The sequence below is a fragment of the Schistocerca americana genome, chromosome 5, assembly GCF_021461395.2.
Source record: "Schistocerca americana isolate TAMUIC-IGC-003095 chromosome 5, iqSchAmer2.1, whole genome shotgun sequence".
Classification (NCBI taxonomy): Eukaryota; Metazoa; Arthropoda; class Insecta; order Orthoptera; family Acrididae; genus Schistocerca; species Schistocerca americana.
In genome coordinates this window covers 310,656,052-310,728,140 of record NC_060123.1, presented here as the reverse complement: position 1 = coordinate 310,728,140, position 72,089 = coordinate 310,656,052, and positions in this window count along the sequence as shown.

Here is a 72,089-nt window from a genome sequence, read left to right as displayed (position 1 = left end):
AATCGGAAATTGACGGTACGTCTTTTACCGTCACAGCGTGTACCACTGGCACACTTGGGCCGATCGGAGTTCGATCAGCAGCGGCTTGTGGCACGCTCTCCCCATTCGCGGTCGCAGAAGAAGGGTGGGGATACATCACAGACTTGGTGATTTCTGGTAAGTCCGTAGGTAATAGTACGGAGCTCCGGAACAGATCTTTCCTCATGCGATTCCGAAGAGGCGGTCACGGTCTCCGGGAGTGCTGGACGCTTTCGAAACTTGTATAGCAAACCGACATGCTATCATCCGGTCTAAACTCAAGAGGGAACACGCCTCCTCCAGCTGAATCTTTTCAGTAGAGCGGAGAGGAGAAGAGGAATCATCTGACTCCTCACCATTTTACATCCGTCCACACTTGTTTTGAAGTGAAGGTGGTTGCAGCCAGAAGCTACAATGGAGAAGTCCCGGCGCGAGGCTAACGGCGGAAATGCGCAAAGACCATCACACAATGGCTCGCCTTGCCCTTCAGAAACGTGATTACGCACAATGGCTGTCACTTGGGGAACCAGATCCGCTAAGGTTAGCGTTTTACGTTGTTCGTAATTGGATTTTGAGGTTGTGACACGACGAGGGCGATTTGTACGGAACTGTCCGCTCTCACTACACATAAAACAAGTTCTTTCTTGTAAATTATATGTGCCCGGTATCCACACAACTGTAAATGAGAGGGAATATTCCGCTTGACCACCATGTCCACGGAACGAACTCCGCTATAAATTTGTAAACGATGTCGAACGGATCAGCGTTCCCGACGCATGTTCCGTATATCCCCAAACGGAAGCAGGGTGATCTTGAGGAAACTGTCATCAGCTTCAGGTGGAAGGTTAAACACCCTAACATTCGCATATTCTACTTCCGCGTTCGTCAGAATAACCATTCTATTAGAGCCATCGCAATGAATGAAAGGGACGTGTTGTCAGTGCCGCAAGAGGGGCCTGTCAACCTGAAGCGGGTCTGTGGACTTGACATAAAACACGATCCACAATCGGAGAAAGCCGTGTGAACCAGTCTCGCAAAGCGGCCCGCCTCACGGGGAGACGCCACCTGCTTCGCACTGGGCTTCAGCACTCTCGGAAGATACGAGCCTGTGACGTCACCGCAAGGGCCACTTGTTTGTGACCGGAGTGCGGCGGGCCGGCGTTGCCCTCTCAGCCTTTCAAATCGGCCCGGTCCACGGACTGACACCGCACTGCTCCACACTGGGCAATAGGCTGTAGGACCAAGTGAGACCGTGGCGTCACTGCACAGGCCAGGCTTCTCCGCACAGTATTTTACTTTTTATTCCCACAATTGGGAACCCATACCTAATTTTATCGTTAATTTATTTAATTCTGTTTCAAAAATGAAATTTTAGTCTAACAATTTAATCAAAACTACTTGTCGTGAATGATGCCTCATGTAGTATAATTAGTGCTATGCCGGGAAGAACGTTTCAGTCAACACATGAATTCGGCGTCGCAGCTGTCACGTCGTAAGGCTCAATTTAGTTTTTGTTATAGTTATCCACTAGTTTTTTCATTCATTTTAGCATACCACGGATTCTGAAATTATATTACAGTTTTTGTAATGTCTGAAGCTATAATATGACGAAGTCGACTGAGAGAAATCCTAATGTGGCGTCTAACGTACATCTAGATTGAAAAAAGAGAGAAAGAAAACAGTAGTCTACTTTCCCATTGCTGGTGTAAATCGCTGTGCATTTGCAAATATTCGCTTCTGTTGGCGAAAGTTGTAGTTTTGGCCCCATTCGTACATAGCACTTTAAGTAACGATTATTTTACAATGCTGTACGCATTACGTAAAAAGAAAAAAATGGTAGAACGCAATATATGACAAGTTTTAATACGTAATCAAATATGTAACATACGACGTACGGCATGGAGCGTGAAACAAAGGTGATTTGGTCGCAATTCGAGAGTGAACGTTGGCCATTGTTATTGTTAAAGGAAGTCGAAACAGTATAAACTGAAAAATTCTTTTTTAAAAAACTAGAGGCAAATACGTTCGGTCAGAAAAATACGTCGCGGAATTCGTCACTGGAGACAAAGAGTCAAATAAATTATTTCGGCTTCACTTCTGAACTGAGGGTGCCTGCATGAGATCTGTGTCGGCATTTATCATAGGAAATTATTTTTAATGACTCTACATCAAAACATCGACAAATATATCCGGATGTGTGTTTCGAATCTTCCTACTGTAGCGTAGAACTATTATTAACTTCATTAGATGCATCTGAATCCGTCATTCAATTATAGATTAACTGCTTTTATTGTTCAAATGGCTCTGAGCACTATGGGACTCAACTGCTGTGGTCATAAGTCCCCTAGAACTTAGAACTACTTAAACCTAACTAACCTAAGGACAGCACACAACACCCAGCCATCACGAGGCAGAGAAAATCCCTGACCCCGCCGGGAATCGAACCCGGGAACCCGGGCGTGGGAAGCGAGAACGCTACCGCACGACCACGAGATGCGGGCAACTGCTTTTATTGCTTCGATGTATGGCACATAGTCGTTCGATACATTATGTATAATACGTTCGCTGCCTTTTGTCGATTTTCTTTATCTTTTTCTGAGGCTGTTTTCCTCCGACATATAGGCCTATTCATATTATTTCAGAGATGCTGTCTTCCTCACTCAACGTATTGCGATTTTTGCGTTCTTACCCACACGCACACGTATTATGTCTGAAATCTTGGACTCTCACTTTAGAGTTAATCCAAAGGATCACACGACGTTGCATAAGCACGCATAGAAACACTGGCATTCTGTATTTTGCAACATACTGCTTCTTAGTTCGTTGTCGTCTTTCCTCGGATCGACCACTTTATTGTCTTACCTAATGACACTAATCATCTCAACCATTTTCACGCATGTGGTTGAAGCCGTTTTAATTTTCATGATTAGGATGGTGGAGGTTGTGCGACGCTGTGAAGTCTTCATATTTCTAAAACAGATGCTTTGAATCACAGCTGTTCCAACACAGTTAGTAGCAGTCCTATTGCGATGGACACAAATAAATGAGGCGCGAATCGTTAATAAATTCTAGTAAATTGTTTACAAAAGTCCTTATTTAATCTTCTGAGAAGATATTTTGTGTTATAATGTGTCAAACAGAAGTGATAGTAAAAGAGATTTTTATGGTTTTCTTACTATATAGAAGATGAGTACGGAATTTGCAAGAGCATCGAAAAGAAAGGAAAGCATGTCTATATAACCGGACAAAAAACAGAAACTAATGACCGGTGAGTACAGATCCACAGAGTCTGATAAAAATGACAGAAGTTCAATTTGGTCAGTTGGTTGGTTGGTTGATTTGGGGAAGGGGTCCAAACAACGAGATCATCAGTCCCATCGGATTAGGGAATGATGGGGAAGGAAGTCGGCCGTACCCTTTCAAAGGAACCATTCCGGCATTTTCCTGAAGCGATATAGGGAAATGGCAGAAAACCTAAATCAGGATGGTCGACACGAGGTTGAAAGGTCGTCCTCCGGTATTTGGTCACTGTTTAAGGCCGTAGCAGATGGTGATGGCAACTCTGTGAACTATACTTGCTGTGTGGAGTCCAATAAACTTCACTTGCATGCTTAATGGTCATCTGGCACCTCGCATATTTCAAGCTGTTCGCGTGTGTCTAACAAGCCGGCCGCTGTGACCGAGCGGTTCTAGGAGTTTCAAGTCCAGAACCACGCTGCAGCTACGGTCGCAGGCTCGAATCCTGCCTCGGGCACGGATGTGTGCGATGTCCTTAGGTTAGTTGGGTTTAAGTAGTTTAAGTCTAGGGGACTGCTGACCTTAGATAGTGCTCCCATAGTGCTTACAGCCATCTGAAGAATTTTTTTGTGTCTAAGAAACAAGTGGCATGTGTTGACCAGAAACGCCTTCCCCAATCTACTCTGGGCAATATTACTGACAAATGTGTCGCTATGTGTGCACGAGATTTGAGATCTTATGAAGCTATCAGAGGTGAAGGATTTTTGGATCTGGCTCAGAGATTAATCGACACTGCAGCGACCTAAGGAAAACTATCCGCAAAACCTATTATGCCTCTCCCCACAACTGTCTCACAACACATCACAGAAAGAGTGAAAAATGTTAGAAAAGGAAAATATGACTGAAGTAATTTATTACGTGAACGGAGGTGAATACTGAGCGACACACATGTGAATATGCGGGGCAAAGAGGATTCATTACCCGAAACGTACAGTACCTTATTTCGTTAATGGGGACCTTATGTCACGCTTTTTGTTTACGACTCGGATTTCAGACAAGTCCAAAACAGATGAAAATGTGAGAAAGGAATTTTTGAAACGATTTATCTCAAAGATGTGCCTTTTACGACTGACCAAGGTGCCAACACTATCGCTGTTCTTCCTGTCATGCTGAACACAGTGCTAATAAATGCATTTAGTGTGCGGTATATGTCATCCAATTTCCCGCAACTTCATTTTGTTACCAATCCAGTGAAGAAACTTGTGACACTTTCAAAGCTAAGAGGCCTTAATCATAGTCTAGAAATAACACTGGAGCAGTCGAACGATACTCGCTGAAACATGTGATTGACCATGCTTGGATCGGTCAAAAGGCAGTATTCGGTACTGTGTAAGAAGCTCTCTAAGAAATGAAAAACAGAGAAAATAGGATTGACATCACGTTGATGGGAGACATGATTTCTGTTCTTAGGGTATGTACGCTGTTGTGTTTCTATATTAAACTTGTGTTCATTAGCACGTGAATTATTTGCGAAATTGTAAAGGAGAGATTTTTCTCATTTTCCTTTAAGGAGACGTCAACTGGAAACGGAAAAATCACCTTCACTGCACCTCCTTTTTCCATGGACGATGAAGCTCCTGAAACACTTAAGAAGCCTCTGAAAAATATATTGCGAATTCACCTGAAAAGTTATGCAGAGGGAAAGGCCCCTCGAGCTACTACTTTCCTGTGGGCAGCATTTCGCTATTTGAAAATTATGTCTGAATCTCAGAGGCCTGAAATTATGGGAGAGGTAAAGCATGAAATTCTGTAACTCCTACACCAATAATTTTGAGTGACCACTCACAAAATTAAGCTCCCCCGTGAAACGCTGTCTGCCAAATAAAACTAAATTCGGCCACGGAACAGACGGTCATCTCAGGTATATTCTCATCCAAATATAAGTCAAACGGTTTCTCAGACTGTCCAAGTAAAATCTGAGAGCAACTTTGACGAAGTCCCCAAATGCTGAAAAATAATTCAAATATTTTTAAGAACGGAACTTTTTTTCTGTAGTATTTTTACATTCTGATGTTTTGCCTAGCGATGTATTAAAAGCTTTGTTTTACCATCATGAACAAAAGTACATAAATTTGCTTTGTGAGTCGCTATTGACGACAACCCGACTCCCACAGATAAGTTAGATAGGTGCTTAAACCAGAATCGTAAATTAGTCGAAAATGTGCCTCGTGATTGGAATGAAAACACACAAATGTTTCCGACTGTCCAGAAGATAGCCAGAATTTTTTTTTTGTGTTCTGTCATCCAGCTTTGCATCACAGAGAAATTTTAGTTCTGTTAGTTTCATTCTAAGTACACGACGGCAACTTCTGAATCAGAACAATGTTGATGTCTTCTCTTTCTTCATAGCAACTCCAATACCAGAGAACTCGAATCAATGAATATGTTGTAAATGTCTTTCACTTCACGTTTTGTTTTATGTACTCTCTAAATCGGTTATCAGTTATTCTATCTGTTTGACTTCTAGCTTTCATTCATGCAAACTGTTTTCAAATTAGTGTTGGTTTATTGCAACCAAATAAAGAAATCTGTTTCTTTATTAATGACTATTGAACTGTACACATTATAGTGGCAGTTTTATCGCATTCCAAGTCATCATGTTTTGCTGCATGTTAAACAACAGTTTAACATGAAAACGCTTAATTTAAATAATCCGTTGACATGAAGTAGTACTGTGGCCCGGCGCAATGATATGCTCAACTTTTCTTTAGCACGAAACAAAATGGTTTGACATGACAATAATTCGCTTCTCAGTAAAATTAATTATACGGTACATACTTTAGGCAGTCACACCATCACTCAGAAGTTTTGTTCTTCTTTTTGTTTATTTCTTATACCGAACAGAATAAATAATGCTGCCTTTGGGCAGGATCGTGTACTGCCAGTGTCAGCACATTTCATTATACTAGTCAGTCAGTTTTCGAATTCGGTTCCGTTAGTGTCGAAACCTAATTTACGTGTCTAATGACCGAGAAATCTATGCGAATACAATTCATCTTTTACCTTACAATGAGGATATTCAAAGATTAAAGAAATGCATCTAATCAGATGTATTAGCTACTGCATTTGTACATTTTAACAACAAATAGCATTTCAAAAAATTACGTCTTATATATTGTCAAGAATTTATTTCACATGCACAGATAAAATGAATTTCTTTTAACAAAGAAAAATAGTTTGGCCGCATCAGTCTCGTGTTAAACGCTTTTCAAGGTATATATGGAAATTCCTCACTGCGAGGTGGTAAAGGCACGCCTTGAGTGGTAGAATCTAGTATGCAGTGCGGGATGTATATCTGGTAGGGAGCCAAGCCCCCCAGTGCGGTGGACTGAGGCGAGCTGAGCAGCCCAGTGCGGCCGCGCCACGGGAGGAGGTGAACCCGCGGGCTATGCAGGGCAAGCCCGCGGGTCGGGGCTATGAGGCGGGCCGCCGTATGACTTTGATTGTATCTACTAGCTAATCATGAATTTCTAACGAACTCGGCTACACATGACGGGTGGACTTGTCAAAACTAAAACTGACTGTACCTGTGCGTGGAATGTTCCTAAGAGCCACGGACGACATCACGGCACAAGAAAAGGCCACATCAAAATGGAATCACAAACACGAGACGCCGACAGCCCGATGTGACGCTCACAACGACTCTCACGATAGTGAGAACAAACAAGAAAGCTCTCGCAGCGCAGCGATAGAGGCAGAAGGTGGAATGTGTCAAGGTTGTCAACTAAAACAAGACGAAGATCTGGCTCGCTGGAACATTCGTGTTTTCCGTCTTCTTTTACTCAGTCAACTCTGAAGGCCAGAATCAAGCAGCGTACTGGCGCATTTAAAATACGGCGCTGGTACAGGATGCTGCGCATAAAACGGATCGAAAGAAAAACTAACGTGTCGAAGAGCGCAAATACCCGGGGGCAAACGAGGCCACGCCCTTCCCCCCTCCCACGCCCTATTCCCCAAACTCTACATCTACATCTACATTGATACTCCGCAAGCCACCCAACGGTGTGTGGCGGAGGGCACTTTACGTGCCACTGTCATTACCTCCCTTTCCTGTTCCAGTCGCGTATGGTTCGCGGGAAGAACGACTGTCTGAAAGCCTCCGTGCGCGCTCTAATCTCTCTAATTTTACATTCGTGATCTCCTCGGGAGGTATAAGTAGGGAGAAGCAATATATTCGATACCTCATCCAGAAACGCACCCTCTCGAAACCTGGCGAGCAAGCTACACCGCGATGCAGAGCGCCTCTCTTGCAGAGTCTGCCACTTGAGTTTATTAAACATCTCCGTAACGCTATCACGGTTACCAAATAACCCTGTGACGAAACGCGCCGCTCTTCTTTGGATCTTCTCTATCTCCTCCGTCAGACCGATCTGGTACGGATCCCACACTGATGAGCAATACTCAAGTATAGGTCGAACGAGTGTTTTGTAAGCCACCTCCTTTGTTGATGGACTACATTTTCTAAGCACTCTCCCAATGAATCTCAACCTGGTACCCGCCTTACCAACAAATTAATTTTATATGATCATTCCACTTCAAATAGTTCCGCACGCATACTCCCAGATATTTTACAGAAGTAACTGCTACCAGTGTTTGTTCCACTATCATATAATCATACAATAAAGGATCCTTCTTTCTATGTATTCGCAATACATTACATTTGTTTATGTTAAGGGTCAGTTGCCACTCCCTGCACCAAGTGACTATCCGCTGCAGATCTTCCTGCATTTCGCTACAATTTTCTAATGCTGCAACTTCTCTGTATACTACAGCATCATCCGCGAAAAGCCGCATGGAACTTCCGACACTATCTACTAGGTCATTTATATATATATTGAGAAAAGCAATGGTCCCATAACACTCCCCTGTGGCACGCCAGAGGTTACTTTAACGTCTGTAGACGTCTCTCCATTGATAACAACATGCTGTGTTCTGTTTGCTAAAAACTCTTCAATCCAGCTACACAGCTGGTCTGATATTCCGTAGGCTCTTACTTTGTTTATCAGGCGACAGTGCGGAACTATATCGAACGCCTTTCGGAAGTCAAGAAAAATAGTATCTACCTGGGAGCCTGTATCTAATATTTTCTGGGTCTCATGAACAAATAAGGCGAGTTGGGTCTCACACGATCGCTGTTTCCGGAATCCATGTTGATTCCTACATAGTAGATTCTGGGTTTCCAGAAATGACATGATACGCGAGCAAAAAACATGTTCTAAAATTCTACAAGAGATCGACGTAAGAGATATAGGTCTATAGTTTTGCGCATCTGCTCGACGACCCTTCTTGAAGACTGGGACTATCTGTGCTCTTTTCCAATCATTTGGAACCCTCCGTTCCTCTAGAGATTTGTGGTACACGGCTGTTAGAAGGGGGGCAAGTTCTTTCGCGTACTCTGTGTAGAATCGAATTGGTATCCCGTCAGGTCCAGTGGACTTTCCTCTATTGAGTGATTCCAGTTGCATTTCTATTCCTTGGACACTTATTTCGATGTCAGCCATTTTTTCGTTTGTGCGAGTATTTAGAGAAGGAACTGCAGTGCGGTCTTCCTCTGTGAAACAGCTTTGGAAAAAGGTGTTTAGTATTTCAGCTTTACGCGTGTCATCCTCTGTTTCAATGCCATCATCATCCCGTAGTGTCTGGATATGCTGTTTCGAGCCACTTACTGATTTAACGTAAGACCAGAACTTCCTAGGATTTTCTGTCAAGTCGGTACATAGAATTTCACTTTCGAATTCAATGAACGCTTCACGCATAGCCCTCCTTACGCTAACTTTGACATCGTTTAGCTTCTGTTTGTCTGAGAGGTTTTGGCTGCGTTTAAACTTGGAGTGGAGCTCTCTTTGCTTTCGCAGTAGTTTCCTAACTTTGTTGTTGTACCACGGTGGGGTTTTCCCGTCCCTCACAGTTTTACTCGGCACGTACCTCTCAAGGAAAGGAAAAGATATAGTGTAATCAAGAGTATTTTTTCAAGAAAATTATTTAAAAGTCTGAATTATGAAGTTTTTAACAGTGTTGGAACGGGAACTCCTTCATGGCTACTTACAAGTCGCTAGTCGTCTTCCAAGATATTAAAAATACTCCATACTCTAGGTCACGTTTCCCTCTCCACCCCTCCAAACACCGATACAGAGCAGCATACGAGACACCAAGGCAGTACGACAGTGACATGATAGGGACAAGAGGAGACAAACACGAGTGGGAGGTAATAAATGGTTCAAAAGGCTCTGAGCACTATGGGACTTAACATCTGTGGTCATCAGTCCCCTAAAACTTAGAACTACTTAAACCTAACTAACCTACCTAAGGACATCACACACATCCATGCCCGAGGCAGGATTCGAACCTGCGACCGTAGCAGTCGCGCGGTTCCGGACTGAACGCCTAGAACCGCTAGACCACCGTGGCCGGCCGGAGATAATAAATAAAACCGCTGATGATGTCTCAAGGACATAACATGACGAATACAGACAGACACGACCGCATAACAGAGTACTGCAACACACACGAAGTACGTAAGAGAGCAGTTCCAATTCATACACTAACAAAGACAGCAGTACCGAAACGCACTGGGCCGGCCAGAGTGGCCGAGCGGTTCTAGGATCTTCAGTCTGGAACCGCGCGACCGCTAGGGTCGCAGGTTCGAATCCTGCCTTGGGCATGGATGTGTGTGATGTCCTTAGGTTAGTTAGGTTTAAGTAGTTCTAAGTTCTAGGGGACTGATGACCACAGATGTTAAGTCCCTTCGTGCTCAGAGCCATTTGAACCATTTGAGCCGAAACACACACTCAAAGAGCGAACTCGTTTACCAACAGGACCGCAGACAACCTTACAGAACATCTAGAATAATTAAACTATAAGAATAGACAGTGTAATGCAATCAACCCTTTAAACTTGTTCTAGTTTAAGTACAAACAGAAGGCATATCCATCCTGCGATTATTATACGGCTGTTGGGATTTAACATTTCTAACTGTGTAATTAATAGATAAGTAACATAATAGGTAAAATTCAAGGTACATAATATAGGAACTGAAGGTTAATTAATAACCCCAAGAAACAACATACCTTACGCTCACGCACCACTGAGCTTTTCCCAGTGTATATAATAGATAAAGTGTTTTTATAAATAGTGTTTAGAAACATTAATCCGTAAATTAAGCTGTAGTGAACCGGGCCTGCAAGACTCGAAGTAGTTCCGAGGCTTTCAAATGAGCCTGGCTCAGATAGAGTCTTTCCTATTATTTACCATCATATCTTCTTAAAATTCGAATATTCTTGTGTTTTTTCCTTTCAAATTCTAATGTATTTTTAATTTATTATTACGTCCATTTAACTGCTGAAAACAATAACTGCTATTTGCAATAAGGAATATGTTCCATAATCTACATGAGAAGCTCTAAAATGAACGACCTGTTATCAAATGTAAGGCAACAGGTCTCTAAATGAGCAATAAATCAAATCCCCCCTACAAACGATAAGCACCCTTGGATGTATCCATTATTAAGCAACTTTGTCATACTGGCAACCAAAAAGTTTTCTGTTTTTTTGGGCACATTGTAAGAAGAGACGAAGAAGAACTAGAGAATATGATCACTAAAGGAAAGATCGAGGACACGACCCCAAGGGAGAGAGCAGCAAGCAGGTAGACAGACCAAATCAAGATGATCTGCAATCTTCCTCTTCAGCAAGCGCTTAGAGAAGCTCTTAACCCTACTGGATAGCGACAGTTAGTTCATAGAGTCATGTCTCTCAGTAGTGAGTACAACGACTTGTGATGATGGTTGTGGTATAGGAAACTATATACGTACCCCACGGCTGACGGCTCCTCCTCTACAGTCTATTGCTGTACCATTTTTATGTGGCCCTGCGCGTGTGGCTCAGGATCCAAAGATCTAGAACCTTTGCTCTCATTACAGAGCCGTTGTTATTGGTACATTATATATTTAAAATATCCTATAGGTAATGTTAATACAAGTAAAAGACTAATTTATTCTTATTAGTTATCTATACCAAATTATTTTACCTGTGCCAGATGTGGGCACAGCACTTTTGCCTATAGTACAGATAGCGCTACAGGTGTATTTGCGAAGACGTGAACACCCAATCAGGATCTCCACACGCACAACGTCTTCACTGAATACATAACTTTCAATAACTGACGTTCTTTCTTTACTCTCACTCACTGTAGGTTCCTACCACCTTTTTGGCATATGCGACATAGAGAAGTTCGCGATGACAGCTTTTCTTTCATTGCACTGGCAGTCTGAGATTTTGTAGGCTAGGTCATTAATTATACACCACTCATCTGGATGTAACAGCCATGCAAAGATCGGATTTACGAGGAAATTTCCATCTAGAGGTTTTGAATAATGCTGAATGTGGAGTTCCTGGGTCACTATATTCGCAGCCGCCTCTGCCTGAGACGGAGTCTTCCAAAACGAGTGGCATAAGCACCGTGTCCTATCAAAAGCTGCATCATTCCTCGAATATGATTGACATAATGGTTTCTAAACCCTTCAAGGATGTTCTGGAAGATGATGAATGACGTTGTTTGTATATACATAAACAAGGCTGTAATAAAAATAAACAACAAAACACACATTTGTTAACATCATACATGCACACATAGGATCCAAAATGTCCGAAGGGAACAAAAACGACCACCCTTGTCAGTGTTGGAACGAAAGGGTAACTGGAGTCGGCAACTAACAGCGTGTTATTGCGGCAAGTAACTACCATGTGAGAGCCGACGCGGGCTTTTCGCCGTTGGCTGATACTGGATGACGCCCTAACCGGCTTACACCAGGATCCGATTGGCGCGGCTTGTCACACCGCGGGACTCCTCTTGCGCCCCTTGTGCCTATGTGTCACCCGTGTGGTGTGCTGCAGAGCCCATTTATCACCACTCTTTCCAACAGCCAACCAATGCCGTTGTAACTACCAGGAGAAGATCGCGGAAAGACGTCGCTAGCGAAAGAAATTCCGTTTCAAATTACGAGGGCGTGCTGACAAGTAATGCTTTAGAATTTTCTATGTGAAAACTTTTAAAGCTTCTTAAATAAAACAAACGTTATTAACATTCTACATTCTTATTCTTCATATCTCAATATTTGTTTCTCAACATAGTCACCCTGGCGACGAACACATTTCTCCCAACGAGAGTGCAGTTCGTTGATACCGTCACTGTAGAATGTTTGACTTTGCGGAGCAACAGCCTCATTTCTGATTGCACCGCTTTACCGATATTAAATTGAGTTCTCAAAGTGTTCTTTAACTTCTGGAAACAGGTGGAAATGGATAAGGTCAAGTCGGGCCTGTATGGAAGACGATCGGCGACTGGGAACACAAAGCACCAGAGTGTTGAAGAAGTAGCAACGCTCGTGTGTGGTCTGGTATTGTCATGCTAAAATGGAGGGTTCTCCATGTGTGGCGAACCCACCGAATTCGAAACTAGATTGCAGCACGCTGTTACTCAGGCAACCACATAGTTACATTACACATCGCCAAGTTACACGCTACCAGTGGTAGCCTTCTAGTAGCAGACGGCTGCAAAATCTATAGACGTTTTCTTTTTTTTTTCTTTTTTTCCTGGGTCATTAACTTTCTGACCGGTTTGAAGCGGTCTGCCACGAATTCCTCTCCAATGCCAACCTCTTCATCTCAGAATAGCACTTGTAACTTATGTCCTCAATTAATTGCTGTATGCATTCCAATCTCTGTCTTTCTCTACAGTTTTTTTCCTCTACAGCTTCCTCTAGTACCATCGAAGTCATTCCCTGATGTCTTAATCGATGTCATATCGTCCTGTCCCTTCTCCTTGTCCCTGTTTTCCACATATTCCTTTCCACTCCGATTCAGCACAGAACCTCTTCATTCCTTACCTTACCAATCCACGTAATTTTCAACATTCGCCTGTAGTACCACATCTCAAATACTTCGATTTTCTTCTGTTCCCGTTTTCCCACAGTCCATGTTTCAGTACCATACAATGCTGTCCTTCAGATACATTCTCAGAAATTTATTCCTCAAATTAAGGCCTATGTTCGATACTAGCACACTTCTCTTGGTCAGGAATGTCCTTTCTGCCTTTGCTAGTCTGCTTTTCATCTTCTCATTAATTTAGTTTTTCTTCGATTTTCTCTCATTCCATTCAATATATCAAGTAATTGTTCTTCATTTTCACTCGGGATAGCAATGTCATCAGCGAATCTTAGGACTGATATCCTTTCATATCGAATTTTAATCCCACTCGTCAGCCTTTCTTTTATTTCTGTCATCGCTTCTTCCACGCATAGATTGAACAGCAGAGGCGAAAGACTACAACCATGTCACACCTTCTTTTTCATACGAGCACTTCGTTCTTGGTCGTCTACTCTTATTATTCCCTCTTGGCTGTTGTACATACGAGTATTGTATATGATCCTTCTCTCCCTATAGCTTGTCCCATTTTTCTCTGAGTTTCGAACATCTTAGGCCATTTTACATTGTCGAACGCTTTTTCCAGGTCGACAGATCCTATGACCGTATCCCGATTTTTCTTTAGTCTTGTTTCCATTATCAACCGCAACGTCAGAATTGCCTCTCTGGTGCCTTAACCTTTTCTAAAGTCAAACTGATCGTCATCTAGCACATACTCAATTTTCTTTTCCATTCTTCGGTATATTATTCTTGTCAACAACTTGGATGCATGAGCCTTCAAGCTGATTGTGAGATAATTCTCGCACTTGTCAGCTCTTGCAATATTCGGAATTGTGTGGATGATATTTTTCCGAAAGTCAGATGGTATGTCACCAGATTCATCCATTGTATACACTAACGTGAATAGTCGTTTTGTTGCCTCTTCCTACAATGATCTTAGAAATTCTGATGGAATGTTATCAATCCGTTCTGCCTTATTTGATGTTAAGTCTTCCAAAGGTCTCTTAAAATCTGATTCTAATACTGGATCCCCTATCTCTTTTAAATCGACTCCTTTTCTTCTTTTATCACATCAGACAAATCTTCCCCCTCATAGAGGCCTTCAGTCTACTCTTTCCACCTATGTGCTCTCTGCTCAGCATTTAACAGTTGAATACCCGTTGAGCTCTTAATGTTACCACCCTTACTTTTAATGTCACCGAAGGTTGTTTTGTCTTTCCCTTATGCTGAGTCAGTCCTTCCGACAATCATTTCTTTTTCGATTTCTTCACATTTTTCATGCAACCATTACATTTTAGTTTCCCTGCTTCGTTTCTCACCAACTTGTATTTCCGTATTCCTGAATTTACCTAACCATTTTTGTACTTCCTTCTTTCATCAATGAACTGAAATATTTCTTTAACTGCATACTAGATTCTACCACACAAGGCGTGCCTTTACCACCTCGCAGTGAGGAATGGTTTCTTCGCAGTTACCTTCTTTGTACCATATTCTTTGACAGCTTTTTTTTTTTTTTTTTTTTTTTTCCGGCCGAAGTAGCCGTGCGGTTAAAGGCGCTGCAGTCTGGAACCGCAAGACCACTACGGTCGCAGGTTCGAATCCTGCCTCGGGCATGGGTGTTTGTGATGTCCTTAGGTTAGTTAGGTTTAAGTAGTTCTAAGTTCTAGGGGACTAATGACCTCAGCAGTTGAGTCCCATAGTGCTCAGAGCCATTTGAACCATTTTTTTTTTTTTTTTTTTTTTTTTATTAGAGATGTCCATTCCTCTTCAACTGTACTGCCTACTTTAGGCGTATCTCGCCATTCATTAGTACTTCCGTATCCCACTTCTTTGCATATTGACTCTTCCTGACTAATCTATTAAACTTTAACCCACTTTCATCACTAGTACATTGTGCTCTGAGTGTATATCTGCTCCTGGGTACGCCTTACAATTCAAAATCTGATTTTGGAATCTCTGTCTGACCATGATGTAATCTAATTGAAATCTTCCCGAATTACCTGGCCAATTCCAAGTATACCTCCTCCTCTTGTGATTCTTGAACAGAGTATTCGCTATTACTAGCTAAAATGTAGTACAGAACTCAATGTTGTTCCTCCCTCATTCCTTGTCGCAAGCCCATATTCTCCTGTAACTTCTTTTACGTACTGTATCACACTTGCAATATTGTCGTATAACTTCTCTATCTCTTCCACTTCAGTTGCGACGTCGGCATGTATAGCTCAACTAGCGTTGTCGGTGCTGGTTTGCATTCGATTCTGACAAGGACAACCCTAACACTGATATATTCTCTGTAACACACCTTTATATTCATAACGAATCGTCCTCCCCTTATATCAGTTTCTGCTGCTGTTGATATACTCATCTAAGCAGAAATCCTTGTCCTCTTTCCATTTCAATTCACTACTATATCTACATTGAGCTTTAGTATTTTCTTTTCCAGATTTTTTAGCTTCCCTGCCACATTCGAGCTCCTGACATTCCATGCCCCGACTGGTACAACGTTATCCTTTAGTCGGTTGTTCTAGCTTTTCCGCTTGGTCACCTCCCCCTTGTCAATCCACTCCCGGAAGTCCGAACGACGGACTATTCCGGAATCTTTTGACAATGGAGAGACTATCACGACACTTTTTCAATTAAAAGCCATATGTACTGCCGATAGACGATATGCATTTTTAATGCAGTGGTTTCCATTGCCTTCTGCATCCTCATGCCGTTGGTCATTGCTGATCCTTCTGCCTTTAGGGGCAGTTTCCCATCACAAGGACAGGAGTGTGCCCTAAACCTCTGTCAGCTCCTCTGCTCTGTTTGACAAGTCCGTTGGCAAAATGAAAGTGACTTCTTATGCCGGAAGTCTTCGGCCGCCAATGCTGGGCATTAATCAAAATTTAAGCGATAGCACGTTTCGAACCCGGGACCGAGAACGTTTTGATTACTAATCAAAGACGCTACCCTATTTTTGTTGTTGATCTCACTTTGTTAATTACTTATCGTTCCTTTTGTTCGGAGTGGACGTCGTCTGACACCCGTTGAAGTTCATCGTTGGTCCGTTCACACAGTTTTTCACTGTAGAGGTCAGCTAACTTTCTGACCGAACTCGGTGAGTTACTGTGCTGGCAAAATTTGTGTACCGGACCGAGACTCGAACTCAGGACCTTTGCCTTTCGGGGGTAAACGCTCTACCAACTGAGCTACCCCAAGCACGTAATATATTTACATGGAGTGAGGTGCGAATCAACATTACGTGACCTGCTTCCTTACCATGCTGCGACGCTACTCATTGCGCTATACCGACCATAGATGGTACGGCCACTGGCAACATTAAGAATAGAGGTGTAGAATGTTCATAACGTATTTTTTTATTTAAAAATATTCACGTGAAAAACTCGGAGGCATTACTTTTTATCACGGCCTCGTACTTATCCTCACAGGACATACACCATTTGAGAGCGATTCCTCTTAGTCATGGCGGGCCTCCTTTTGCCAGCGTAGTGCACAACTCGACGTGGCATGGATTCAAAAAGTTGTTCGAAATCTCTTGCTATCTCTATAGCCTTCCATAATTCCGAAAGTGTTGCAGATGTAGGATTTTGTGGACGAACTGATCTCTCGACTGTTTCATAAATGTTTTACGAGATTCATGTCGGGAATCTGGGTAAGCAACTCTTTCGCTCAAATTATTTTCAAACCAATCGCAAATAACTGTGGCCAGGTGACATGCACTGTCATCTGTAAAAATTCTATCGCTCTTTGGAAACATGAAGTCCGTGAATGGCTACATATGGTCTCCAAGTACCCGAACGTAATCATCTCCAGTCAACGACCGGTTCAGTTGGACCAGAACACCCAGTCGATTTCATGTAAGCATAGCCAACCTCATCTTGCACAGTACATTGTTAACAACTTGGGTCGATAGATTCGTGGGGTCTGAGCCATACTCTAATTCAGCTCTTATCAATTGAAATAGGGACTCACTTGACCACTATATCTACATTGAGCTTTAGTATTTTCTTTTCCAGATTTTTTAGCTTCCCTGCCACATTCGAGCTCCTGACATTCCATGCCCCGACTGGTACAACGTTATCCTTTAGTCGGTTGTTCTAGCTTTTCCGCTTGGTCACCTCCCCCTTGTCAATCCACTCCCGGAAGTCCGAACGACGGACTATTCCGGAATCTTTTGACAATGGAGAGACTATCACGACACTTTTTCAATTAAAAGCCATATGTACTGCCGATAGACGATATGCATTTTTAATGCAGTGGTTTCCATTGCCTTCTGCATCCTCATGCCGTTGGTCATTGCTGATCCTTCTGCCTTTAGGGGCAGTTTCCCATCACAAGGACAGGAGTGTGCCCTAAACCTCTGTCAGCTCCTCTGCTCTGTTTGACAAGTCCGTTGGCAAAATGAAAGTGACTTCTTATGCCGGAAGTCTTCGGCCGCCAATGCTGGGCATTAATCAAAATTTAAGCGATAGCACGTTTCGAACCCGGGACCGAGAACGTTTTGATTACTAATCAAAGACGCTACCCTATTTTTGTTGTTGATCTCACTTTGTTAATTACTTATCGTTCCTTTTGTTCGGAGTGGACGTCGTCTGACACCCGTTGAAGTTCATCGTTGGTCCGTTCACACAGTTTTTCACTGTAGAGGTCAGCTAACTTTCTGACCGAACTCGGTGAGTTACTGTGCTGGCAAAATTTGTGTACCGGACCGAGACTCGAACTCAGGACCTTTGCCTTTCGGGGGTAAACGCTCTACCAACTGAGCTACCCCAAGCACGTAATATATTTACATGGAGTGAGGTGCGAATCAACATTACGTGACCTGCTTCCTTACCATGCTGCGACGCTACTCATTGCGCTATACCGACCATAGATGGTACGGCCACTGGCAACATTAAGAATAGAGGTGTAGAATGTTCATAACGTATTTTTTTATTTAAAAATATTCACGTGAAAAACTCGGAGGCATTACTTTTTATCACGGCCTCGTACTTATCCTCACAGGACATACACCATTTGAGAGCGATTCCTCTTAGTCATGGCGGGCCTCCTTTTGCCAGCGTAGTGCACAACTCGACGTGGCATGGATTCAAAAAGTTGTTCGAAATCTCTTGCTATCTCTATAGCCTTCCATAATTCCGAAAGTGTTGCAGATGTAGGATTTTGTGGACGAACTGATCTCTCGACTGTTTCATAAATGTTTTACGAGATTCATGTCGGGAATCTGGGTAAGCAACTCTTTCGCTCAAATTATTTTCAAACCAATCGCAAATAACTGTGGCCAGGTGACATGCACTGTCATCTGTAAAAATTCTATCGCTCTTTGGAAACATGAAGTCCGTGAATGGCTACATATGGTCTCCAAGTACCCGAACGTAATCATCTCCAGTCAACGACCGGTTCAGTTGGACCAGAACACCCAGTCGATTTCATGTAAGCATAGCCAACCTCATCTTGCACAGTACATTGTTAACAACTTGGGTCGATAGATTCGTGGGGTCTGAGCCATACTCTAATTCAGCTCTTATCAATTGAAATAGGGACTCACTTGACCACGCCGTAGTTTTCTATTCGTCTAGGGTCCAACAGATATGGTCACGAGACAAGGACATGTGCCGCATGCTTTCGCAGCAGTCATTAGAGGACCATCGGACACTGTGTTACTGTTTGAAATTTGGTACTCTCGGCAAACTCTTGACACAGTGCATCCAAGAATATACACACATCGAAAAACGTTTTGCATCATATCGGTTCCGAGAATTACAGAACCTGTACAGAAAATTGGAGTAGAGATCAACATAAACCTAGTTTCCTTCTTTTTATTGCTCATGAAAACCACACATTGTGTGTTTTATCACCATGCAGCGAGATCTCCAGAGGTGGTGGTGCAGATTGCTATACACACCGGTACCTCCAATACCCAGCAGCACGTCCTCTTGCATTGATGCATGCCTGTATTCGTCGTAGCATACTATCCACAAGTTCAAGAGGGCACTGTTGGTCCAGATTGTCCCACTCCTCAACGGCGATTCGGCGTAGATCCCTCAGAGTGCTTGCTGGATCACGTCGTTCATAAATACACCTTCAATCTATCCCACGCAAGTTCGATAGGGTTCATGTCTGGAGAATATGCTGGCCACTATAGTCGAGCGATGTCATTATCCTGAAGGAAGTAATTCACAAGATGAGCACGATGGGGGCCCGAATTGTCGTCCATGAAGACGAATGCCTCGCGAATACGCTGCTGATATGGTTGCACTATCGGTCGGAGGATGCACTCACGCCGGCCGCGGTGGTATCGCGGTTAAGGCGCTCAGTCCGGAACCGCGCGACTGCTACGGTCGCAGGTTCGAATCCTGCCTCGGGCATGGATGTGTGTGATGTCCTTAGGTTAGTTAGGTTTAAGTAGTTCTAAGTTCTAGGGGACTGATGACCACAGAAGTTAAGTCCCATAGTGCTCAGATCCATTTGAACCATTTGATGCACTCACGTATCTTACAGCCGTTACGGCGTCTCCCATGACCACCAGCGGCGTACGTCGGTCCCACATAATGCCACCCACAAAACAGCAGGAAACCTCCACCTTGACGCACTCCCTGGTCAGTGTGTCTAAGGCGTTCAGCTTGACCGGGTTGCCTCCAAACACGTCTCGAACGGTTGTCTGATTGAAGACATATCCGACACTCATCGGTGAAGACAGCGTGATGCCACTCCTGAGCGGTCCATTCGCCATGTTGTTGGGCCCATCTGTACCGCGTTGCATGGTGTCGTGGTTGCAGAGGTGGACCTCGCCATGGACGTCGGTAGTGAAGTTGCGGATCATGCAGTCTACTACGCACAGTTTGAGTCGTAACACGAAGTCCTGTGGCTACACGAAAAGCATTATTCAACATGGTGGCGTTGCTGTCACCGTCCCTCCGAGCCATAATCCGTATTAGCGGTCATCCACTGCAGTAGCAGCCCTTGAGCGGGCTGAGCGAGGCACGTCACTGATGGTTCCTGCCTCTCTGCATCTCCTCCATGTCCGAACAACATCGCTTTGGTTCACTCTCAGACGCCTGGACACTTCCCTTGTTGAGAGCCCTTCCTGGCTCAAAGTAACAATGCAGACGCGATCTAACCGCGGTATTGACCGTCTAGGCATGGTTGAACTACAGACGACACTAGCCGTGTACCTCCTACCTGGTGAAATGACTGGAACTGGTCGGCTGTCGGACCTCCTCTGTCTAATAGGTGCTGCTCATTCACGGTTGCTTACATCTTTGGACGGGTTTAGTAACATCTCTGAACAGTGAAAGGGACTGTGTCTGTGATACAATGTCCACAGTCAACGCCTCTCTTCAGGAGTTCTGGGAACCGGGATGATGCAAAATTTTTTAATGTTTGTAGAATTCCTTAACGATGTCGAAAATGGTTGTCACATGCGTCTAGCTCCAGCTACTATTCCGCATTCAAAGTCTGTTAATTTCCGTCCCATGCGGTCAAAATCACGTCGGTCATCTTTTCACATCAATGACACGAGTACATATGACAGCTCTGCCAATACACTGCCCTTTTATATCTTTTTGTACGCGATACTATCGCCACCTTACATGTGGGTATCACTATCCCATGAATTTGTCACCTCAGTGTACGTTGCTCATATTGTGTAATCCAAATGCATACAGAGTGAACGTGTAATTCACCGACAAAATATCGGATGTTATTCGGGGATATTTTATGGGTATTTTGTTGTCAGAGACCCGTGAATTTAAAATGGTTCAAATGGCTCTGAGCACTATTGGACTTAACATCTGAGGTCATCAGTCCGCTAGAACATAGAACTACTTAAACCTAACTAACCTAAGGACATCACACACAACCATGCCTGAGGCAGGATTCGAAACTGCGACCGTAGCAGTCCCGCGGTTCCAGACTGTAGCGCCTAGAACCGCTCGGTCATCCCGGCCGGCTACACCCGTGAATTCCGGTAGTTTATTCCCTAGTAATAATGTAATTATAATTTATTCTTTTTGTTACTCCAGTTACCTTTATTTCTGTGAAAATACATCCACAACAGTGAGAATGTACATAGAATGTGTTTGCAGTGTTGCAGGAACAGCTCAGGATTGAAACCGTACGGGAGGTGCAAATCAACGAACTGTTCTACAGTAGCCCTATCGATAGAGCTGCGTATTACTGTTAATGTAAAAGTAACAGTGTCGGAAAAACATGCCTGAGACAAAACCGAGCAGTGCTGAATGCAAGAATAAGAGTGAAGAGTAAAGTGAACATTACTCTTCCCAGCAACAAGTTCCGAGAATGAATGGAACAAGTTTGCTTCAAACCAAATCAAGGTCTCTTCTAGGTAGCTTCTGCAGTTGTTATGGCGAATTTTCTTCTGAGTGGGGACAAATGATTCCATGTTGGACCCACACCTGTTCTTGCTATTTATGTCTGTAAATGATCATCCATCTTACACTGATAAAACATAAATAGTGATTTTTCATGAAGATGATGCTGGGATCACAGCCAAAGTCAAAGAGAGCTGAAATGACAGAAAGAAATCCAATGAAATAATCAGAAAAAGTTTTTGGTAAATGACTTATCACTTAAATTAAAATAACTGAAACAGGAAAGAATTTAATTTTACGGGCATCATACTCGTCATAACTTTAATTGGAAATTACAGGCTGACTTACTCAGCAAACTTTTATTCAATGCTGTTTGTTGAAATAATTTTCTGAAGCTATTCCAAACTTAAATACGAAGTATCTGTTGCACAGAAATGTACTCTAATGATAATATCTACTCTCGACCGTGGAATCTCTTGAATGTACCTGTTTAAAACATTAGGTATAATAGCAACACTTACACAATACATTTACTTGCAAACTGAACGAGCGAGGTGGCGCAGTCGTTAGCACACTGGACTCGCTTTCGGGGGAACTACGTTTCAAACCCGCGTCACGCCATCCTAGTTTAGGTTTTTCGTGATTTCACTAAATCGCTTCAGGCAAATGCCGAGATGGTCCCTTTGAAAAGGCACGGCCGACGGCCTTTGCTATCGTTCCCTAATCCAATGGGACCAGTGACCTCGCTGTTTGGTCCCCTCCCGCAAACCAACCAACCAACTCAAACACTGTTGTGAAATTTATCGTGAAGAATCAGTCATAATCTGAATATAACAACAGCATTCATAAACGTAACGCTAGAAACCCAAATACCACTTCATTCACAGTTTAACATTTTACTTGTATAAATCACAGAAAAGTATGAAGCCATAAAAATATTTGACCAGTTCCCTTATAAATTAAAAGTACTGAAAAGAGTTTAAAAAATTAAAATTATTTCTCCTGCTAGCTCATTCTATACCACAGATAATATCTGAATAGACAATATCTGTGTTTGGTTAAATTACATTTATTACATTTAACTGTAGACTAGCTATTACCCTCAGTAGAGCCTGCATTACAGTACTTTTATAACGGTGAGTGATGGGGAGTCTGTAAGATAATGTACGTGCAATAACGTCAGCTGCTCTCACGCGTCTGCTTGTGGAGGTAAGCATAGCTCGTGTGTGCGACCTCCCGCCACTATTCAAGTGCCACAACGCACGATGCGGCGGTACACACAGTGTCAATGACGAGTAGTAAATGTGGAAGGGTGTGGGCAGGAGTGTGCATCTATGCTTCACGCACCTGAACTAACTATACATTATGCAATAAATTATTATACAATAATTTAATTTAACATGCTTTATATTCACTCTCTGTCTCTCTCTCTCTCTCTCTCTCTCTCTCTCTCTCTCTCTCTCTCCCTCTCTCTCTCTCTTTCCAAGATTGAATCCCGACTTGCAGGGCCTGCTGTTATGGTTAAATGTACGTGGCATGTTAATTGTAAGGGGTGGTCAGATGCCCTTCCTGTGGCCACCCTGTACCCCCTGGGATGGAAGGAGTGTACCCCAGCTGTCTGTGTCTAGTGAAAATGGTTCAAATGGCTCTGAGCACTATGGGACTCAACTGCTGAGGTCATTAGTCCCCTAGAACTTAGAACTAGTTAAACCTAACTAACCTAAGGACATTACACACATCCATGCCCGAGGCAGGATTCGAACCTGCGACCGTAGCAGTCGCGCGGCTCCGGACTGAGCGCCTAGAACCGCTAGTGTCTAGTGAAAGCCATGGAATAGTGCAAACGTGTTTCAGATGTCTGCGAGTCGTGTAACTGAGGCGGAACGTGGGGACCAGCCTGGTATTCACCTAGCGGGATGTGGAAAACCGCCTAAAAACCACATCCAGGCTGGCTGGCAAACCGGCCCTCGTCGTTAGCCCGCCAGGTGGATTCGATCCGGGGCCAGCGCGCCTACCCGTGCAGGAAGCAGCGCATTACCGCTCTCGGCTACGCTGGCGGATTGCATGCTTCATGTTCAGTGACGTAAATAAAAGAAAAGTCCATTCCCTACTTCCCTCTGTTAGTGGTAGATTTCCTTTCAACTTTCTGAAGTAATCTGTGTTCTACCTCAAGGTTAAAATTATCTACATCACAAAGGTCATCTAAACCGGTTCAGCGGTTTAGTCGTGAAAACGGAACAGACAGAGCTACTTTTGACTCTTATGATGTCAGAATGGATAAAGAATAAGATTAAAGTAGAAATACAGTAACATAAATACCACTAAGTAGGTATATTTTCACTGAGGTCATATAGAGTGAGGTGACAAGAGGCATGGGAGACCTGCTAATACCTTGTCGCACCTTCTTTGCCCAGAGTAGTGCTGCAACGCAACGTGACATGGACTCAGCAAGTCGTCTGAAGTCTCCTGCAGAAATATTGAACCATGCTTTCTCTATAATCTTCCGTAATAGCGAAACTGTTGCCGGTGCTGGATTTTATGCACGAACTGACGTCTCGATTATGCCCCATAATTGTTCTACAGGATTCATGTTGGGCGATCTGTCTCTCCAAATCGTTCGTTCGAATTGTCCAGAATGTTCTTCAAACTAATCACGACCTGTGGACTAGTGACATGCTGCGTTGTCATCCATAAAAATTCTATTGTTGTTTGGGAAGGCTACGAATGGCTGCAAATGGTCTCCAAGTAGCCGAACATAATCATTTCCAGTCATTTATCTGTTCAGTTGGATCAGAGGATCCAGTCCATTCCATGTAAACACAGCCCTCACCTTTATGGAGCCACCACCAGCTTACACAGTGCCTTGTTGACAACTTGGGCCAGTGGCTTCGTGGGGTCTGGGCCACACTCGAACCCTACCATCAGGTCTTAGCAACTGAAATCGAACTCATCTGACCAGGCACGGTTTGCCATCCCAGGATGGGAACTGTGCGTGGTGTCGTGCTCTTGGCAAAGGCACTCGGGTGGGTCATCTGCTGCCATAATGCATTAACACATTTCACAGCACTGTCCTAACAGATACGTTCGTCGCACGTCCCACATTGATTTCTGTGGTTATCTCAGTGTTGCTTGTCTGTCAGCACTGAGATCTCTATGCAAATGTTGCCACCCTCATTAATCAAGTGAAGACCGTCGATCATCTGGTATTCTCACCACACTTTTGGCACTGTGGATCCGGAAATACTGAAATCTCTGACGCTTTTCCGAAACTGAATGTCCCATGCGTCTAGTTCCAACTGCCATTCCGCGTTCGAAGTTTGTCAATTCCCGTCGTGCGGTCACAATTACATCCGTAACTTTTTCACATGAACTGCCTAAATGCAAATGTCAGTTCTGCCAATAGTGTCACTTTATACCTTGTGTACGCAATACTACTGCACTCTGTGTATGTGCGTATCGCTAACCCATGACTTTAGTCAGCTTAGTGTATAGTATTTATAAATCCACTGACATGATCCACGTCATAATCGATTGTCGCAGATAGCATCCGCGGTACATACAAATAACAAACTAAGTAAATAACTAAACACGTCTGAGAGTTACTCCATTGAGAGCAAGCGTGATCACGTGCAGAACGAATACGATTTGAACTCTGTTCCAACATGGTCCCTCATGTGGAAGTGATCACTTCGCGAGCAAAGGATAGCACGCAATGACATCAGAATCTGCGGCTAGTGAGTTATCAAAGCACTGCAACCAAAACGAAACTCTAGAAATCAAATACGATAGTCAAATAGCCAACGTGTCATTTTAGCCAAAAAGTTCAGAAGTAGCCGGTAAAAGCAATTTTGTTATACACTGACATTAACCAACTGACAGTAACCACCCGTAACTTGGGTTGTGTTTAATTTATTCAATACGCACCTTATCCGTTTAGAATTGATAAATTCAAAGTCACAAGTCGTGCGTCCTTTTGTCAAATCACATGGTACGTTGGTTTACAGGAGACTTGGGCTAAGACGATCAAAATTTTACAGATTCAAAAATGCGACAGTGACGATTGTACTACAAACATGTGTTGGTGTATAATGTAAACTATATGCCTAAAAGTATCCGGACGCCAGTTAGTGGAAATTAATTTGGGGTGTATCCATCCTTCGTATTTATGAAGGCTTGATCTCTACTCGTAAGGTGTCTGAATGCCTGTGGAGAAATGACATTTCAATTCTACCTGAAGAGCCGGAACCAGACAAGGCAGTAACGTTAGATGCTCTGGTCTGAAGCGAAGCAGACTTTGTAACCCACCCAAAAGGTGTTCCATTGGATTTAGTATGAGACTCTTGGCACGCCACTCTCTTTAAGAAGTGTTATTGTCCACAGATCATTGTCTCATAGGTGTTGTCTTATGACTGGGTGCATTGTCATGTTGATGCAACCATAGTCTCCAGCTGTTTGTCTAGTGTACTCAGTAGACAATGCGGTAAAATGAGGTCGTTTACATTTCACGAAATGAAAGCAGTACAAGTTTTTGACGATTCACTTTGTACACACCGAAAGCCACTTCAAAATGCGTGGTGGAAGACCCCTTGCTATATACAGCCTGTCTGGTACTGCCATCTTGTGTACAAAGCTTCGCCAATTCCCTGCGATCAAAGTGTTGCACGGGTATGGTTGAGTTGTAAGCAGGCTGATTCCCACGGGCAGACGTGCACTGAGAGAGCATCTTCCTGCTATTGCCTAACCTAAATAGGTCATTTTCGTGGCCTAGGCAATGCATTCTAATTACGAGCTAAACTTTTGGCGTCGCCTGGGTATCGCATCGAGAAGCTCCGTTTGCTACGAACGGCGCCTATTGCAAGTTCACAGCTCGTTAAAATGTTACGACCTGGTGCCTTCATAACTTAGTACTGCATTTAATTACATTTACAGTCGTCCATTACCGTCCAGTATGATAACGTACCGTAGGCAAATGAGTTGAGTCGTCTTGGCTGTTGTCTGTTGTTAATAAATGTGTGTACAGATCACTGGTGAATGAATCGCCGCGCTCGTGGTTTAACAGTTCATTACAACACGGATAACACTTGGAAACAAGGTATGAATCACGTTTACGGTTTACAAAAGGCAGACTTTACACTTTCAGAAATTTTCATCTTTAACACGTTCACGACGGCGGTGAGAATTGTGTTTCCCGCTGTAGTGTAGCGTCCTTATTCATGCTTTCCTTAAGCAGCCGGCGTTGCTTTTCTTGTTTACGCCGTGGGGCTGCGGTTATATTCAAACTCCCTAGGCTACTATTTTAGTATACTCACCGTTTTATTTAAAGTAGCATTAAGTGAACTCTTTTAAACCGACGAGATATCGCATAATAGACAAGTGGCGTTCAATAAATAATGCAAAATTTTTTTTCTCGGCCAGTTTCAGTTGAAAAAATGTGGAATTATTGTGGAACATTGTATAATATTCCCAGTTCAGCCCTTATAGTCTCATGAATTTCTGATAAGTGTCGGCGCTATACGTAGCCTTCAAAATGCCGTCTGTTACGGAAGTGCGTTCCACCTAGAGAGCTGAGTTTCTTTTGGTGGAAAACCAGAGCATTTGGGATATTCATAGGCGCTTGTACAATCTCTACTGAACCGTGGCAGTGAACAAAAGCAGGGTGAATCGCCGGGCGAGGCGTCTGTCATCATCACAACTAGGTCAATCATATCTGTCCGACCGCACACTGCTGTGGCTCCTGTCTGTACGTGCGGACACCCTCATTCGAGGTGATCGACGGATTACAATCCAACATCTCGCTTCTCAAATGGGTGTCTCTGTTGGTACTACTGACACACTCTTCCACCAGTTGGGGTACTCGAAGAAGTGTGCGTCTGCGTTCATCGCGCCTGGCAGAGGATGATAAAGAGGAACGAAGGACTATTTCTGTGGAGTTACGTGCCCATTACGAGGTTTGTTGTGACAATTCTTTGTCGAACATGGTCACAGCAATGAAACATGTGTTCATACAATGAAGGCTTTCACGACCGGATGTTTCAGCTGCCGAGAATTCTTCCTTGTTGTATGGCCGTGTTTCATGGAACTCATCAATCCCTGACGTTTCCTCCAAAGCTACGTTGGACATCTTCGGAGGTGCTCCTTGTTGTGCTGAATCTTGTCGACAAAAGAATTCCTCTAAAGTTTTTTTTGCCATGTGACAAAACCACACGTGGATGATACATTTGTGGTTTGGTCACATGGCAAAAAAGCTTTAGAGGAATTCTTTCGTTAGTTAAATAGTACAAATCCTAAAATCCAGTTTACTATGGAAATGGAGAAAGACAATGCAATATCCTTCTTGGATGTCTTCGTTATGAGACAGACTGATGGCAGCTTGAAACATAAAGTCCTTCGGAAGGTTACACATACCGACAGTTACTTGCATAAGGATTCCAATCATCACCCATAACAGAAAAGAGGTGTAATTGTAAGTCTAGTGGACAAAGCTAAAAGGAATTGTGCGCCGGAATACCTGTACGCCGAGTTAAAATATCTAAAGTAGGCTTTTGAGAAGAACGGGTACTCTAGTAAGGAAATAAATACAGTTTTGCGACCGAATAAGAGGAAGCCGAAGGACAATGATAGGACCCAGAGATGGAAGAACACAGCTTCTCTACCCTTTATCAAAAAAGTAACGGATCAAATCGGCAAGATTTTAAGGAAACATAATATCCGAAAGATTTTCAGACCAACTAAGAAAATAGACCAAGCACTTCTTTCAGTTAAGGATAAACGTCCCCCCCCCCCCCCCCTGTCTGCAAGTGGTGTATACAAGATTCCGTGTACATGTGGTAGGGTCTACATTGGAACTACAAAGAGAAGTGTAAATACACGGTTGAAGGAACATAAAAGTCTTTGCCGATTAGGGAAAACAGACAAGTCAGCCGTGCTCTTCAGTCGGGTGATCATGTAGTGAAATTTTCGGAAACTGAATTATATGTACTATGACGAACTATTATCCACAGCTATATAGAGAAGCCATCGATATATATATATATATATATATATATATATAAACATGGGGATAATTTTAACATAAAAAGAGAACCTATGAAACTCAGAGATATGTGGCTACTGACGCTACAAAATCGATGTGTAGTTTTTGTCTTTGATGTACTATGATCGATAGTTATATTGATAGTTATATTTTATCATTGACAAGGTTCATCTCTACTATCACGTGAAATCCAAACCACGTCCACTTTCCAAGGTATTTAGCCCGTTCTTCAACGTCTGACTCGTCAGTCGGCAAGACTCAGCACAACCAAGAGCACCTCTGAACATGTCCAACGTAGCTTTGGACGAAACGTCTGAAGAGTTACATGGGCCACGGCCATACAACCAAAAAGAATTCTCGGCAGCTGAAACATCCGGTCGTGAAAGCCTTCATTGTATGAACACATGTTTCATTGCTGTGATCATGTTCGACAAAGAATTGTCACACAACAAACCTCGTACGTGCCGACACCCTTATTCGAGGTGATCGACGGATCAGAATTAAACATTTCGCTTCTCAAATGGATGTCTCTGTTGGTACTACTGACACACTCTTCCACCAGTTAGAGTGCTCGAAGAAGTGTGTGGCTGCGTTCATTGTCACCTAGCAGAGGATGATAAAGAGGAACAGAGGACCATTTTTGTGGAATTGCTTGCCCATTCTCGGCAACTGAAATATGTTTTCATCACTTCGAACCTGAAACAAAACTGCAATCCCTGTAGTAGCACCATACCACCTCTCCTCCGAAGAAAAAGTGCAAAGCCGCACCCTCAGCCAGTAAACTCAGAGTGAGGGTCTTCTAGGACCTGAAGGGGTTGTTCTGTTGGATGTCTTCCTTCATAAGCAACGATCTGCTCGGAATTGCGTTGTGATACTGTCAGGAAACTGAAGAAACTACTTCAGCGTATTCGTCGTCGCAAGAAAGTAAAAAAACTTCTTCTCCATGACAACGCTAGGCCTCACTAGATTCTGCTCATCAGAGAGGAGCTCACCAAACTTCACTGGTCTGTTCTTCCTCATTCACCCTACAGCCAGTCTAGTACCTTCCGCCGCGGAAGTCGAACACGCAGCAGAACAAATGGACGTGGTCAGCCCATAGAGGGCTCCCTCCACGGCGGCTATTCCGCGCAGCGGCTCTCTCGCAGCGAGGGCGCCACCGCTAAGCCACGTGCAGACAGCGGCCAATAGCCGCTCCCTCCGGGTTCGTATATAGGGACCCGCTCTGCCCTAGTCCAGCCAGTCTGGTACTCGCTCTGGATTTCGTTTCTATCTCGGCGGTACTGCGTTCTGGTCGTTGCTCGTTGTTGACTTTTGCCTGGCTCTGGTTCCGAGTGGATTTACGTTTGGTGTTGTGGTTTCCACAAGCCTCCGTTGTTTATCTCTTCCTTGTTGTGTCGCTCATAGTCGGTCGTGGTAGGTTGTTGTCAGTTGTCGTTGGTCTGTCGTCCAACTCGTCCTGTGTTTACCCGGTGGTGCGTGCTCCACCGCCGGCGGCTTCCCCGCCTAGCGGCTCCGATCCGCAGCCCAAGGCGTTCCCGCTCTTGGTTGTGGTTACTACAACCAGGATCTCGTACCTTCCTACTTTCATCTGTTTGGACCAATGAAGGATGCACTTCGCGGGAAGCAGTATACGAATGATGAGGAGGTTACTGGTGCAAAAGACAGAGGCCCCGACCTAGACGAGTAGAGTTATACCATGTGGGCGTACAGGCCCATCTAGGAAGGTGACGTAGGACTGTCTCAGTGGTCGGAGATTATGTTGAAAAATAGGGAATAATGTTATGTATTGGAATTATAAATAAAACCAACTTGCTTTCAGAAAAAAAAAATGTGTTGCATATCTTGTTGAACACCTCTCTTAACTTTACTCAAATAATTCACAAATGATCAGATATCTCATTTGTTCAGAAAGCTCTCTCGTTGAAAGGACAAACAGCTGTTAGTTGCTCCTAACTGATAGATAATATGGCATCCGTTAATGCATTGCTGATAGCAGGATTGGTTGACTGTAGCATGAGCCATCAGTGGTACACTGCTCCAGTGAGAGGCTCCAGCTTGGACCACCAGTGGTGCAAGCCGCCCAATGGAAGAATCCAGTGTGGGCTACCAGTGGGAAACGCCGTCCAACGGGAGGAGCTAGCAATGACCACCAGTGCTACACGCTGCACAATAGGAAGATACGGTGTTGGCACCAGTGGTTCACGCCGTCCAGTGGGAGGATCTAGAGTGCGCCACCAATGGTACACGCTGGTATGAGCGCGTTAAAAACGTGAAACATTCTCAGGAATTAAGGTAGCCGATGCTTATTTTCAGGGTGGTACTCAATTCTGAATGCAGGCAGGAGCAGAGAACAATTTTTGCGTTAGATCCTAAACTTCTGCATCGACTGACTGTGTCATCGAAGTCTGATCGAGAAATTGCATGGGGGCTTAATTATATAAATATGAAATGCAAATAATTTTTTAAATTTTTAGTAGTTGTCTGTCCGATTACGAAGTCTCGTAAACAGTTGGCCCTGACTAGTTTTAGTACGCAATCTGACTGCATAGAATAACAACAAAGAATGAAAGAAAATTTCCGTTAACACAATTAATTAATTACGTCCCCAGCAACTATAAAACCAACGAAACCAAAGCGCAAGTGTAACTGTTCTGTGTGTGGAAGTGTGATTCAACGTACACATCTGGCACGGTTCTTCTACAATAAGACAAGAAATTTTAAATATCATTTATACTGAAGTAATTTAAAAAAATATAAATACTATAATTGCGTAAGGAAACCAGAATTACACTCTAATACAAGAACACGAGCCAGATGCTTTGTTGAATGAACCTGTAATGACGCATTATTTAAGACACTGAAATAATGAAAAAACAGGGAATATTTTACCTTCACATAATTGACGAAAAGCACTCTGATCATTACAATATCTCCATTCGAACAACATCTGCTGTCTAGCCCATCAAACAACTGCATAAAACATGGAACAAGCACTCCCTACTACAACATATCAACACCGACTCACTACTACCACATCTCGATAAGCACACTCCACCACGACTTCTCGACAAGAACTCTTCACTACGACATCTCAGCAATCACTGACTACTACGAGTTCTCGACAAGCACTGCCAGTGGGGGCGGCGGAATAATACTCTTTGGCGCAATCTCTGGCGCTGTGGCTCAGTGTAGCCACCTTTCATATGCCCCTCCTCCACGGGCCAGAATTTGATGGTATTTTTGCCAGCATTGGTGGTGAAAATACCACCAAATTCGTCCACAAAAATCCAGACAAAAATAAAAGATAATATTAATACGTAAATATCACATAATTAGATAAAATGTTGGCTTTGCACTGACCTTTCAATAACATAATATATGAAATACAGTAAGCAATACAAATTCCTTCATACATGTGACTTTACATAATAGTTCACACAATACACAAAAAATCAGTTTATACAAATGTTCACACAAAATGCTATCAAAGATAAAAAAAAACAAGGAGTTGATAGTTCCAGCAGTAGCACCCATCAATGTTGAGTAGGTGCAGATACCAACAAGTGACATTATTTCAGTAGAAGCAGTTCCATCTGTGGTACCCAGCAATGTTGAACAGGTGCAGACACCAACAAGAGACATTATCTCAGTAGAAGCAGTTCCATCAGTGGCACCCAGCATTGTTGAACAGGTGCAGACACCAACAAGTGACATTATGTCAGTAGAAACAGTTTCATCAGTGGCACCCAGCAATGTTCAGCAGGTGCAGAATATCACTAATCACACTGTTCATCAGAGTTTATCAGCAGAAATTAAACATGTCCTAGTGGCACTAATCATGTAGAAAACGTGCAAGTAGCAGTCCATAATATTCACTATCCTAATCACACAGTTCATCAGCAGAAATTAAACATTTCTAAGTGTCACACATCAATGTTGAACAAGTACAAGTAACAGTCCATAATATTCACCATCACTAATCAGACAGTTCAGGCATGAACAATAGTTTGAATGCACACACAATTGCTTTCACAAAATTATTCTCAATGCTCTTACACTAAAGATACAAATGATAAGAAACACACAAATGATATCAGATAATTGTCATATTAACTATTACGAATACACAAATATCAGTAAACCTATAATATTTATGGGTGTCAGTGCAAGCCACAACAAGCAAGTAAAATAATATTTAGGAGATAAGTCGGTACCACTTATCTGGGATTAGGAAGGGAAAACACACAAAACACACTCACTCATCTTTCATACACATTAAGTACTACTGTGTAATTGAATAGTGTTAACTGTGTAAATGCAATTCTGTCAAAATTTGATGTTCATCATGTGTATCAAGTAGTAGTGGCAGCAATGTATAACAGTCAATAATAGTTAGTCAACGTCACAGTCATCATGTCAAGACCAATGTTTGCCAAGCCAGATCAAAATGTACAGTTGCTGAACAACTGTCAGTGAGCCAAGATATGCAATTACTTCCTCTCTCCAAAAAAAAAATATGTACTGCTTATTGATTTAACAAAGTGTGTGAAGACAATCTGCCTTCCACTTTCGTGTTCTAGTCTGGTATCTTCATCCTCCTTGTTCCATAAAACCAACAAAAAAAAAAAATGCTCCTCACTTACTTTACCTCTTATCCACCAAAACTCCAATAATCATTAGCATCACATAATCTTAATACTTCAATAATACCTCTTACGTCGATACATATAAACCTTATCATCAATATCATTTACCTTACCTCTTGTCCACCAAAACTCCAATAATCATCAACTTCACATAATCTCAATACCTCAATAATTCCTCTTCAATACGTCGATACATATAAACCTTATTACCAATATCATTTCACCTCCATAACAACTCTTTCCTCTAGTCAGTCTCCTCGAACAAGTACAGACAAAATCCTAGTGCAAACTTCAGTTCATCATCCCATACAATTCGAAGACACAATGTCCACACACAACCTCTGTGTAGTCCACCTGAGCCAAATCTTCTACTCATTATGAATTATAAAATACATTTTGGTTACCTTGTCCATCATTAAACAAAAGAAATGCATACATGACCTCTAACAGCCTTTAGTTTGAATAACTCTCAGTAAGTAAGTACGATTACGAAGTGCGAATAATCGTGATATTCCAGTGTGTACACCACTCCAAGAATCATGGCAGAAGCAAACATGTGGAGTATTTTTTTGTGTCAAGTGTCACTTCCTGTTTCAATTGCTCACGAAGAATGCAGTGTAATAACTGTCAATGGTCTAAACCTAGTGTTGGTATGTCATGTCGTTAGCTTCCTTCCTATTAGCATAAATTTATACAGCTTCCATAAAACCTCAGCTCATGTGACTTCTATGATGTTTCTTGTACTAATGTCGTTCGTCGAATTATAGCAGTTCATTTTCTTATCTTAAAAATATAAGGCACTGAGCGTAAGCAAAACATGCAGTAGCGAGTAAATATACCTGTAGAGAACAGAATGTCAACAAGTGGATGCAGCACAATCCCTACAACGAGGCTCTGCCAAGTGAACAATCTATAATTAATACCATAGTGTAACCTAAACTCTATGTTCGTACACCGCATATCAGCATTTATATATACCAAATTAAAAAGCAGTTATGACAACAAAACAGAAATGTGTATATATGCAATCCATACGCAAAGCAGCAAATATATATCTTACATAATAAACAGGTCATTAGCATCATATCAGCATAAGCAAATAAATGTTCGTATGTAATCTTAATAAGTAAACATGAAGGCGCAAGCAGATAAATCACAAAGTATAACTTACACACATAACCATAGTCAGCACAATTAATCAGGTGACAATTATAATTTAAATAAATAAGCACAGCAGGCACATAAAAAAATAATGTGACATCAGTGAAAAAGCATAGCAGCCAAGCGATGCATAATACACATAATTAACAACCCTGTTCATTAATCAATCATTGTCAAAATCAGTTAATGTACGCAAGCACGTCGCTTCACAAGTAAATTTATAGAACATGAAATTAACACAAAGTATGAATCACGTAATCGCGAGCAGCAAATTACGTCTAAAGTACGTACCTAAGTGGAAATATGTTACCTGGAAAATAAACTCAATTAATAGTTACCTTTTTAGTTTATTAGTTTCTTCTTGGAAATTACATTCTTCCTGAAATTTTCTCGATAGCAAGTCCTCTTAACGTCGGACACACACAGAATTTGCCTGAAGTTCTTAAATATTTTATACAACCGTATCCTGAAAAATACTGAACGTTAATAACATAATTCATCAAGTCACTATAGCTTTATACTGAATTTAATCGGAGAAATTAGACTGTGTATTTGTTTACGGCTGTCAGTGCATTCGCACTGAGCGCTCAATCAGCTGTAGGCGCGTGACGTAGGAAGTAATTGTTTGCGGTCAACGACTGCCTTGTGCGGCGCGCAGACTTGACTGTTGCTTTGAGTATGTGCCGCCGCCAAAACACAGCGCGGTATCCTTGTATTCTCTGCATGTTTACATGTAGCTGTTAGTTTCTCAAAAGTATGTCATTCCACAAAAATTTTAACGTTCGATATATGATGTATTCCCTTAGAGCGTCGTGATTTAAGAGTTTCTACTTCAACAGTGTTATCATGAATAATTTTGCGAATTCTATATGGACCGTTATAAAGCAGAAAAAATTTGCGACACAAGCCTTTTCCTTTGTGAGACAAACGGTGAGACTTAATTAACACCTTTTGACCAACTGACAAAGTTTTTAAACGACCAGGACGTTTAGCTGATTTCTCTCTTCTAGCAGCCGCAGATGCAATATTTTGTAGAGCCAGGTTGACAACTTCAGAATGTCGTAGTTTCCGTGAAGGCGGAAAAGGAACGATTTGAGAAATGCGATTTGTCGGTGCTTTATTTTTTAATATCAATATAGGCGGTAAAGAAGTTGAATCATTAGGGAGTTCATTCAGAATGTTTTGAAAAATATGAAGATACTGATCCCACGTTCTGTGATTCTGATGACAATAAAGACGACACAATTTATTGATTTCCTTCATCCATCTCTCTGAAGCGTTAGATTGAGGGTGAAAAAGTGAAATGAAGATTGGTTTAATCTTACGACGCCATAGAGTACGAAGCCGAAGTTTAGAGCGAAACTGTGATCCATTATCTGAAATAACCTTATCAACATGACCCACTTCTTTAAGAAAATGTTTGATGAAAGCATTAGATACTGAACGAGCTGTTGCTTTGCGTAAAGGTGTAAAACACGCATATTTTGATGTCAATTCCACTGCTACGAAAATGTACGCAAAACCATTAGTAGAACGAACCACTGGACCGAACAAATCAACTGCAGCCATCTCCTTTAATTTCGCTGGAATGATAGGAAACAACGGTGCTCTGTGAGAAATAATTGGCGGCTTAGCCTTTTGACATAATTTGCATTTGGCAAGAACAGATCGAATACGTTTTTCCATATTACTGAAGTAGCAATTTTCTCGTAATTTATGAAAGCATTTTCTGGGACCAAAGTGTGCATAACTGAAATGTGTGTACCAAATCAATTTATTGACCCACTCATCAGGAATACAAACTAACCAAACAGAGTTGTCGACCGATTTTCGTTTAAAAAGAACTTTCCAGACAGTTCGCAAAAACGAGGTGTGGCCAAATTGTCCAATCTAACAAAGCGTCTAAGAAAATTACAGACACCAAGGAAACTACGAACATTATGTTTTGTGGTAGGAACAGCATAGTTACGAATAGCGTCTAATTTCTCTGGATCAGGAAGAATACCTTCTGTAGAAATAATGTGACCGAGAAATTTCACCTGAGAACGACCAAATTCAGATTTTTCCAAGTTCACTGTAATGCCAACTCTTGCAAAAATACGTAATAATGAATCCAAAATTTTGTTGTGCTCACTCCAAGAACGTTTAGCAATAAGAATATCGTCAACATATGAAGTAATATTGTCACGAAGATAAACAGGTAAAATTTCGTTTAAACTACGAATGAATGCTGCTGAAGGTACAGTAAGTCCACATGGTAATTTCCGAAATCACTTTTGGGTAAAATAGTCATATCCGGTTATTCTTTAACGATTCTCTAGATAGATTGATAGTAGAAGAGTTGTTTTTGACAGATGCAAAGAATAGTAAAAGAGTAGGCAGCGGTGCAGAAAACTAAAAGGGAAATAGCACCACTACAGCTCGGGGCCCTATGCACGCTACGGCACATATTCGCTTAGAGTAGTGAATCCCCTGAGGACTTTAATAGCCGCACATAATTTCTAGTTTGTGACTTAGTGGCAAATTTGGCGGAAGTGCGTACATAAATTGATCTAACCATGAACATGGATGTATGTCATTCTTAGAATTACGAAAGATCTTAAATTTCCGAACAGTCAAAAAGTGTTTATAGTCAAAGTTTTCGCCTCGTGGCGACAAAGACCTACCGCGTTTGTCCCAGGCCGAATGTCGATTATTGTCAAGTTCGCGCGCCTGGTGCTCTCTTGTTGCATCCCGTAAATGAAATAAATTATTTTCTTCAAAGCCCTCTGCTATCTGTGATTCTAAATTTCTTCTGCTGTCTTTTCCTACGATTTCGCCTTCAATTTGTTTGACTTGCTTTCTTAATGCCTCAACTTCCCTTTTAACGCGTTCATTAAATTTTCCCTGATTTTCAACATGTTTATTTATGTTCTGGTACTCTTCGGTTCCTGCAAATGGCAATGGTGCTGTATCATCTGAATCTCTGTCCCCATTTAAACTAAGACTTGTCAATTTATCTGAAATCTCCTCAACTCTTTCCGATAAATCACCTATTTGTTCTTTCTGTTTATTTACGTCTTCCGTAAGTGTCGCGACTCGGGTTTCAGTATAAACACATTTGGTAGTTAACTGTTCATATTGTTGTGTTAGATTATTTATTCTGTCATTTGGTACGGATTCCTCGATTCTCACAAATATTTCCACCTTATCGTGTGCACGTTGTAAATTTAACTCTGAAAATTTTTGTACTATCACGCGATTTTTTTCCTCCCGTTCTCTGTCCTGTTCCTCTTGTCTGATTTCTGTTGAAATTAAACTATTATTGTAAGCATTCAAAATCGGTTGTACTTCTTCTCTAATTTCTTTCTTTGATTCATCATTCATGTTTTTGAAACATGTCCTTATTTGTGAACTTAACCGTGTTGCCATTGCTCCCATCTCGGCTTTAATTGTTCCTATTTGTGATCCCAAATTTAATATTGCACTCATCAACTGCTCCATATCTTCTGTCGTTAATCTCGTATTCTGAAAATTTTTTGATTATGAAAAATTTTGGTTTCCGGACTATTTTCCCGACTTATTAAATTGTTTTCCACTTCGTTATTCATCATACTGTTCTCCTGTGTTGGCGAGTTCGCCATGTCAACAATTTCGTCATTCTGATTATCCATCATTTTTGCCTTTTTCATCGATCGCGTAATCATTTACAAAACATACAAACCTCGTCACTGTACGAAAATTACACACAATGACTCCTCATTTCCAACAATATCATCCACACGAAATGTTTCCCTCAAACACGATTAACGAACAATTGAAATAATTGCACTAAATTGTCAAACGCGTATACAAGACAACAAAATTAAATTCTGAAATACCATTAGAAGAATGACAATTACCAAATCTACACATGCAAAATAGACTACAATTACTAAACTACAAATTACTACAAGAATACTACTGTCTACTATTTTCACAATCAGAAGAATTCCAAGGGACGATCCGAAGCAGCGGTCGCCACGTGCATGGGGGCTTAATTATATAAATATGAAATGCAAATAATTTTTTAAATTTTTAGTAGTTGTCTGTCTGATTACGAAGTCTCGTAAACGGTTGGCCCTGACTAGTTTTAGTACGCAATCTGACTGCATAGAATAACAACAAAGAATGAAAGAAAATTTCCGTTAACACAATTAATTAATTAAGTCCCCAGCAACTATAAAACCTACGAAACCAAAGCGCAAGTGTAACTGTTCTGTGTGTGGAAGTGTGATTCAACGTACACATCTGGCACGGTTCTTCTTCAATAAGACAAGAAATTTTAAATATCATTTATACTGAAGTAATTAAAAAAATATAAATACTATAATTGCGTAAGGAAACCAGAATTACACTCTAATACAAGAACACGAGCCAGATGCTTTGTTGAATGAACCTGTAATGACGCATTATTTAAGACACTGAAATAATGAAAATACAGGGAATATTTTACCTTCATATATATTGACGAAAAGCACTCTGATCATTACAATATCTCCATTCGAACAACATCTGCTGTCTAGCCCATCAAACAACTGCATAAAACATGGAACAAGCACTCCCTACTACAACATATCAACACCGACTCACTACTACCACATCTCGATAAGCACACTCCACCACGACTTCTCGACAAGAACTCTTCACTACGACATCTTAGCAAGCACTGACTACTACGAGTTCTCGACAAGCACTGCCAGTGGAGGCGGCGGAATAATACTCTTTGGCGCAATCTCTGGCGCTGTGGCTCAGTGTAGCCACCTTTCAAAATGTAGATACAGATGTAGATAAAACTCGCTGGAAACAATGGTGCTATTCGAGAGCAGACTACATGTGGCACTGGGTTCCCCCTTTTTCCCTCTGCATCACAAGCATATCATTGGCACTCATTAACGACTCAAGGGATACAAATAAGCACTAGATTCTACGTGTCACTGAGTATTCCAACATATACCACATGCGCCCACAAAAAATGGGCAATAACATTTGAGTGCGCAGTTATGATCAGGTCTATGTCTATAAATCTTACAGCGCCGTCCTATATCTCTCCAGAACGCTGATCAACCGATAAACGTTAATGGAAAAAAATGTGTAAAGCTAAAATCCGTCAGCGAGAATATGTTTGTCAGGTATACGTAATAATTTCTTTTTACAGAAACTTTGACCAAATTTACACTCCTGGAAATGGAAAAAAGAACACATTGACACCGGTGTGTCAGACCCACCATACTTGCTCCGGACACTGCGAGAGGGCTGTACAAGCAATGATCACACGCACGGCACAGCGGACACACCAGGAACCGCGGTGTTGGCCGTCGAATGGCGCTAGCTGCGCAGCATTTGTGCACCGCCGCCGTCAGTGTCAGCCAGTTTGCCGTGGCATACGGAGCTCCATCGCAGTCTTTAACACTGGTAGCATGCCGCGACAGCGTGGACGTGAACCGTATGTGCAGTTGACGGACTTTGAGCGAGGGCGTATAGTGGGCATGCGGGAGGCCGGGTGGACGTACCGCCGAATTGCTCAACACGTGGGGCGTGAGGTCTCCACAGTACATCGATGTTGTCGCCAGTGGTCGGCGGAAGGTGCACGTGCCCGTCGACCTGGAACCGGACCGCAGCGACGCACGGATGCACGCCAAGACCGTAGGATCCTACGCAGTGCCGTAGGGGACCGCACCGCCACTTCCCAGCAAATTAGGGACACTGTTGCTCCTGGGGTATCGGCGAGGACCATTCGCAACCGTCTCCATGAAGCTGGGCTACGGTCCCGCACACAGTTAGGCCGTCTTCCGCTCTCGCCCCAACATCGTGCAGCCCGCCTCCAGTGGTGTCGCGACAGGCGTGAATGGAGGGACGAATGGAGACGTGTCGTCTTCAGCGATGAGAGTCGCTTCTGCCTTGGTGCCAATGATGGTCGTATGCGTGTTTGGTGCCGTGCAGGTGAGCGCCACAATCAGGACTGCATACGACCGAGGCACACAGGGCCAACACCCGGCATCATGGTGTGGGGAGCGATCTCCTACACTGGCCGTACACCACTGGTGATCGTCGAGGGGACACTGAATAGTGCACGGTACATCCAAACCGTCATCGAACCCATCGTTCTACCATTCCTAGACCGGCAAGGGAACTTGCTGTTCCAACAGGACAATGCACGTCCGCATGTATTCCGTGCCACCCAACGTGCTCTAGAAGGTGTAAGTCAACTACCCTGGCCAGCAAGATCTCCGGATCTGTCCCCCATTGAGCATGTTTGGGACTGGATGAAGCGTCGTCTCACGCGGTCTGCACGTCCAGCACGAACGCTGGTCCAACTGAGGCGCCAGGTGGAAATGGCATGGCAAGCCGTTCCACAGGACTACATCCAGCATCTCTACGATCGTCTCCATGGGAGAATACCAGCCTGCATTGCTGCGAAAGGTGGATAAAAACTGTACTAGTGCCGACATTGTGCATGCTCTGTTGCCTGTGTCTATGTGCCTGTGGTTCTGTCAGTGTGATCATGTGATGTATCTGACCCCAGGAATGTGTCAATAAAGTTTCCCCTTCCTGGGACAATGAATTCACGGTGTTCTTATTTCAATTTCCAGGAGTGTATTTATCGAAAATTTAAACTGGCTTCGATTTTCGATTCTGTAGGATTAGGTAGTAGCTCACAGGAAAACAAATTGAACATAAAACACTTTTTTCCCTAGAACTGAATTATCTGTTAAAAACTGCACAATGAGCTTCAAAATCTTACTATATTGTGTGCTCCTGTATTTGCTACCAACAATAAATGAGTACAACTGCGTGACGTCAGCTCCTTCAGACAATAAGAAGTTATGCTTATAATGGAACTGGTCAATGGCTCACTTTCACCATGTAATCAATAACCAAATACGTTTCATAAAATCACGGTATGATCCAATAAAGCTCAAATGGCAATTTCACATTTCGTATAGTTAGAACGTCGTAAATAAAATGCTTCTATGTACAGGATATATATTTAAACAGGATTGTAATATGTGTAATATTGATATTCTTAATTTTTCAAAAAACTTGGATTATTTTTCATACATTGAAATTATTTAAAAAAGGAAGTTCTTTATTTGATACAATTACACTAGATGTTTTTGATACTGAAATTGTTAATTAAGAACTATAACTAACTTCAGAGAGCCGGCCGCGGTGGCCGTGCGGTTCTAGGCGCTTCACTCCGGAACCGCGTGACTGCTACTGTTTCAGGATCGAATCCTGCCTCGGGCATGGATGTGTGTAATGTCCTTAGGTTAGTTAGGTTCAAGTAGTTCTAACTTCTAGGGGACTAATGACCTTAGAAGTTAAGTCCCATATTGCTCAGAGCCATTTGAACCATTTTAACTTCAGAGAAGGTTATCGACAAGTAACTCTTGCATTCATTTAAAAAAAAATTGTCTTTGATGTACAATTTACCGTTCTCGTTCTTGGCTAGTCGGAAGTTAGCGGTAAGCCATTTATGGAAGCTGGTCTTGTCTTTTACTGAGAACTTGCGTGTATTGCGTTGTTACTGTGACTATTTGCTTGAATTACGTCATTTGGAATTGTGGAATAAAGGTGCTAAAAAATGAATATAAACACCTGCAACTTTTCATTGACAATAAGACATCGGATTAAATGAATCCACTATCCTTTAGAGCCACGTAGAATAAATCATACCCAAAGACACTGTGTCGAGAAGAAAAAGACATAATGGACATCGTCACACAAGATAAGTAGATACAAATATTTTCTCCATCCACATTCAAATTAAAATTTAAGCGACGCACACATTCTGTGCAATGGGGTGATCGGTATGGTTGAAAATTAACACTCTCCATTCGCCGCGATCGCAATGTAGACACTTTTATTGTTTCGAGATGACAGGTTTCAGCAGTCTTATGCTGTCATCACCTGACCTTATAAAACTTGCTACAAAACTGCCATGTTACATCACATGAAGTCAAAGCTTGGCAGGCATTACCCACGTACACATGTCTTGATAACTGAATTTTTATCAAAATATGTATACGAGGAGAGTGCCTTCTATGGTTTGACCTCATGGAATGTAACATGGCAATTTTATATCAAGTTCCGTAAGGTCAGATGATAAGTCTGTTAAAACCGGCCTTCTTGGAACAATTAAAGTATCTGCACTGTGAACACGGCGTAGGAAGTGTGTTCATCTAAAATTTAAAATCTAATCGTCACATCTTCGCTTCAGCTCCTTAAGCAGTTGAAGAACGTCAAACCAGTTCAGTCAAGAAAAAGGTATAATTATCAATACTAATACTTGAACAAACAGGAGTGAATGCTTTAGATACTCCTCTGGATTTCATTAACTCTTCTCTCGTCCCTAGTCATCTCGTGCAAACTGTATCGCAAGAAATAAAATAATCATGTTAACGGACAGGCGCGTGTTCATCCGGTCCATGTCTCCATCGTCTCCGTGTAATTGCATCAACTTGCCTCGTCGTCTGCCATCTGAATATTTCAGTGGTTCTCCTCCCGTGAAGCGAGACTTCGTTTACACCGCTCTAAGTGGAACTTCATTCACTATGCTCCATGTCAAACTAATTTTCGTACAAGCTATCTATATAACGCAACGTGTAACACTGGAATGAAACCCACATAAGCATTAAATACTGTCAACCAGCTGTACGCCATTCTCATTTGACGGAGTGAGAAATACTGTCAAAGCGTTTGTGTTCTTTCAAAAGTGTGCTATGCGCTTTTCTTACGCTAGCTGAAATTTTATACCTTCATGGTAGAAACTGATGCCAGTTACAGTTGACCTGAATATTATTCTGAAGCACACGGCACATATCAATAGAAAGTTCACACTAACTTATTCAACATCTTCCACAGTCTTTTCCCACCACTTTGCCATTCTTCGTATAACACGCACTATTTCAGTGACAAAATGCTGTAAATATAAGGCTCACATTCTCTAAGTGATTATATGTTTTGAAAGGTCTTCTATCTCTCGAGCCGGCGGGTTGGCCGGCCGAGCGGTTCTAGGCACTTCAGTCTGGAACCGCGCGACCGCTACGGTCGCAGGTTCGAATCCTTCCTCGGGCATGGATATGTGTGATGTCCTTAGGTTAGTTAGGTTTCAGTAGTTCTAAGTTCTAGGGGACTGATGGCCTCAGATGTTAAGTCTCATAATGCTCTGAGCCATTTGAACCATTTGATCTACATCTCAAATTACACGCTTTTCTCACATTTCGTCAAATCTCTCTCTCTCTCTCTCTCTCTCTCTCTCTCTCTCACACACACACACACACACACACACACACACACACACACACAAAATTAACACTATACCACGTCGTTTGTTTGAAATAGTGACCCACATTCAATATATTATCCTGAAGAAAGAAGTGTACTTTGAAAATATTCCTTTTACCACTAGTCCACTAGTTCCATTAACCTCCATGTAGCTATGCATGACTTCTTCCTTCACAATTACATATTCATACGCATATTTCAAAATATTTAATTACCAAATAATGTTAACACTTTATCCGCACTATGTGAAGGCCACTTGTACAGTTTCTTTTCATATTCTTTGGACAAGGAGGCAACGTCGAAAATATTTCACGCAGAAAATACTGTTACCCAGACTTTTACATTGGTATCTCCCAAAATAGTAACAAATCCTGCTTACAATATTGCATACTTCATAAAAAATGCTTTCTGACTCATCAGTATCAAAATACTGTAATTGAATCAATGGTTGTTGAGACTTTGCTCGCGTCAGCATAACAAAACAGAAAGATAAATAACAAAGACAATGGATTTATTCAAACAATAACGAAAGTGCAATTCACAAAACAGTAGGACCACACTTTAATACGAAAATGTAAACTGAGACTAAGACTGAGCCACGCACTTCATTTGGTACAAGTTATTTCGATTGTACTTGTACGTAACACATAGTGCCGACAACATCATAAATAGGCTACTTCTTTTCTGCGTTGGTTGATACCGCTAAACTAAACACATTTACTCGTGTGGTTATCTGCCAGTGAGCAGAGTATCTACTTCAAATTCAAAGACAGGAGTAAGCACTGTTCGTTGTGGCATAATTGGCATTGTGAGAGGTTACTTTGCGAAGCTTTACAACCACATTGACGCAGAGCGACAAAATTCCTCAGTGTGCGATGTTATTTATGAATCTGTTGGCACGAGTAGGTCTGTAACAAAACATTGATTACTAACGCAAACGTGTAGGGGAATTTCCTTTACATAAAAAAACCTTCTTTATACGCAACCAGATGTAAGCAACGGTATGTTTTCAGAACTGTGGAAATAATCATTAGAGTTAATGTGAAACATCATTTATTTTATGAACATTCTTCACAAGAATATTGTAACGTAAGAAATAAATTTTACATATATTTATTCGTAATTCAGGAGTGTGACATAAATCAACATCTTCTCACAGTTGTAAAATTTGTTGGAAGAATAATATCTTTTTAATTTCACACATACTGTTTCTTCTACCATACTCAGTCCAGCCAATAAATTATACTTATTTATCCCATACCAAAAAATCTGGTACTCAGCGAGCGACTGTAATATGTATGTTATTGTCCAAATCTTGCTTTCAACGAAAAAGCAAGTTATTTGAAGTACCTTTTGATTTGTCAATTGCGACGTAGATAGCTGGGTTTTTTTATTCCAACAGTTTCCGACAAAGGAAATTATTCGGAGCTTACTTCTCACATGAGACAGACACGTTTCACATCTCGCAGATATTTTTTTTAGAAATATTAGGTTGGCAAGAATCCCGTCTTGTTTGTTCAACGGTGATGTGAGGACGGAGTGACGCATATTTATTTTGCAATGAGCAGAGAGAAGCATGTTTGGTTATTTTGTAAAATAAACATATAATGTCTATACTTCGTTTAGTTAATAAACTGTCATCCATCAAATCAGTAACACATCCAAACAACGAACGGCAACACAAACAACACAAGTAGTTGCAAACAGAGCTGCGTATTTTCAGATATTGTGAATGTGGACATTCGGGCGCTTGTTGCGTTCACCAGATTTATATCGACATATGTTTAAAAACGTTTCACAGCTCAAGAACGCTACAACAGTTACCCACCAGTAAACACCACCCCCCCCCCCCCCTCGAATCGTTAAAGAACCGAACTCCATATACAAAACATCGTATCTCACACATGCTATATGTCTTACAATGATATAATTTTGCAGGTGCATTCAGAGGGACCTGTGGATATAGTCTGCAAAATATGTTCCGAATAGAGTTGGTAGTAAAGAATGTCTGATGCTGCAGTTTTACTGCATGAATAGCGAAAACGCAGTTAGTGATAAACTTTTTTCTTCTTTTCATCATTCTGCTCCGGTATTGGAGAGAAAAGTTTCTTAAGGATTTTAATTTTGCCTCAAGTTCGTTAGAAGTCACTGAGTGCCCTCATTCTCAAATACTGGTAGAAGATAATCTGACAAGGAGAACACGCCAAATGCCATAACCAGATTTCAAAGAAACTTTGTACAGTGGAAGAGGGTTAAAAATAATCGAACACGTGTCTCGGATAATCCGTAGAGAGTCGACCGTTTCTGGTAAAACTACCGTAAAAGTTTCGACGTAATTTAAATTCCTTTTAGGGGTCAATAAGCTCAGCCTAACTGGTGGCGCAGTGCCTAGCGTCGCAGTCTTCCACGTTTGCAACCTGTGTTCGAAACCCGATTATTGTTTTTATTTTATTTATTTATTTATTTATTCATTTATCTACCAATGTCTGTAGAAGGCTACTACACGATTGTTTCTTATCGAGCTATGGATACGAAGGAGTTATATGTTCAAATTACGATTGTGCTTCACAATAAATGTCAAATATTTATTGCATAATATATGTGTGTATGGCATTTTCTGAGTTTACAATCTTTATAAACTCTCAAATTCTTATATTGCATTCTGATATCAATTCATAATTCTGTACTTTACTCTCATTTTTATTCTTCAGGAAGATTTGATTCGTTCCCATATATGATGAATCAAGATAAAATGGAAGAATTTCACCGAAAACAATTTCAAATTATTTTTTCATTCATTTATTGTTTTTTTTTATTTATTCACCATACATACGAATAAGGACAACCTTATTTCAGTACTGGAAAACATTCGTATACTAATGTTCTACGGACGTGGGTAGACAAATAGAAAACAAACAAAAAATATTACTCGGATTTCAAACACGGGGCAAAAAAGCGTGAAGCTTTCAGGCTATCCTCTGCGCCACCACTTCGGTTGAACTGTTTGCTCGCTAAAACGCACGTAAACTATCTCGAAAACTTTGACCGTCATTTTGTCAGAAGTGGTCGAGTATCTAGAGATAAGCCGAGACATGTGTTCGTTTATTTTGACTGCTCTTCCACTGAGCGAAGTTTCTGGGAAATCGGGTTACGGCACTTGCCGTGTTCTCCTTGTGGGTAGTTTGTACTCAGCGAGTTACGCTCCCTCAAGACATATACACAGTTTCTGACTTAACATTTAAATCTTTAACATAAGATTATAGCATATTTTAAATTTGGTCAATAACTATATAAAATACCGAAAATAATATTTGTATCGCCCGTAGAAGCAGTTGGGTGGGCAATATGCAACTGGTCTGCATCTTGGATTAGCCGTTTATTAATATAGATAATTTTTGTAAATGTCATTTAACTTATTTTAAAGGCATCTTTATTGACTGTTGTATCCCTTTGCTAGCTAGATGATCACTGGGAAATATACGCTTTATTTACTACCAGTTCTTCTCCTTTCCCCTTACTGGTTCCGTGAACATTTATTATTATAATTTATGTAACAATTTGAACTGTCATGGTTGGAATGGTAACAGAATATAATTATAGCACAGATGATCTTATACTCCTTCACCGTGACGAAAAGAACATTACGAAATTTGCACTTGCAGCAACTACTTCAACTGAGATCGAAGAAAGCAAGATTGGTGTTTAACGTCCCGTCAACGACGAGACCATTAGAGACAGAGCATAAGCTAGGTACTAATTTGGAACTGGGAAGGTAAACCGCTGCGTCCATTTCAACGGTGCATTTACCTTGATTAATTTTAGGGAAACCAAGGAAAAGTTAAATCAGTATAGCCGAGTAGTAATTCCAACAGTCATTCAACCGAAAATGAATTCATTGTCTAAGCACAGCATAACTGCACTCGGTAAGAGAGACAATGAGGAAATGGGAGTCCAGGAATTGGAGTGCTAAAAACACCAGCTGTCAACGTCTCAAAGAAAAATGTGGAGAGTACAGACTGTTCCACGTAAGACGCAGGCTCTGTGTCTCGCTTTGCGCAGAAAGTAAGATCTGGAAGTCAGGCTCAGATTAATGCATTTGCTCCAGCGCTTTCCCCCAACTTTCGTAGGTGGTTTACCAATATTAGCTCGTCTAGACGAGTTAGCGGCCTTGGAAACAAGTCCGATAAAACTGTTGCGTCATTTACGGGGGGCTTCAAAAAGTAAGTTATGCAGACATACATTAACGTAGGAGGCCACTCAGCTTAACGGCTCATGCATCCAAGTTGCTGACAAGAATAATATACGGAAAACAGGAAAATAAAATAGAAGATGTGCTAGATGATGACCAGTTTGGCTTTAGAAAAGCTTACGGCACGAGAGAGGCAATTCTGACGTTGCAGTTGATAATGGAAGCAAGACTAAAGCAAAATCGAGACACGTTCATGGGATTTGTCGACCTGTAAAAAGCATTCGAAAATGTAAAATGGTGCAAGATGTTCGAAATTCTGAGAAAAACATAGGTAAGAGCCAAGAGGAAATAATAAAAGTGGACGACCAAGCACGAAGTGCTGGGATTAAAAAGGGTGTAAGACAGGGATGAAGTCTTTCGCCCCTACTGTTCAATCTGTACATAAAAGAAGCAATGATGGAAATAAAAGAAAGGTTGAGGAGTGGAATTAAAATTCAAGGTGAAAGGATACCGATGATACGATTCGCTGATGACATTGCTATCTCGAGTGAAAGTGAAGGAGAATTACATGATCTGTTGAATGGAATGAACAATCTAATGAGTACAGTATATGGGTTGCGAGTAAATCGAAGAGAGTGATGAGAAGAAGCAGAAATGAGAACAGCGAGAAACTTAAGATGAATATTAATGGTCACGAAGCAGATGAAGTTAAGGAATTCTGCTACCCAAGCATTAAAATAACCAATAACGGACGGAGCAACGAGGACATCAAAACAGATTAGCAATGGCAGAAAAGGGCATTCCTGGTCAAGAGAATTCTACTAGTATCAAACATAGGCCTTAATTTGGGCAAGAAATTTCTGAGAACATATGTCTGTAGCACAGAATTGTATGGTAGTGAAACAGAGACTGTGGGAAAACCGAAACAGAAGAGAATCGAAGCATATCAGATGTGGTGCTACAGACGAATGTTGAAAATTGGTTGGACTGATAAGGTAAGGAATGAGGAGGTCCTGCGCAGAATCGGAGAGGAAGGAATATGTGGAGAACACTGATAACGAGAAGAGACAGGATGATAGGACACCTGTTAAGACATGAGAGAATGACTTCCATGGTACTAGAGGGAGCTGTGGAAGGAAAAAACTGTAGAGCAATACAGAGAGCTGGATACATTCAGCAAATAAATGAGGACGTAGGTTGCAAGTGCTACTCGGAGATGAAGAGGTAGGCATAGGAGAGGAATTTGTGGCGGGCGGCATCAAACAAACAAACAAAAAAATTGTCACAATTTCACTTCTCCTGGACGTGATGTTGCATTTGGTTCAAACACCGCCAAAATTCAACGGCTAATCTGGGTGCAATTTAGATGGTTTCCCCACAGGAATCCTAATGTCCCGTGCATTTTAACCTTGGAGCAAGTTTACGGATGCCTCGCCATTTCACTCGCACACTGTGTACACCTATTACACGTACCACAGCAGGACTGTGTCTGCAGGAAAACTTGGAACGTGTATTCTCTTCTGAGAATGCTCCGCTCTCGTTGAGCAATAGTCTTATCGTGGAAAGAGACGTGTAACTTACATTCTGAAGTCTCTACACAATACACCAGACTGATGCGTGAATAACATAACATAAATGGGCGAAGAGACCCGCTGCCAGTTCGATTCCATTATTGGCGACAAATCGCTATACCTAAATTAAAATACCTATGTGTAACTATCCTAAATTAGACCTAAAGTGGAATGACCACGTCAAAGAATAGTAGAAAAAGCAGAAGCCAAGTTGAGATTCCCTGGAGGAATCTTACGGGAATTAATTCATCCACCAAAGAAGTAGCTCAGTAAACAACTTATTAGACCGATTCCTGAGTACTATTTTTCACTCTGTGACCCTTGCCATATAAGATTGATAGAAGGGGTAGGGAAGATCCAACGAAGAGCGTGATCATTTAGTAGGCGTGAGAGAGTTACAGAGAGATCATATTACGGTGGCAGACGCTACATCGGACGCCTCTGACCAAAATGTTTACTGTCGAAATGTCGACGTCGAAAAGTCAATTACATTAGAGCTCAAATTAACCTTTACCTGCAATCATTCTTCTTACTCTCTATTAAGAATTGACAGCCAATAGAAAGAGAATGTAGTGTTACCAGAAGTACCCTACTTCACATAGCTTAAGCTGGCTTGCGGAATATGCATGCGGATGCAGATCTGTTCAGAGAGCCGTGTACAAAATAAAACTTTACAGAGGAATGGAGGTACAATGACTGACAAATTTAGATACTGTTTCCGGACGTGGGTGCTGCAAATGGCTGTTGCAGTCTGTGCGTGACAAATAATTATATTCTGTAACGGTCTTTTTCTTATGATGAAGCTCGCCAGCATCTATTGGGGTACGTAAAATGCCATAACGATTGACAGTGGACTTTTGAATATCATCAGGTACATCAAGGGTCTCCGTACGATTTAAAACATGATTGTGGTGTGCAAAAAGTCCAAAGGGTCCAAATTTTTCCACCTAACCATAAGTTCTTACAGACAAGAGAACAACATATCGCAACGCTTTTCGTACAAGTAACAACTAATTTGATATAGGACATATCAGGAGAGCAGTCCGTCAATGCGTTTATTAGTCACAAATTGGTGAATGAACCAAGAAACGGCGATACAATCAGTACACGTCAATGTGAAGGCGTCCACAAAGAAGTGTGACACTGAGGCTCACAGCAGCATTTGGTGGCGTGTGCCTAAAAGATATTACTGTCAATTACAGGCGTTGTCTTTACTGACTTAGCAAAGGCGATCTTCACCAAGGTTAGAACAATTACTGGTCAGGAAATAACAACCAAACTGGTGCTAAAATTTTGGAAAGGAGGTCAGCGGCAAAGAGACTGGGATAATAACACAACTTGTCATAGAGTACGTGGCATATTCCATACATCAAGGGGAGGATGCTTAAGAGCCGCGTAAATCCGCCTACAGGCGTGATTCACTGCCTGATAGACTGTGGACCATACCCTGAATATCGACACGACATTAAGAAACGTCCGAAAAATATATATGCGTTTGACGACACCGATAAACCTGACCATACCGTACCACATTGACCAGCCTACGAAGATCTGCGGACTCAAATAACAGTCTTTGATACACAGGGTAACATTATTACAGAAAAAGATGCATGGCACATGGTGAACGAAGTAGCAAATAATGTAAAATATTTAGAAAATTAAGGTACTGCAGGAGAAAATCCCATTATACGTGAGAGTGCTAAAGTGAACACTGCAGTGAATTACTTAGGATTCACCGACGCCGGAAGTAATTCTTACGCAGAGGGTGACCAGAACCAGTGTATGTGTGTTCGACAAAGAGGTAGCTGCGGCAGAATCAGCAGAACGAATGGCAACTTGTGCGTGACCTATGCCGGACTCCAGTCAAGTGCAGACTGCGAGGGGTGGGCGTGGAGGATCCGTTAGGTCCCACTGCCTGAAATTAGTGCGACTAAGGACGACGGCGTCAGCTCACCTGGGGCCTCACCACAGGGATGATGCGTGGTCGGTTCGGTACAGTTTGCGGAGGGTACGAGTTTCCTGGAACTCTGTCCCCAGACAGACTCACTTGCTTAAAGATACTTAATGTTAGCATAGGCCATGGATGAAGGCTTCAGCAACAGGGGACTTCTGCAGAATACGTTTTTCTTAAAGCTGTTTTGTCCCAGAGGGAAAGAATAGGAAATGCCAGTAAGCCGTCTGCTGCTATCGTAATGCAGACGATCAACAAATCTAGTACCATGGTTTAAAGATTTTGATTGGTTTTCCTTTTTATTTAATATTCTATTAATTCTGTATTCCTTTCATATTTAATTTCATCAACAATTAAAGATGCTTAAACTACTTTACAAATCTTGCAGCGAATTTTTAGTTACAGTTGAATATAGCTTTCTGTAGACGCCTCCCGATTAGGTGAATGTGTTAAAAAAAAGATGTGAATCATATTTTTTTGGCTGTACAAGCTATTAGTTACAACGCTACACGTCAGCTCTTACAACATCTGGCGACCATCGGCGGTTGTTTATCGGCATCTGACACCGTAATACTCCATATGTGAGACTTGAGAATTTATATCGCCTTTTATACACCGTTTTTGTTGAAAGAGCAGGACAACTATCATGATTCTACCCGTAATTTTGTATTTACTACGATGTGTAATGTACGAAATTCTATGTCTACGTTGTTCTATAACGTATTCACCCTTATATGTTTGACAATGGCTGTACGATTCTTGTTCAAACGCCAAATAAGAGTAAAAAAAGATTATCTGGAGATAAGTGAAAATACGACACGCGTTATATTCCATTTGATGTGTGTCAAAGTTCTAAACAATAATAAGTAAATAAATAAATAATTAATTAAATGTCAGTGGTAACGAAAAACCGCCTTGGCTGTATTATCACATACGTATTGTGTTTCGAAAGGTTTCGCTCGTTGAACAAAATCAGGCTGCCTATAGGTGAACAAAAGAGGAAATTAGGCTAAAGATATAGCATCTTAACGAATAAAATAGGCAACTTAGACTGATAAAAGCGTTTTACTAATTCCTCAAACAGTTGTGGTTAACTCTGGTAGTCGTGCGTAATGTTAAAGACAAAGTCCAGAAACCGTGATGATAAACATTTTGCCGACCGCTTGCCGAAAGTACGGTGGGCAGACACGGCACGCTGCGCACAGTAAACTGGCCACACACGGCCGCCCGACGACGGGAGTAAACACGTGGCCTGTGTCGAGTGCGACTCGTCGACTGTGCGAACATAATCGTTACAATAAATGACAAAAACTTAAGAACAGAACTGATAGTGAAGATTACACAATGAAACCAAAAAATTGAGAAACAGAACCCAGTGAAAGTTAAGCACACAATTAGGCACAATAACAATAGAGCAGGTGGGAGCGCTTACACCAAATTTTATCGTCGTTTTTCGTTTAACAGCTATGACAGTAAACGATAATTATAAAATACGATTGCAAAATAATGATGTAGAATATACCAGGAACGGTAATTTTAATCCCACAGAAGGACCATAAGTTACTAATAACGTATTTACAAAATATGCTTTGCCTTTGAAAACGGCCGGCCGGTGTGGCCGTGCGGTTCTAGGCGCTTCAGTCTGGAACCGCGCGACCGCTACGGTAGCAGGTTCGAATCCTGCCTCGGGCATGGATGTGTGTGATGTCCTTAGGTTAGTTAGGTTTAAGTAGTTCTAAGTTCTAGGGGACTGATGACCTCAGATGTTAGTGTCCCATAGTACTCAGAGCCATTTGAACCATTTTTTTGAAAATGTAAAAGAGCTAAAGCAAGCAAACAAGAGGTTATCGAACGCTGTTAATAAAATTACAGCCGAGCTGTGTTAAATTAGCTACAATCATTTACAATGGAAAGGAACATATAGCATCATTAACGTCAAACCACTTTTTATACAATCGACTGTGAAGTAATAAAATAAATAAATAACAAAAATTGCTTCTCCGTTTCCCAGGCGCCCGACGGTATAGTCTGCCCTTTGTCAAAGTCGCCAATGTCAGTATGTTTCCCACACTCTTCTTATTGCATTTGCCGCCCATGTCATCCTTACAGATACATTCTTTGTACGGCTGTTCCGAGTATACACTTTCCTTACCGTGTCAAGTGCGCGCTATACCGTCAGGCCGCATTAAGTCTCGAGGTGAGCAGTGGTCGTAATGTTTCGCTGATTATTGTATACCAAATGTTTCACTACAGTAATAACAACAACAACAACAGCAACAACAATAATAATAATATCTACATCTACATTATACGCCGCATGTCACCTGATGGTGTGTGATGGAGGATGCTTCTGGTAAACCGAGCGAGGTCGCGCAGACGCTAACACACTGGACTCGCATTCGGGACGATGACGGTTGAATCCCGCGTCCAGCCATACTGATTTAGATTTTCCGTGATTTCCCTAAATTGCTCCAGGAAAATGCTGGGATGATTCCTTTGAAAGGGCACGGCCGACTTCCTTCCCCGTCCTTCCCTAATCCGATGAGACCGATGACCTCGCTGGCTGGTCTCGTCCCCCAAACAATCCAATTCAATACTTCTGGTACCGCTGCCTGATCCCCCTTCTCTGTTCCACTAGCGAATCGCGCGAGGGAAGAATGATTGTCGGTCAGTCACTGTATTATTTATAATTTTTCGACTTTTCTCGTCGTGATCATTTCGTGAGATGTATGTGGAAAGAACTATTACGTTGTTCGACTCTTCTCGGAAAGTGCTTTCTCGAAGATTCAATAGTTATCCTCTCCGTGATGCACAACGCTTCTACTGTAACGACTGCCACTGGAGTTTGTCGACCATGTCCATAACGCTCTCACGCCAACTGAATGATCCTACTACGAAATGCACCGCTCTTCGTTGTATCTTCCCTATCTCTTCAATTTGCCCTACCTGCTAAGGGTCATAGGCTGATGAAAAATACTCAAGAATTGGTCAAACAAGCGCCTTGAAAGCCGCTTCTATCGTGGATGAATTATATTTCCATAAAATTCTTTCTATGAATCTCAGTCTTGCGTCTGCTTTTCCTACTATTTATTTTGTGTGGTCATTCCACTTAAGGTTGCTCTGGATAGTTACTCTTACATATTTTACAGCAGATACTGGTGGTTCCAGCAATTTGTCATCAATAGCGTAGTTCTACAGTAATTGAATTGTTTTCCTATGTTTGAGCCAAATGTTGCATTTACTTATCTTCAGCGTCCACTGCCACAGCCTGCATTATTCTTCAAGCCCCTGCAGGTCATTCTGCAAATCTACTCTGTTCAAATGTTCTTGTTCAAATGTGTGTGAATTCCTAAGGGACCAAACTGCTTAGGTCATCGGTCCCTAGACTTACACACTACTTAAACTAACTTATGCTAAGAACAACACACACACCCATGCCCGAGGGTGGATTCGAACCCCCGGCAAGAGGGGTCACGGAATTGGTGACATGGCGTCTCAGAACGTGCGGCCACGCCGCGCGACCCTTCTCTGTCTCCTACCTTGGCTGCTTTCTTATGGACAACAGCATCATCTCCGATCAGTCTTAAAGAGGTTCCGACTTTTTCTCCTACGAAGTGTTGAGATCTATCAGCAAGGTATTCAATCGCAAATTTGATCTGATGCTCGGTAAGTTCCCATATTTTTCACTAAACGGCAGTCCGGTACGGCGTCAATATCTTTCTGAAGTCAAGAAACACGGCACTGTGTACAGCGCTATGGATATTATGGAGGAAAAGAGCGAACTGAGTTTCGCAAAATCTCTGTTTGTCGATTTCTATAGTGGAGATTTTCTTTCTCCAAAAACTTCATAATTCTTGAGCAAAACACATTTTCCATAATTCTACAACAGAATGACGTCAGCGATGTAGATCTACAATTAAGTGCATCTATGACCATCGCTTTTTCCAGTCGCTAGGTACCCTGCGTTGCTCCAGAAATCTGAAATAAACTGCTGCTGGAAGGGGAGCAAGTTATTTCGTATAATCTTATAGACACCTCATCTGGTCTTGATGTTTACTGACTAAAAAGCGATTGTAGTTGTTTTTCTATTCCGTTATGCGTGTTCTCAATATCTGCCTTGTTAACGTTCCTACAATGACTGAAAAAAAGGAACCGTGTTACGATATTCCGCTGTGAAACAATTTCGGAAGACTGAAATCAGTATTTCGGCCTTCTCTTTGTTATCTTCCGTTTCGGTGCCCGTATGGTCACTGACTGAATGAATAAAGCATTTAGAACAGCTTACTGATTTTACACCAGACCAAAACCTGTTACGGTTTTTACTCAGCTCACTTGACAAAATTTTACTTTACAAAGTCATTGAAAAGCAATTGTGGTTGCTTTTCTATTCCGTGATGGTGTTCTCAATATCTGCCATGTCAACGTTCGCACAATGACTGAAAGAAAAAACCGTGTTACGAACTTCCGCGGCGAAACAATTTCGGAAGACTGAATTTAGTATTTCGGTCTTCTCTTTGTTATCTTCCGTTTCAGTGCCCGTAAGGCCACTGACTGAATTAATGGAGCATTTAGAACCGCTTACTGATTTTACACCAGGCCAAACCCTGTTACGGTTTTTACTCGGATCACTTGACAAAATTTTACTTTACAAAGTCATTGAACGCTTCTCTCATTGCTCTCTTTACGCCCATTTTCGCTTCGTTCAGCTTCTACTTGACAGCTAGGTTCTGTCTTCTCTTGGATCTGTAATGTAGCTCTCTTTCTTTACGTAGCAGTAAGTAATAATAATAACAATAACAATAATTTGGTTACATCAGCGTTTAGTACATCGGTTTAGAATATCTGTAGTTAAGATAAATAGAGAAATACATCATTTCGAAAGAATTTATCTAGAAAATTTGATAACTACTTCTGTTAGGCCATTGATATAAGATAACTAATAGCAACATTCACAAGATTGACATAATCGTAGTTCACATGATATAAAATCGTAATATGCATTCACCGTCACCAGTATTTCAGGTAAAACTACGAGAGTAAACATAGACCTGCAGACTACGGCTGTGCGAGAATGTCTGTCTGGTTAAAATGGCTCTGGCACTTAACTTCTGAGGTCATCAGTCCCCTATAACTTAGAACTACTTAAACCTAACTAACCTAAGGACATCACACACATCCATGCCCGAGGCAGGATTCGAACCTGCAACCGTAGCGGTGGCGCGGTTCCAGACTGTAGCGCCTAGAACCGCTCGGCCACTCCGGCCGGCAATGTCTGTTTCTTTGTGCCTACATTTGAGAAAATCAGTTTTTGTATTTTTTTTAATTTTTATTTTATTTACCTAAGAGCTGAGTATTTCTCTTTCTATCTCGTCTTACTCACTATCTCCGGTTTGCCGGTTGTACCAGTTGACTGAGGAATGGTCAGATTTATTGTTGTACGAAGGTATGATCAGCCCGTCTTTACCTAACTGGAATGTTTTCTCCTGTCGATTACGCCGCTATCCCAAACACCTGGGAAATGCCTCCCGCAAGCAACTGAAAAGTGTTGATTGTAGGTTGGAATTCATTTCTTTTCGGGATTATAAGACGAAAGCTGGTTTGTTGACAGCCATTTTCAGTTTTTCAATGATATTCTTTCGTTATCTCGCGAGCTAGTATTTGATGGTACTTTCCAATGACATTTCTGTAATAAACATCGATACAGAAAATACAGATCTTTGAAGTGCCTCTCTGAAATATGCGGCGGAAGCTTCTTGGTCACGAATATCCGGCTGTTGGCGAATCAGCGATGGGGCGGCTTCTGTGCACGCCGGCGAGTTACTCCTAAAACCACTGTCGGTTCCTGGCGCTTCGCCGAGACGGCTGAGCGGCGTTTTTAATGCGGTTGTCGCGGACTTGCTGCCTTTGTGAGATGGTTGTACTTATTTCATCCATCTGAAGGAATTGTTTACATGTAAGACCGTTCTGTCAAAAAAAGCCGTGAGGTGCTCTCCTACTAAGGACAGATTTTTCGCTAAATTCGTATTGGTAAAATTGCTATGAATCGCGGAAGCGTACATGTATGCATTCATCCGCGTTGTGTTGCAAACGTTTCGGATCTTTATGAAGTCAGTAAGCACAGAACTGGTTACAGACTCGATTTCTTGTCACTTAATCCGAAACATTATGCAGTCAACTAAACGTTATGCAGTGAACTCGGTCAATCTTTCTTTCAGCTTAGTATATTCAACTATTTTCTTAGAATTTTTGAATTAAATTAAGCTCAAGTGATGCTGATACGTACGACATGAATTTTATGTGTCTGTAATGCCAAGGGGTCATGTTTTATCGTGATTATTCGGTTTCGGATCAGTAATACAATTTAAATTCAGGCAGTTTCTCACTTCAACTTTCTTGGTCATTTAGTGGATGTTTAAGTACATAGTGGCAAAATCTTCGTCTGCCGCCATTTAGTGATCACACGTTACAAGACGCTACCTTAGCCTCAGTTAACTACTGCATTTGTTGACTTTCATCAAGCATTTAACTTCACAAATTGCATCTCCTATTTGAAATAAGCCGTACCCCGTTATGATACCTACAACTTTCAGCTAATGAAGTTAGGTCTTAGCAACGGACACTGTTTGCAGGGAGACGCTGTATATGATTCTGAAAAAGCAAGTTTATTCATGTTTTACAAACTGTTTCGAAAAAAAATTCTACATCTATATCTACATCTAAACCTACATACATGCACCGCAAGCCACCGTATGGTGCGTGACGAAGTGTACCCTATACCATTAAAAGTCACTTCCTGTTCTGTTCCACTGGCAGAGCGAGGGAAAAACGACTGTCGACATGCGTCCGGACAAGCCCTAGTCTCTAATTTTATGCTCTTGGTCCTTACGTGAAATGTAGGTGGCAGCAGAATCGTTCCCCAGTCACCCTCAAATGCAAGTTCTGTAAATTTTCTCGGCAGTGCTCAATAGGTTCCATCTTTAATTCCCGAATCGTCTCCTTAATAATCGCTTGCTTTTCTAAACTTCTGGTAAGAGATCAAGCAGCCGGTCTCTGGGTTACTTCGATGTCCTCCTTTAATCCGACCTGGTTGTTGTTGTTGTGGTCTTCAGTCCTGAGACTGGTTTGATGCAGCTCTCCATGCTACTCTATCCTGTGCAAGCTTTTTCATCTCCCAGTACCTACTGCAACCTACATCCTTCTGAATCTGTTTAGTGTATTCATCTCTTGGTCTCCCTCTACGATTTTTACCCTCCACGCTGCCCTCCAATACTAAATTGGTGATCCCTTGATGCCTCAGAACATGTCCTACCAACCGATCCCTTCTTCTGGTCAAGTTGTGCCACAAACTTCTCTTCTCCCCAATCATATTCAATACTTCCTCATTAGTTATGTGATCTACCCATCTAATCTTCAGCAGTCTTCTGTAGCACCACATTTCGAAAGCTTCTATTCTCTTCTTGTCCAAACTATTTATCGTCCATGTTTCACTTCCATACATGGCTACACTCCATACGAATACTTTCAGAAATGACTTCCTGACACTTATATCAATACTGGATGTTAACAAATTTCTCTTCTTCAGAAACGCTTTCCTTGCCATTGCCAGCCTACATTTTATATCCTCTCTACTTCGACCATCATCAGTTATTTTGCTCCCCAAATAGCAAAACTCCTTTACTACTTTAAGTGCCTCATTTCCTAGTCTAATTCCCTCAGCATCACCCGACTTAATTAGACTACATTCCATTATCCTTGTTTTGCTTTTGTTGATGTTCATCTTATATCCTCCTTTCAAGACACTGTCCATTCCATTCAACTGCTCTTCCAAGTCCTTTGCTGTCTCTGACAGAATTACAATGTCATCGGCGAACCTCAAAGTTTTTATTTCTTCTCCATGAATTTTAATACCTACTCCGAATTTTTCTTTTGTTTCCTTTACTGATTGCTCAATATACAGATTGAACAACATCGGGGAGAGGCTACAACCCTGTCTTACTCCCTTCCCAACCACTGCTTCCCTTTCATGTCCCTCGACTCTTATAACTGCCATCTGGTTTCTGTACAAATTGTAAATAGCCTTTCGCTCCCTGTATTTTACCCCTGCCACCTATAGAATTTGAAAGAGAGTATTCCAGTCAACATTGTCAAAAGCTTTCTCTAAGTCTACAAATGCTAGAAACGTAGGTTTGCCTTTCCTTAACCTTTCTTCTAAGATAAGTCGTAAGGTCAGTATTGCCTCACGTGTTCCAGTGTTTCTACGGAATCCAAACTGATCTTCCCCGAAGTTGGCTTCTACTAGTTTTTCCATTCGTCTGTAAAGAATTCGTGTTAGTATTTTGCAGCTGTGACTTATTAAGCTGATAGTTCGGTAATTTTCACATCTGTCAACACCTGCTTTCTTTGGGATTGGAATTATTATATTCTTCTTGAAGTCTGAGGGTATTTCGCCTGTTTCATACATCTTGCTCACCAGATGGTAGAGTTTTGTCAGGACTGGCTCTCCCACGGCCGTCAGTAGTTCCAATGGAATATTGTCTACTCCGGGGGCCTTGTTTCGACTCAGGTCTTTCAGTGCTCTGTCAAACTCTTCACGCAGTATCGTATCTCCCATTTCATCTTCATCTACATCCTCCTCCATTTCCATAATATTGTCCTCAAGTACATCGCCCTTGTATAGACCCTCTATATACTCCTTCCACCTTTCTGCTTTCCCTTCTTTGCTTAGAACTGGGTTTCCATCTGAGCTCTTGATATTCATACAAGTCGTTCTCTTATCTCCAAAGGTCTCTTTAATTTTCCTGTAGGCGGTATCTATCTTACCCCTAGTGAGATAGGCCTCTACATCCTTACATTTGTCCTCTAGCCATCCCTGCTTAGCCATTTTGCACTTCCTGTCGATCTCATTTTTGAGACGTTTGTATTCCTTTTTGCCTGTTTCACTTACTGCATTTTTATATTTTCTCCTTTCATCAATTAAATTCAATATTTCTTCTGTTACCCAAGGATTTCCACTAGCCCTCATCTTTTTACCTACTTGATCCTCTGCTGCCTTCACTACTTCATCCCTCAAAGCTACCCATTCTTCTTCTATTGTATTTATTTCCCCCATTCCTGTCAATTGCTCCCTTATGCTCTCCCTGAATCTCTGTACAACCTCTGGTTCTTTTAGTTTATCCAGGTCCCATCTCCTTAAATTCCCACCTTTTTGCAGTTTCTTCAGTTTTAATCTACAGGTCATAACCAATAGATTGTGGTCAGAGTCCACATCTGCCCCTGGAAATGTCTTACAATTTAAAACCTGGTTCCTAAATCTCTGTCTTACCATTATATAATCTATCTGATACCTTTTAGTATCTCCAGGGTTCTTCCATGTATACAACCTTCTTTCATGATTCTTAAACCAAGTGTTAGTTATGATTATGTTGTGCTCTGTGCAAAATTCTACCAGGCGGCTTCCTCTTTCATTTCTGTCCCCCAATCCATATTCACCTACTATGTTTCCTTCTCTCCCTTTTCCTACACTCGAATTCCAGTCACCCATGACTATTAAATTTTCGTCTCCCTTCACAATCTGAATCATTTCTTTTATTTCATCATACATTTCTTCAATTTCTTCGTCATCTGCAGAGCTAGTTGGCATATAAACTTGTACTACTGTAGTAGGTGTAGGCTTCGTATCTATCTTGGCCACAATAATGCGTTCACTATGCTGTTTGTAGTAGCTTACCCGCATTCCTATTTTCCTATTCATTATTAAACCTACTCCTGCATTACCCCTATTTGATTTTGTGTTTATAACCCTGTAGTCACCTGACCAGAAGTCTTGTTCCTCCTGCCACCGAATTTCACTAATTCCCACTATATCTAACTTCAACCTATCCATTTCCCTTTTTAAATTTTCTAACCTACCTGCCCGATTAAGGGATCTGACATTCCACGCTCCGATCCGTAGAACGCCAGTTTTCTTTCTCCTGATAACGACATCCTCTTGAGTAGTCCCCGCCCGGAGATCCGAATGGGGGACTATTTTACCTCCGGAATATTTTACCCAAGAGGACGCCATCATCATGTAATCATACAGTAAAGCTGCATGCCCTCGGGAAAAATTACGGCTGTAGTTTCCCCTTGCTTTCAGCCGTTCGCAGTACCAGCACAGCAAGGCCGTTTTGGTTATTGTTACAAGGCCAGATCAGTCAATCATCCAGACTGTTGCCCTTGCAACTACTGAAAAGGCTGCTGCCCCTCTTCAGGAACCACACGTTTGTCTGGCCTCTCAACAGATACCCCTCCGTTGTGGTTGCACCTACGGTACGGCTATCTGTATCGCTGAGGCACGCAAGCCTCCCCACCAACGGCAAGGTCCATGGTTCATGGGGGGGGGGCGACCTGGTTATGATCCCAAAAACTCTAACAGTACTCAACAATGGGTCGCACTAGTGTCCTGTATGTATGCCGTCTCTTTTACAGATGAACCACACTTTCCTAAACTTCTACCAATATACCGAAGTCGACCATTCCCCTTCCCTACTACAATACTTACATGTTTATTCCATTTCATTTTGCTTTGCAACTTTACGCCTGGATATTTAACACACGTGATTGTGTCACATGGCACACTACTAATGTTGTATTAGAAAGTTATGACTTTGTTTTCCCTACTCATCTCCATTAACTTACAGTTTTATACATTTAGAGCTGGCTGCCATTTATCGCAGCAAAAAGAAATTTTGTCTAAGTCATCTTGTACTCTCCTACAACCGCTCAACGACAGTACCTTCCCATATACCACAGCATCATCGGCAAACAGCCGCAGGTAGCTGCTTATCCTGTCAACCACATCCTTTATGTACGTAGAAAATAACAAGAGTCGTGCCACATTTTCCTGGTGCACTCCTGACGATACGCTTGTCTCTGATGAACACTCGCCGTCGAGGAAAACTTACTGCGTTCTGTTACTAAGAAGTCTTAGAGCCACCTCCACATCTGGGGACCTATTCTGTATTCTTGTACCTTCGTTAAGAGTTGGCAGTTTGGCACTGCGTCAAACGCTTTACGGAAATACAAGAATATTGAATCCGCCTGTTGACCTTCGTCCAGAGTACGCATTAGATTATATGAGAAAAGGGCAAGCTGAGCTTCGCAGGAGCGATGTTTTCTAAAACAGCGCTGAGTTGTGGACAGAAGCTTTTTCCTCTCTAGGAACTTTATTGTATTCGAACTTTGGATATGTTCAAGGATTCTGCATCGCAGCAAACTGATGTTAAAGACATCAGTCTGTAGTTTTTTGGGGCGAGGAGTGTGGCACGTTTTGTCAAACCAGGTATATGAAAATCGTGCGAACTGCATCATTCAACAGGCTTCTAGTCGTATTACCAGCTGTTATTCACTTTTTTACTACTTGATTACAGAACGTGGTCTACATCACCATCAAGTATAAGTTGCTCATCACAACGCTTTTGGTATTGTTAAGATCCTCTACGTGATATTCGTGTTCTTTGCTATTCGCTTTCCAATTCTGTGCCTTATTATTTCTGCTGAGCGATTCAAGGTAAATTTGTTTTCACATACTGAAGTCAGATTGCGTTTATTGAGTTACTTAGGTCATTTCTGGACCTGTAATGGACACAATTTGCTCACATCATGTCGAGCTGATTTATTGAACAGTAGATAAACCATTGATAAAAAGAAAACACAGGTCTTACAAAGTTATCTGAAAATTTTACAAATACATGTATAAATACATCGAAGAGCCAAATATCTTGTAGGGCCCCCGCGAGCACGCAGAAGTGCCGCAACACGACGTGGCATGGACTCAATAACTCAACTAATGTCTGAAGTAGTGCTGGAAGGAATTGACACTATGAATCCTGCAGGGCTGTCCATAAATCCGCAAGAGTACGACGGGGCGGAGATCTCTTCTGAACAGCACGCTGCAAGGAATCTCAGACGTACTCAATAATGTTCATGTCTGGGAAGATTAGTGGCCTGCGGAAGTGTTTAAACTCAGAAGAGTGTACCTGGAGCCACTCTGTAGCAATTCTGGACGTGTGGAGTGTCGCATCGTCCTGCTGGAATTGCCAAAGTCCGTTGGAATCCACAATGGGCGTGAATGGATGCAGGTGGTCAGACAGGATGCTTACGTACGTGTTACCTGTCAGAGTCGTATCTAGACGTATCAGGGGTCCCCTATCACTCCAACTGCACACCATTACAGAGCCTCCACCAGCTTGAACAGTCCGCTGCTGACATGCATGGTACAAGCGCTTTTACTAAAATGTTATTGCGGGGGATGGTGACATCATGACTACAATAACTTCACCCTCCCCCAGATACGATCCGCGCCTAAACAACCGCAAATAACATTCGCCAAGTGTTGCGTTACTCTAGCTGTTAATCGAAAAGAAATCTTCTGTCGTTCATCCTTTCTCAGGACAGCAAGACATCAGAATAGCTCCCTACATTGGTACTCAGAGAGGAAGAACGAAGTCTGCTGCGTCGTGGCCACCAATAAAGCGGCAGCAGGTTCGCTGGCTACTGCGCTCTGGAGGGCGAGGGTCGCGTTATTGCCCTCGGGGGCCAGGGCAGACATGCGCTCCCTCAACAGCTGAATAAACACCGCCAGCAGGCGCTGCGAGACTAGTTCAGCGCGGACTGCGTGACAAAGCACGCCGCCGGCGGTAAGTGAGATACGCGTCGAGACGTAAGTCACAAATGTCGGAAAAAATATCCTCTCGCCTAGAAGATGCTTCAGTTGAACAAGAAACCTGTGCTCACTGTACACTGTGAAACACACAAGACCTTTAGTTCAAGACATTGAAACTAGGTTTTCAGTAAATGGTAGTAGGCCCGGGGACAATAATTCTTTTCAACAGGAAATATTCTTAACCCTCATGTCATTCGAGATATTAAAAGTACTCGAAAAGACGAGTACAGAATATAACGCAAATTTTAACTTTTATTTTTGATGCGATTCGCCACGACTTTTTTCTTGTGCCAGCCTTTTCATCACACAATAGCACTTACAACCTACGTCCTCAGGTATTTGCTGCTTGTATCTCAATCTCTGTTTTACCCTACCGATTTTTAACGTCCACAGCTCCCTCTAGCACGATGGGAGTTATTCCGTGATATCTTAACAGATGTGCTGTCATCCTATTCGTCATTCTTGTCAGTGTTTTCCTTATATTTCTTTACTCGAAAATTCTGCGTAGAACCTCATTCCTTACCTTATCAGTCCGCATACTTTTCAAATGGTGCAAATGGCTCTGAGCACTATGGGACTTAACATCTGAGGTCATCAGTCCCCTAGACTTAGAACTACTTAAACCTAACTAACCCAAGGACATCACACACATCCATGCCCGAGACAGGACTCGAACCTGTGACCGTAGCAGCAGCGCGGTTCCGGACTGAAGCGCCTAGTACCACTCGTCCACAACGGCCGGCTACATAATTTTCAACATTCTTCTATAGGACTACATCTCAAATGCTTCAGTTCTCTTCTGTTCTGGTTTTCCCACAGCCCATTCTCATTGCCATATAATGTTGTCCTCTAGACATACATTCTCAGATATTTCTTCCTCAAATTAAGACCTGTATTTGGCACTAGTGCACTTCTCATGGCCAGTAATGCCCTTTTTACCAGTGCTAGTCTGCTCTTTATCTCCTCCTTGCTCCGTCCGTCATGGGTTATTTTCTTGTCTAGGTATCAGAATTCCTTAACTTCATCTCCTTTGTGTTCACCAAACATGAGGTTAGATTCTCGCTTTTCTCATTTCTACTACTTCTCATTACTTTCGTCTTTCTTCGATTTACGCTCAGTCCATATTATTTTTTCATTAGAATGCTCATTCCATTCAGCAGGTCCTGTAATTGTTCTTCACTTTCACTGATGATGGCAATGTCATCAGCGAATCTTAAGGCTGATCTCCTTTCACCATGAATTTTAATCACACTCTTCAGCCATTCTTTTATTTCCGTCATTGCTGCTTCCACCTATAATTGAACTACACCCCTGCCTCGCACCCTTTCTAATCCAAGCACTTCGTTCTTGGTCTTTCCTTCTTACCGTTCCCTCGTTTCTTGTGCATATTGTATATTACCCGTCTTTTCCTATAGTTTACCTCTATTTTCCTCAGGATTTCGACCATCTTCAATTATTTTACATTGTCGAACGCTTTTCCCAAACCCTAGGACCGTGTCTTGATTTTTCTTCAGTGTTGCTTGGTGTTGTGTAATACGAGTAGTTCCGCGTAGACAGCGCGTACACAACTTTCCCAATAGAGCGCACCCCGCTAAGCACAACAGCGCAGGCGCACCTCTCGTCCGTCTCCGCACTACGAGATGGCGCTGTCTTAGAGACGGACCAAATTCTGCTTCCGCCGATCCGCGTATTAATATGTAACGCAGCCAGTGAGATTGCTGCTAACGTAGAACCTTTTCTCCTCGCGGATCACACTCGCGCAGTGATACCTGAACGCTCGAGGTATTATAACGAGTGTACAGACCTCCAATTAGTCAGTCTGCATTACTCTGCAGTCAAGTTTCAGTCTGCGCCTAATAAGATTATCATATTCCTGTACTTAGCCATGAAGATAAATGAATAGACACTTTGTCAAGAATCAGAGATATGTGAGAATAAGATTAATGAACCAAGACCAAAGGAACTTCAGATTGTCAATTGTAAATAGCATCCAGAATCAAGTTAAGTAAGGTTTATGACTTTTATTATTTTAATAAATGTGTGTGAAAATTAGTCAAGTTCTGTTTAAAGTTGGTCACCGTCAATCTGCTACTCTAAGCGTGCAAGTGGCATTTCTATCGTCTGACCTAACGGCAGAAGATAAACACTCCACGATAAGACCACGAGACATATTGCTGACACTCGCCCACTTCGTTAGAGCGATGGTGTGTGTACCGAAGGTCTTACAGTACGCACATAAAAACTTTACGATTTTCCATTGAAATTTTAATTCTGTCACGGATGGCAAAGGACTTAGCAGTTGAACAACAAGGGCAGTGTCTTAAAACAAGTTTATCAGATGAATATGAATGAAAATAAAACAACGATAATGGAATCAAGTCGAATAAAATGAAGTGATGCTGAAGCAAATAGCTTAGGAAATGAAACACTAAAAACAGTAAGTTTTGCCTTTAGGCCAGCAAAGTATCTGACGATGGATGAAGCAGAGAGTATGTAAAGTGTAGAGTGGCAATGAGAAGGAAAGATTTTCTGAAAAACAGAAATTCGTTAACATTGAATATAAATTTAAGTATAAAGAAGTATTCGTATGCAGCACAGCCCTGTACGGCAGGGTTTCCCAAACTGTGTTCTGCGGAACTCTGATGTAACGATGGAAATGCATTAAAAAATGGTTCAAATGGCTCTGAGCACTATGGGACTTAACTTCTGAGGTCATCAGTACCCTAGAACTTACAAGGGAACCTCCCCATCGCACCCCCTTCAGATTTAGTTATAAGTTGGCACGGTGGATAGGCCTTGAAAAACTGAACACAGATCAATCGAGAAAACAGGAAGAAGTTGTGTGGAACTATGAAAAAAATAAACAAAATATACAAACTGAGTAGTCCATGCGCTAGATAGGCAACATCAAGGATAGTGTGAGCTCAGGAGCGCCGTGGTCCAGTCGGCTCTCAGCCGTGCTAGCGTGCGGAGCTGCTCCGCGCGCCGTCCGACGCTCCGCTCTCGGCGGTGTTTACTTCCGCGTCGCGGTGTTTGTGTATATCGAGTCCAATACTAACGTACACCATGGCGCACTCGTACCGCCGTGCAACGATAAAAGTAACGCTTCAGGCCGAACATCCACGACCCCGAGCTTTCGAAGTCGAACAGTTCATTCGTGAGGATCTACGTTTGAACCCCCAGGACGTAATCGGCATACATTTTTCCATCACTGGAAGTGGTGTCCACATCAAGATGTCGACGGAGGAAATTTGCAATGACATAATTCACCGTCATGCCACCGGACTGAAATTTAAACACTCTGATGGACATATGGGTGCTGTGACGGTCGCCCATGCTGGATTCGGTCTCCGGACATTGCGGGTGTTTGAGCTCCCGTTCGAGGTGCCTCAGGATGTGGTCATTGGCGCTTTCCAACCATATGGCACCGTCTTGGGTCACGTCGCGGAGAAGTGGCAAACATTTACGACCTACCCGGTATTAAATGGCGTCCGGCAAATAAACATTGAGCTGACGAAACATGTCCCATCGTACCTGCTGATTGGCGGTGTGAGGGCCATCGTCATGTATGATGGACAGCCGTTCCGAATGCTTACACCGCCGTTTAATACAGACGCCGTTACGTGAAGAGACCCAGGCTTCGACGGTCACGTGCTTACCCATCAGCTACGCCAAGGTTGCACAGGACCCCGTCGTACCAATCTCGATTGCGCCAGCAGCATCGTCAACGCCACCCGCCGCCGCACAACGCGCCGAGGACACAAGCACGGCGTCGCCTCCAGTGCTCGCTTCAGGACCGTCCGGTTTGCTGACCGAAACCGATGTTCCTGTTGGAACCATGGACGTCGACCTCGGTGTCGTGCCGACGTCTGCCTTTGTCCAGACGGGTTCGGCGTCAGACGACGGGCGACCACATTCTGATTCAGAAGGCCACATCAGAAAACAGCGGTCGCCTCGCAAACACAGGAAACGTCGACGAACGCCTTCCGATGACGCACTTTCTCAGACGGCCCTGCGAGATGTCGACCTGATGTCTGACGGTGATCTCCCACATTGCGTCCAGTCATGCGATGTGGCAGCAACAGGCGCCCTTCCTCTGACGCCTCCTCTCCCAGCCTGGGACGTGTCCTCGCCGTTGTCAACGACTGATGACGGCGGTCCCCCTGCCACTCATGTTGCGGAATCCACAACACCCGTTCCGGAAGTACGTGATCGTCACATGTCCACGTCGTCAGCTTCCTGGGCCGATGACGTTGAAGAAGAAGTGGAACAGACTGCCAGCGTGTCTGCACAGGAGTCCACCTCGGCGACACTGGGGCTGGCGCCCCGCCAGTAATTATCACCACGGCGGGACCACCGGCGGGTCTCCACCTGCCGGCTACTTCTACCGCACGTTCTGCAAATACTGAGGATGGCCGTACACAACAATATCGTATCGCCACGATGAATCTTGCCACCATTCGTGCCCCCCATAAACTGGCCATGTTCAGAGACACTATTTACTCTGCGGATGTGGATATAGCACTATTACCGGTAGCGGCGTCGCCATCCTGGTACGCGACGGACTCCCTGCAGAGGACGTCATCTACCTCCCCACTGCGCGAGGTATGGCCCTCACACTGTTCGGCGTACGTATTATTAATATCTACGCTCCGTCCGGCACTGGCCGCCGTCATGACCGACAAACTTTTTTTGCCGAAAGCGTCACACCCCTCTTCACCGGTCCGCAGGACGATTTGGTACTCGGTGGGGATTTTAACTTGACACAAGAGCCCGTGGACCAACTCCCGCGACATTCCCCTTGTGCATCTCTCTCAGTGGTCATCGACCGTCTCCGACTTGTTGACACATGGAAGAAGCTCCATGGAATTCAACCGGGCTATACATTCTACGCCCCTCACTCGACAAGCCGCATAGATCGCATCTACGTTACCCGCTCCCTTGCAGCTGGCACACGTCATGCGGAAGTCTGGCCCTTGGCCTTTTCAGACCATGATGCGTACCTCTGTGATGTCACTCTCGCCCGACAGCAAGTGTGGCATAGTCGTGGTCTGTGGAAACTCAATGCCTATGACTCCACCTTATCATGGTGGCTCTCCTGTGCAAAGCCGACCCTCAGGAAGACTCTGATGAGTTATGGGAAGGAATTAAAGGCGTGGCAAACTAATACCCTGCACTTCTACTACACCATTCTACGTGACTGTACGACGATGCCTTTCTCGCCAGCCCGGCAGTCGATGGTCCATCGCACGAAGGCGCAGATCTCCTTGATAATGCGGCGTAACTTGGAAGGCACTGTAGTCCGTTCTCGAGCTTCTAATCGAATCCCTCAAGAACGTCCGTCGATGTACCACCTCCTTCAGGAAAGACAACGACGACGACGAGCTCTGATCCAAGTCCTCACTGATGTGGAAGGGCGCCGGCACGACACCCAACAAAGCATCGGTCGTGCTCTCCATGCTCATTTTGCCGGGCTATACGCAGCCGTACCGCATTCTGCAGCACTGATCACAGAAGTCGCTCAGCTTACTACGAACACTCTTCCAGAGGATGCACTGCATGACCTCCAAGACGACGTAACCACAGATGAAGTGGTAGACGCTATCAAGGCGGGTTCCGATAACAAATCTCCTGGACCTGACGGTATACCCATCGAATTTTATAAAAGTTTTCACTATTTGTTGGCTTCCACGTGGACGGCAATCGCACAAGAGTTGATGTCACCGATGACAGTGGTCCCGAGCGCCTTTCTAGAAGGAATTATTATCCCCGTACATTAACCGCGCGGGTTATCGAGGGTCCAGGACTATCGACCAATTACTTTGCTCAACAGCGACATGAAAATATTCACACGGCTACTGGCATCGCGACTCAAGAAGGTCGCACGTTACGTCACATCCCGCGACCAGACTTCCCTAGGAGGCGACAACAACATCCGTACGGCCCTTTGCCGTTACAGAGACATGATAGCATTAGCGCATCATCAGCGTCTCCCTGGCGCCTTGGCTTCACTGGACTTTAGCCAGGCTTCCGACCGTGTTGACCACTTCTATTTACGGACAGTTCTTCAGCATATGGGTTTTCCTGGCGGTATTGTCACAGTGGTTATGCGCCTGTTGAGTAGTGCAACCTCTAAAATCATGTACAATGGTCGTCTTACACCGTCCCTGGTCATCGCACGATCTGTACGGCAAGGATGCCCTCTTTCCACGATTTTGTATGCTTTCGCCTTGGAACCCCTGCTCCAGGGCATGCGCCAACGTTTGGAAGGCATGGCTGTGCAAGGCCACCGTTTTTGTTGTACAGCCTACGCAGACGACATAGTACTATATCCGCGCAGTGAAGATGAAGTACGAGCAGCACTGACATGGGTGGCGACTTACGGCGAAGCGTCGGGGAGCTGCCTCAACGTGTCGAAATCCAAGGTCCTGCTCATTGGTGAGGGCTTGCCGGAGAGATGCGCTGCCCCCCTTAGTGTCGCCGCCACCATACGGTGTCTTGGACTTGATTTCACAGCAGACCTGCGCCGCTCAGCGACTATCAATGGTAGACGCTTGCTACAGACAATCAGATCACCGGCTACCAGCTCTCGACGTTATCCAACGCGCGCAATACGTGAACATGTATCATGCTTCCCGTATACCACACGTGGCTCAAGTACTACCAGTCCCAAATCTCCTGGCGCGACGACTGTTGATGGCTTTCGGCTCCTTCGTCAGCTCGGGGATGCTATTCAAGGAGCAGTATGAATCCCTTGCACTGCCACGAGATCGTGGCGGGGTGGGACTCATCCACGTGCCGACTCGTGTCAAGGCACTATAAGTCAGCTCCCAACTAAAACTTTGGCATCGTTGCCCGCAGAGCCTTACTAGCCTCCTGCTTCACAACTTTGCACCGGCCTCCTTGTCCGCCCCAGTACTGGTATCGACCATTCCAACCCCCTTTTATTACATCCAACGATTTTTCCTGGAGTTCAGTTATATCTACCGGTCCTTACCACTTACACGTTTGTACCTCACGAAAACGGTCTCCGAATTGTTACAACAGTGCCGCCCCTCCAACCCCATCGAACGTAAGTATCCACAGTACGTGTGGCGACACATATGGAAGGCGATCCATGCGCGTTTTCTCGAATCAGACGTTCAATCAGCGTGGTACATCACCGTGAATGGCAAACAAGTTAACCGAGATCGTCTGCACCGCATCCATCTCGCCGATTCATCCCTCTGCACCCACTGTGGAGTGGATGACACGGATGTCCACCGAGCGAGGTGGCGCAGTGGTTAGACACTGGACTCGCATTCGGGAGGACGACGGTTCAATCCCGCGTCCGGCCATCCTGATTTAGGTTTTCCGTGATTTCCCTAAATCGCTCCAGGCAAATGCCGGGATGGTTCCTTTCAAAAGGCACGGCCGACTTCCTTCCCCGTCCTTCCCTAATCCGATGAGACCGATGACCTCGCTGTCTGGTCTCCTTCCCCCAAAAACCACCACCACCACCACGGATGTCCACCGGTTCCACTGTGGCACAGCGCTAGACGTCTGGACACTTGCGCGGCGAATTTTGGCGTTTCTTACTCGCCAGACACCGGCTCAGATCGACGTCCACATGCTTTTGTACCCCGATAAGACTTTCTACCCCACCGCCAAAACTAACTCTGTGAACTGGATCTGTGGCCACACGATCCGCTATCTTTTTGATTCTGGCGACAAGTCTATGCTAGGATATTGTACTTATCTCAACGAACGACACTGCGTCCTGATACGCAACCCACGCTATAAACAATATTTTTCCAATTTCTTACGGAGCACTTTCGATGACCCACCTAGTAGCTGGAACGTCCAAGCCCTGAGAAGCTGAAAACTGTATAAACCGAACCGAACTGAATAGAGCTGCTACCCAGAACCCATCCATACGCCATGAGAAGACACGTTTGGACGAGCTGGCATGCTGT